General features: G+C 43.1%; 1 protein-coding gene across 1 annotated transcript; it reads left to right on the top strand.

Moving 5' to 3' along the window:
* The first annotated feature begins 28,094 nt into the window (after window positions 1-28,094).
* Window positions 28,095-67,250, top strand: TBX18 (T-box transcription factor 18). The gene is made up of 8 exons (XM_044422054.1): window positions 28,095-28,401; window positions 31,092-31,290; window positions 34,581-34,682; window positions 38,942-39,113; window positions 50,055-50,222; window positions 54,391-54,455; window positions 60,144-60,238; window positions 63,478-67,250. The coding sequence occupies exons 1-8, from the start codon at window positions 28,095-28,097 to the stop codon at window positions 64,200-64,202; spliced, it is 1,833 nt and encodes a 610-aa protein (XP_044277989.1). The 3' UTR covers window positions 64,203-67,250.
* The last annotated feature ends 4,839 nt before the right edge of the window (window positions 67,251-72,089 follow it).

The following is a 72,089-nucleotide window of genomic DNA, read 5'->3' as shown; positions in this document are numbered from 1 at the left end:
CACTCAGCCTCAGACAACCCTCTGAAATATGAAGACAGCAATAGTAGTGGCTGACCTTACAGATCAGTAACTGATATGTATAATCACTGTATGAACATTATATCTCATTACGTGGGCTCCGTGTATGGCCCTGGGCAAACACCTTCTCAAGTTCTCATCACCTCAAGTCTCCAGCGACAGCAAACACAGTTAAGCGTATAAAACAGTTTGCCTGCAAATTAGATGCAAATAGCAGGTAATAATAGCAGAAAAACAGATTTTACTCTTGATAAAAGGACTATAATTTGCAATTTGACCTGCATTTGAAGAAAACAAGCAGTGAATGCTTCCTTCCCACCCATGTTTTTCTCCCATTCTCTCAAGTTTCCCATTAAGGTACCACACATCCTGTCATCTCTTTGGCCAAGCTGTCAAGTAGGCCAACATTTTCTTTGGGATCCTAAAAAGGTCTGGATATCATATCAAAACTCATCTCCTTTTTGGGTTTGCGCATCTACCCTTCCAACAGCTGTAATGCCCCTTCTTCCACATTCACCCCAGTAGCTGATTTTTTAAAAACTGTTTTTCCTACTTGCTTTTCCCAACTCAATCCGCTACTCTTCATCTTTGCTCTCTGTGGCCCAGGCTCAGAAGAAATGCACAATTCCTCTTCTGAGAAATGACCCAAAATATTTTCTGCCCCAGGCAGAAAATCCAGATGCCACCAAATGGCAAACAATATAATGATAAATCAGTAATGGGCCATTTGTTGCCCTTGAACTTCAGGGCAAGGTCTGCTACTTAGCTAAGGGGAGAGCTGCCCACATTCCCGTTTCCCACTAAGGGGATTCCACTGCAATTCTAGGCACATCTACTCAGAAGTAAGTCCCCTAAGGCTGTGCTTACTTACCCTAAGTCCCCTCTGCATATCTGACTGGGGACCCACTGGATTGCACTGCAAGTACAGAAAGTGCTGTGTTGGGCCACACTACTGTGTATGGGGTTGTACTGAAGTTTCGCCAGTTTTGATTGACTGGGTGTCAAAAATACTGCTTGGGGTGGTGGATAGAAATAATTCTAAAAAAACACCTTTTTAAAAAAAATGCTCAGCTTACCAAACCAAAAGAAGAAGAAAACCTCTTCTAATTACAGCAGCTTCTGTGCCACAGGACTACTTTTTGTCCTAGACTAAGCACAGCCAATCAGGGATCATGTTGTGAAGCATCAGGGTTCCCTACTATGCCAGCAGCCAGATTTGGATCCATTCAGATGTCACTAAGGACAAATGTGGCCAATTATTCAGCGTGGAGGAGATGCCTCTTGAGCTCATCACAGGATGATCCTGCCCATTCAGAGGCTGCATATTGAAAGTGCTGATGCCCCTGAAGGCTAAGAAAGCCTTTTTAAGGAAAGGCTTCCTAAGCAATACTCTGATTATTCTTCACAACCATTTCTCCTCCCTGCAAAAAAGAAAATTGCCAGAAGGGCAGGATGTGTTTAGACACTAATTAAAATGTTGTGGAAGAGTATCCCTAAATCTACATTCGTATTAATGCCCAGGGAACTAGTTGAACTCTACTGCAAAACTTCTCTCTCAGTCCAAGCCAGAACCCCAGAAGACAGTCAGCGGAAACCCTACAGAGGGAGGTGCCCATCAAATGGAACAGGCACTCACATTTCACCTATCAGGGGTGCCGGGTTGACTGCACTCCCAATTCTCATTTGCTTGCTTGTTTTTAAACATCTTTGGAGCATCTTTCTCTCCTGTCTGGTTTTTGGCCCAGTAGCTTTTCCTCGGGACTGTGCTGGAAAGCTCTGCTAGCATGAAATCTAGTATTTTAGCAATGTATTGGCAGAGAAACTCCTCTCCCATCATCCATCTAAGAAGACATGTAGACCTACTGTTTGAAGCAGATGATGGATCTGTGTTTTCCCATGTGAGGCTAACAAAGGCTTTGGAAGGGGAGAAATTTATTTATTTATTTATTTATTTATTTATTTATATCCTGCCTTTTTCCTACAAAGGGCTCAAGGCAGCTTACATCTCCTCCTCCATCTTAGATCATGAAAATTAGATCATGAAAATTAGGCATAGGTAGAAAGGTGCTTTGCTTTTGTTTATGAAAAATCACCTTTCCTCGGAGTCAATGCTGGAGGGCAGGAAGAAAAACCTGGGGAAATCTGATCACAGATCTCCTGTGTTCTGTGTGTTGTCTGAGCATCTCTTCAAGGAAACACAGAAAATTAGGGAGACAGTTTTAAGAATTGGGCCAAGCAGATAGCTTTATTGAAGGAGTCATTCCCTCACTACTGTAAATTAGGGGAGAGATGTGGACCAACATTTTTAGTTCATATCCTGTGTTAATATTAGCCTTAGTGTCCTTCCTTTACTAAGGCAACCAATCACTGCCAGTTAGCTCTTCCAGTTAACTGAATTTTCCAAATGGCAATTTGTTATGAAATAAAGCACAGACATAAATATATTGTTTTTTAAAGGAATGATTTTCATACATGCACTGGCTTTGGAAAGAACAGTGTTAGATGCTGTTCTGATACAATTATTCTAGAAACTGGCCCCCATGGAAAAACACCCTGCAATTAACACTGGCCATGCAAATTTACCATTGCAACAGAAAGCAAATATATAGTTCATACCCTTCAGCCTTGTTTTATGGAGCTGCTCCAAGGATAGCACCATATAATTTGCACTCCTCAGATTTGGTTAAAAGACTTTCTGGTCAGAGATATATGTGTGGGCAACAGGAAGCGTTCTCTGCCAATGTAACATGAAGGCGGGTTTGCATGTGTGTATATATATGACCCTTGGGTGGAAATTTTCCATATGTGTGTATAACTTATGCAAAAGCCAGTCTAGCAATGCGGCTAGAATGCTGGGTTTTCTTGTGAAAACTAAGATTTAAACCCCAGCATACCTAGGAAGCTCTCTGGGTGGCCTCCCATCTCTCAGTTTATATTACAGGGTAGCTGAGGAAGTAAAATCACAGCTCCAAGATTCTTTGAGGAACGGTAAGATAAAAACGCTAATTTTCAAGTGCACTGAGTCTGTCATGACAGTTGCTCTAACATGTCAACATTTGCCTCTTTTTAGCATCACATGGCTGCAATTGCAGAAGGTACCTAGAATGACACAGCATCCGTTAGGGATCAGGGTGAACTCACTGCAGGGAAAAGAATCGAGAGTTATGCCAATGAGCTCCCTAAATTTTGATGTTTAACCAACACAAGAATGTTTCTCATGTTTGGGACCATATAATCTTTGGACCTGAAAGTCATGTTACCTGTGATTTCCTATGGGTCATTATTTCTTCAAAGAAGAGCCTTCAGTGATCAGCTGAGAACCCTCAAGCCACCACAGCAGTGGTCAAATGGGACCCACAAGCATAATGTGCTTTACCATCATACACACCAGCAATGGGACAACTTGTGGACCTCCAGATGCTTTGTCTTACAACTCCGCATCAGTCCTATTAAGCATCGCCAGTGATCATGGGAGTTGTCGGCCAAAACAGCTGAAGGCCACAAATTGTCCATCCTGCCATACACAACTGGGAATTATTGCTATTGAAAACAATAAGTTTTATTTCTACATTGGGAAGGATACCAGTTATGAACAGTTCTCTCCATATTTGGAAGAAGGACATGGACATTTCTGAGATGTGCGATCTGGTGAAAAAGATAAAACTGTCATCTCTGATTTCTAGAGGTTGTAGCTAATAATAATTTAAAATACAGTCAACACTGAGTCAGAAGATAAGGAGCTTAGTCATCTTCTGACCCAAAGGACTCAGAAAGTGGCAATTTTACACAAGCAGGAAAATCCATGATACATCCTTTGTCTTTTGTAGCAAAACACCCTCCTCCCAAAAAATGTTCACAATAAAGATCAAAGACTTTCCCTTGCCTTTATTAAGTAGAATTTCTACCACAAAAAGCTCAGATTACCGTCTTGTTGTGAACTGGGAATGGGGAAGCTCTCCCACATATTCTAATGCTTTAAACGGAAAAGACGTTAGCATTGCCTGATCCTAAAGAAACCCATTTTTAATACCAGCACAGCAGTCCTTGTATTTCATTGTCTGGAATGCCTTTCTTCAAAAAGTCTCTTGAGCTAAGCATCAAAAATCCACGGTACGCTTCTAGGGACAGAAAAATAAGCCACCATTTGCATCTTGGAATATGATTTGCTTGCATGGGTGCCCGCTAAATGCAGCCAAATATCCTTTCCTATTCCCATGTACTGTCTTACGGAACATAAACAAAGTGCCATCTGGCTCTTCTTTAATTCTATTAGTCTTCCTTTGATCTTATGTAAACTCTGATCAGGAAACGATCTAAGTCTCCTTTCTTCCCCTTAAACATGTGCATAACTTCCATCAATGTCAATGCGCCTGTGGAGAAAGAAATAGAAGCTGTGTAATGTATACCGCACTTTGGCATCTTTGTATTGGATCGGGTGGGGTGGGGGAGAAAATGTAAATAATTCCGTTAAGCTGGTGTAGATACAGAACAAAATGAACTGCCTGAGTTGCTTCAGCTTTCTTTAGAAGGCCTGCCAAGCATGGCAGGTCTGCAATTTGGTCCCTGATATTTGTGACATTCTCCAGGTTAAGAAACACCAGTGCATGTACACCAACGCATGCATGCCCTCAGAGGCTGCGGCTTCCCCACCATAGTCACACCAGTGGCGCAGCTCAGTAATGTCAGACTCTGGATTTATGGAGGTGAGAGCAGGAACGGTCCTCCTTAGATGGGAACGTGCACTAGTTCACCTACTTTGAGATGTGATAGGCTGCACTTCCTGCAGCTTCTGCTGAATTTACCCCGAAGTCCACCCCCTCCCCGATAGCACTGCTGCTGTGCAATTCTGGAAAGTACAACTATCAACTGACCCACAAGTAATATCTTCCCACTTGTGCCATTCATAATATTCAGACATCAGTTCCTTCTTTTATCTGTTCCCTCTCTACCTCCCATCTCCTCTGATGCCACACGAAGCAGGTCACGGCATTGCAAGGCTAACCCTGCTGGGATTGCTCTCTCAATCAGATCACCTGCCTAGCAAATGTAACACAACTGTTATTTTCAATACGCATCTGTACTGGTTTTGTACCAATTTACCTGTTATTCTTGCCCCCAGACAAACTTGGGAATTATAATTTGATGAGGTCTCCCCCACATATAGTTTCCCAGGCTCACTGGATAGGGTAGGGGTGGCAGACAATGACTATTAAACACATTTGTCCACGATGGAGACACCCACCTCTCACCACCATCTTGTCATCCACAGTTTGCTAGGCCCAGGTCTGAATGGTTTTATCTGGCTGGTCCTGAGCTCCAAATAGGTCCAAGCCCAAGCTTGAAGAGAGCTGACATGATGTTCCAAAAGAGTCAATGGTTTTCAAAAGGAAATCTACAGGAACAGACGCAATCCATCACATCTTAACTGTACCTTCCTGCCAGGATTCCAGTGGGATTTCTCATTGGATTCCACATGTTCCAGTTTTTCCTACCATATGAAAGCTTTGCTCTGAAATATTCCTAATGTCAAGTAGTCTGCTCAGTAATCATCATCTTTAAGACAGAAAGACCTGCAAGTTTGCAACTACCAGAGGACAAGGCTGTGGGTCTCTGTCAGGATGGGCAACATGTCAGGATGGGCAACTTTTCAGGTGTTTGGCCTGCAATGACCATCAGCCCTTCCCAACATACACAAGTGTGAGGGAGGGTAGGAGTGTAGAAGACAAATCTGGAGGACCACTACAGATATATAGTATCTGATGTACTGAATACAATTGAGTTAATTTCAGAATACACGTGCACAAGACATGGACTGTACAGGACATATGGACTTGAATGTCATCTAACTTCTGATGCCTCATCTTCAGTAAGCCTTCCCACTTTTTCTTCTCTTATGTACCCATTGTACATATAATACACAGTGGGGGAGTTATAAAGATTTAATAAGCATGAGTTTTTAGCATGGCTCTGTTACTTATAAGTGGCAAAGCCATGAGTGACTTATGTAGTTTATCCCACATGAGCCCCAATAAAATCTCTCTCTCTCTCTCTTTCTTTTTTGTACCATTCTGTGTGTTCTGTACTTTCCACATGTTTCAGAAATAGGAGGGGGCTTTTACTGAAGTTGTTCCCCCCTCAGTCTTTGCCAGGTGCTTTAACTTACGACAAGTCCAACTGTTCAGAATTCAGAGAGGGAGAGAAAAACTAACTAATAAATCCAAGACACCTTTTAAAATGGCTTTAAATTGCTATTTAGTGTATAAAAATGTCACATCTTGATAGGTGATGGTTTGGGGCTTTTCGGGGATGTGGGCATCGTTTCTTAAAGCAGGCACGTCATTATGCACTGTGGGGTATATATCTGTGGACAGGCTGTGGGTCCCCTGTTAAACTTGCAACTGCAGTATTGGCAACACATTCATGCAGCTGTAAAATCATTTGCCAGTCCAAATGGGCAGAGGCAGAAGTGTAAATGCTCTAAATGAATCAACAGAACCTCCCTCCCCTCCCCCCACCCAAAAAAAGGAGAAAAATTGTCTGTGATCCATTAAGATCAGGGGCAGACAATCTGGGACCCTCCAGATGTTTCAGACTACAAGTCCTGTCATCCACAACCAGCATAGTCAATAGTCCAGTGCACTCACTCATGTGTTTCACTCTCTGATGTTTGCAGGGCACCGATCCATATCTTCTTCCACATTCTTCTCCTTGGAGCGAGCAGCTTCCTACTGGTGAAAGAAGGACTGGAGTGTACAGAGCTTCCCTCCCAGTCCTGTGAATGGGGAAGTCGACTCCATCGGGACTAAGGTGAAGCACTTGCCTTTTCCAGGAATACTTTCATTGTTCCAGTTGTAACCTGTGCTGGTCTAGCAGGCAGTCTTATTTGCAAAGATATTGGCTAATAAACCATGGAAGTTATACTACAATTCATCTGGAGAGCACCAGGCCTGGGAAGGCTGCCATTATGTGCCTGGACCACCTCTCTTAAATGAGCACTCCATGGCTTGCTGGTTTGGACCAAAAGTCTCTTCGGTTCAGCATTCTGCTGCCACAGTGGCCAACCAGATGCTTCTAGAAAATTCCTAAACATGATGTAATGGAGAAACAGCCATCAGCTCTTGCTCGTGCCTCCTGGCATCCTGTTCAGTCAGAGCTATTAGGATTCCTTTGAACAGGAAGGCTTCACTCTTCCCTAATAGGACCAGTAGCCTTGGATTCACCTCATGCTCTCCATGAAATTGGCCTATCCACCCAGGGACATATTCTTTCTCTATAAGCTTACAGTTCCCAAGCTGAGGACAGATTGGAGAGCCACAGAGCCTGATTACTTGCTGGTATCTCAAAGTGGCCATTTTGGATCTCCTCTTTGTCCAACATTCCTCACTACCCAACAGGCCACAGTGGCCAACCAGTCAAACAGCATTGGAACTGTGTCAAAACTCTTGTGAGAAGCAAGGCCCATTAAAATATGTGCTTTATGTTGATTGTGCACATACTCTGAGTTGCATTACCTCACACTTTTCCTGAGCTCCTGTGGATTTGCAAGATTATCTAAAGAGTGTCATCGTGCATTCCTCTGTGTCTGATAGTTCTTTCCTCATGCCTGGGACCTAAAAGGGCTTTTTCAAAAGAGCAGATCAGAAATTATGTCTCCTTCTCACTTCGACTGTGTGTAAAGGAAGTACACAGACAACACAAATGGTGTAATTGCCTTTTCACACTTGCCAAGACAAGCAGCCAGTAGAGTTCAATGGACCCAGAATGTAATCCAGTTGATCAAGTTGGACTGACATTGTTAGACTGAAAAAAATTAAACAGGAAGCCCTTAGCACAAAATGTATTAATTGCATGGATCTGAGGTGTTCTTCAAGACAAAGTCTCCTTCGAGTCTTTCACTGAATACAGTCACATACTGAAACAGTAAGAAGTCCTACAGCTCCCAGCATTTAATATGAATAGAATGGTATAGACTTTCCTCTTACCATAAACCACAAACTTGAATAATGGGGCTTTTGTTGAAACTTGGATTGTGTTGTTATTGAATTATGGGTCACTGCTTAAATGTGGATTATTGCAGTGTCTGGATACAGTTGACAGAGCAAACCATGGTGAACAGTTCATACATTTTCTTTTCATACATTCTTCGTAGTTAATACTATAAACCAGACCTCAACAATAAATACACTCAACCCACATTCAACTCCTGGATGAAGGTTTGCATGTTATCTGAATAATGGGTATAATTCAGGGAAGTTTCCTTTTCTGTGACTTTCACAATCCATCCTCTGCACCTTCATCCATGCTTCATTTTCCACCCCATTACACATTTCTCTGAAATCCATGAGTCATGGAGCTGAGACCACAGCAAAAGACGATGACACTGCATGTTCTCACCATGATCCTCCTAAGCGTACTGGAATTCCTTGGCAGCCCATGGATAGGATTCATGCCACAACTTGTTTCTTCAGAAGAAAGTGCCACTGATGTCAGAGGGTCTCAACGCCATGTATGGGCTGCAACTGTACCATAAAATCCACATTTTAGTCTATCTACTTATTTGAGTGTTGGTCCCAAGCTAATGTGCATAGGATTGCTGCTATGCAGTGGAAACCTAAGTGCATTTACCTGGAATCAAGTCCCACAGGGCTCAGTGAGTCGTACACAATAATAAGAGTACAAATTGATACATGTCTCCTAAAACAAACAAACAAAAAATCTGTGCAGCAAGCTAAGTGTGCATAGGCCAGATACTGAAGATGAAACTCAAATACTTTGGCCACCTAATGAGAAGGAACAACTCCCTGGAGAAGAGTCTAACGCTGGGAACAATTGAGGGCAAAAGAAGGAGGGGACGGCAGGGGATGAGGTGGCTGGATGGAGTCACTGAAGCAGTCGGCGTGAGCTTAGGTGGACTCCGGGGGTGGTGGAGGACAGGAAGGCCTGGAGGAATGTTGTCCATGGGGTGGTGATGGATCGGGCATGACTTTGCGACTAAACAAAACCAAAAATGTGTACGTAGGAGTGTATACCTAGGGTAAATTCAGTGGCATTTATTCAGTGAGTAGACATCTACCAGAATACAATGTAGCAGTGCACTCTTATACATGTCTACTCAGAAATTAGTGCTCCTCTTGCTCCCTGGTAGGTACACACAGGATTGTAGCCTTAGCTCTTTTCTCCATGAGACATCTATTATGTATTCCTGATTCATAATTCATAGTTGTTTATGGGTTTGTTAAATCATGGAATTACTAGTTTTGCTTGTGTTTTTTAAGAGTACTTTCCCGTGGGGTGGTGGCCAGGTTAAAGCATGAAAAATGGGATATTCTTTCTGAAATCAAAAGAATGGTAGTTTTCTATTTACATACTTGAACTGTTCTGCTATAGGACAGTACACCTAGAAGTTACATAACAGAAAAACAGGAAAGGAAAAGTAGAGGAGAAATCTTCATTCTGCAGTGTAACTGAAAGTAACTCCATCAAATAACAGCCTTGCGTAGAAAAGTTCAAGTTATAGGTAGAATCTGAGTCCCCATGAAGCCAATGGAAAAGTATGATAAACTGCTTTAATAATTATGGACTTTCTCTTATTAGCTGTGAAAGGGTTAAATAAGGATGGCTGGTACCAAACACTTTCTCAACCCAGTTCTTACAAAACACAGACATAGAAATAAATGACCAACCTCAGACCAGGCAGAATAATACCCTAGCTGCCGCTAGAAGTAAACTGGATTCTGGCTGGAGCCAATGCTGATCCAGATTAGTTCAAGCAGATTATAAATATGGAGTAGCTCCCTATTTATGTCTGAAGAAATTGCAAGGCAGACTTTTGTACTTTTACCCTCAGAAAAGGCCCATTCAACTCAGCTAGATTTGCACCTAGTAAATTCCAATGGAGAGTGCAGCCAAGAAATTAGAAGAGCTGAGACTTGGGAGGACAGCAATGAAGGAACTAGAAAAGATCGTTAACGATATGGATGTTTCACTGGAGACCAAGGCCAACATCATCCTCACTATTGTATTCCCAATCACTCTGTGTGGATGTGAAAGCTGGAGAGTGGTGAAAGCTGGCAGGATGAACTGAGGTGTTCAAAAACTGGAGCTTCGTGAGCATCCTGGTCCAACAGGAAAATAAACAAGTGGGGCCTGGATCGAGGCAAGCCAAAACTGTACTTGGAAACAAGAATGATGTGGCTGAGGCTGCCTTACGTCAGGCGCATCATGAGATGGCAGGATCATCTGGGGAAGACAGTCATAGCAAGGAAACTTGAGAGGAGGAGGAGGAGGAGGAGATCAGCTAAGGGCTGGTTCCTCAATACCATGGAGGAAGCCACAGCCTTGAGTTTGCAAAAACTGAGTAGGATGTCAAGGGCAGGACTTTTTGGAAGACATTCATTCATAGAGTCATCATGAGCTGAACAGGATTGAACGCAACAACAGTTAGGAGGTCATTATCCATTTTTCTGGTCTAAGTGCTAGAAAGAGACAGTAGAATGAGTCCTGTGCATGCGTAAGCAGAAAAGGGCATGCCACTCTGAGCATGAGTGCTCTGCCTTTTTCTAATAGGCGCTGGATGCAACCCTACACATCCTCACCTGGGAGTAAGTTAGTCCCATTAAGCTTAACATGGATTCCTTTTGAAGAAACATGCTTAGGATTGCTGTGTTAATCTTGTTTGCAAATTAATATGGATTTACTTTGAAATGTCCAGTTCTCCAAGGAGACTCCCAGTCAAGTAAGCTTAGGGTCAGAGCATGGGGTTACAAACAAACAATGCATATTCAGTCATCTTCTCTGAAACATGATGGGTACAAAAGGATTTTGTTTCTCTTGGTACTCTGCATCAGATGAGCCAAGTGAGGTTTCCTAGGAATAAGCCCCACTGAACACAGCAAGGCTTATTTCTAAGCAAACATGCACCGCGCTGTTATGGCCTGACCCTAAACATGTTCCTTCAGAAGAAAGCCCCATTTATTTTCATAGTATTTACTTTTAAGTGAGTGTAAGTACAGCCTGACTTGTGCATGTTTGCTTGGAAGGAAGCTCCGTTTGGCCAAGCAGGACTTACTCCCAAGGAGCAACAGAGGATCACTGCCAAGCTGCAGTCCCAAATTGTATTTTGGAATGCAGAGAAAATAAGGCTTCTCTGTGTCAGATCACTTGGGACAGGCATCAACAGCACTGAAGGAAACAGGGGCAGCACCCTAAAATATAAATATATTTATATCCATATTTATACCCATGTACAATATATTTAGGATGGCAGTGATGGGCCCTTCCAGCCAACTAGATGAACCCTGCCTGGACCTTCTTAAAGATGCCACATTCCAAAAGCAGGAGCAGAGAAAAGGGGAAGAGATTAATCCATGGACAGAAACTGCACCCCAGGGCTGCTAAACAAGGAATAAGAACGTACCTGGATTCTTCAGACCGGTTTTTGCTCCTAGCACAGAAGTTTAAAATCGAGTTAAAAGGCAGATGCTGTGAGACGATTACACTCAGGCATTCTACAAACAGATTTGTATTCTGCAAACATAAACAAACAGCACCTGGCTTACGTACTCAGGGCTGCAGGAGGCTCACGGTTACATGGATTTATTTTCAAGCTGGGTAACCGTGCTATATGCATTTTAGTATTATCATTGCATTACATTTATAAGCTGCCTTTCTTCTCTTACAAGGAACTCCGGGTAGCTTACAAAATTCTCCTCCTCTCCATTTTATCTTCGCCACAACAATCTTGTGAGGTGGGTTGGGCAGCGATTCTGTGAGTGGCCCAGTGAGATCCACAGCTGAGTGGACTCAAGAACCTGTATCTCCTGAGTCCAGCCATTTATCATCTGGCTCTCATCTGTGTGTGTGTGTGTGTGTATTTATTGTATTTCTATAGTGCCCCACAGTTGAATCCCTCTGGGCAGTTAATAAAATACGACAACATACAATATAAATTATAAAGATCTCTAAAAAGCATTATGCAATTAGCATTAAAAAAAATCAGAGCTTTAGCAACTCCAGCTAATAAAACAGGTCCATACCACTAGTTCTGCTGAAAACAAGAGACGACGGCGTTTATCTTAAATGTGTACATCTTCTCTTGCGGTGTTATAGATCTCTCTTGTACCCACGTTATTCCCACTTAGAGTAGACCCACTGAAGTGAATAGGACTCAGGCTAGGGACTAAGACGATACGGCCCAGAGGGCGCTTTATTGAGGCACCCGAACTGCTGCGGAGGAGTGGGAGAGAGCCCCTGTTCTACAGGCAAAGGGGATGGAGGCGACCTCCCTCCCGCGTCCGAGGAAAGCTTTCGAGGAGAGGTTGCGGTGCCCCCGCCGTGCACGATCAGGCCGGCGGCGTCCCGGCGGCAGCGCGGGCCGGCGGCGTCGGGACGGGGCCGAGAGCCTCGCTCCGCAACCCTGCGCCCCCCGGCGAAGGGGCCGGGCGCGCGCCTCGCGAACTCAGCGGGGGACCGGGAAGGAGCCCGTGCACGGATGGGGCGGGCGTGAGGGTCTCGGGTCTGCCACGGTGCGGGACGAAGGGCCCCCCAGATGTCGCCTCTGGGATCCAGCTCTTGCGAAAGAGGCGCGCCGTGCCCGAAAGCGGCGATGCGAGCGAGCGAGCGAGCGGAGCGCGGCTGCCGCACCCGCCGGGCTCGCTTTGCTTTGCTTTGCTTTGCTTTGCTTTGCTTTGCTTTGCTTGGAGCGGCGCTCTTCGGAAGATCCGCAAGGCGCGCGCACAGGTCGGGATGGCGATTCCGGGGGGCTGCTCTCCGGCTGCCCCTTCTGACGCCCCCAAGCACAGCATCCCACGAGCACAAGGAACGCGCCCGCGCCCGAGTGGCTTCTCCTCGGCTCGCTCGCTCGCTCACTCGAGCCGCGCCGCGCCGGCAAGGATCGCCCGGTGAAGGCGCACGTGTGACTTCGGCAGAGCCGGCGCTCAAACGCCGCGAGTGCTTGAACGCATCGCTGCAGTGGTTCAGCAGCTTCTGGCGGAACTGCCCGCATTTAGAAGTTGGTTTAAGGCGCGATCCTATGAGAAGAGAAAAAAGCCCCGTGCAACTCCCCTGCCAGCTGTCTAAATATGCATAGGATCGCGCCCTAAATGACTCTCCTCCGAGGATGCGAACTCGCCAGTCCTTTCTGAGGGCTCATCCTGCTTGCCAGAGTGCAACGCAGAAGGGAAAGAAATAGGTTTGGGGCCATCCAGCCTGGGCTACGTGCCTGCTGGATGGTGACCTTCTGGGGAAAATCGGGACTCGGGAAAAGAGAGATGTTCACAATAAATCCGTCGCTGCCCTTTTAGTTCAATCACTTGGTAACTTGTGGAATTATTTATTAACCTGTAACAATAACGACCCAAGGAAAAGTTATCTTCCGTGCAGAGATTCCCAGAAAGGCTTTCGTGCGGAGAGCTGCCCGAAGGAAAGAATGCCTTGCTTACTGTTACATTTCACTCAGCCATGCACTGGAGCCTCAGCGAGCCCCACTGAACTCAGTCGAAGCTACTCCCGAGTGCTCGGCCGTCCTGGTGCAGGAGGCCCCTCTCGCACGCACGCACGCACGCGCCTTCCATGGGAAAGAGCAGTCGTGCCCTCGTTTACAAGGCTGCTCAGAAGCAAGTGCCTTTGGGTTCAGGGAACCCGACTGTCAGCAAAAGCAACTTCTCAGCTCTGCCGTTTAAATTAGGGAGATCTGCAATGCAACCCGGTGCATTTTTGTTCACCCCTAACTGTGCATAAAGCCCAATCCTATACCCCTCTAGCCTAGTTGAATTCAATGGGACTTTCTGCCAGGAACTACACGACATTTACGTAGCATAGATTGTACAGGGAGGAGCCGTAAAAGTCCTCTTAGGATTCCTGCAAAGTCGCAGAACTTGTTGGGATCTGCAAATGCTACGAGGGCACAATCCAGATGCTCCTCCTAACGTGGGGACGGGGGTGGGGACACCGAAGGAATTGTCTCTGGCCTTATATAACCAGCTCCCTCCGTGTCTTGAGGGATTCCCACACCCGCTCCTGCCACCGAACATGCTGATTTATGGTGACCTCAAGAATGCAATAATCGTTGGGCGAAACTGGGGCGGGGGCATGCCGAAAAAGGGTTCATAGTCCGATTCTTGCTGCTGCGCTGCGCCTTGGGACCGCTGAAAGAAAAGCTTGCGCTTTTCAAAAGAGAGGCACGGCACTGGCACGAAGAAGAAGAAGAAGAAGAAGAAGAAGAAGAAGAAGAAGAAGAAGAGCAGCAAAGCAGCCGGGCCTCAGGCCGACTTGGCAGTAAGGCTCAGTGAGCGCAGCGGGACCGACTTCCCAGCAGACACGCACGGACTGCCCCGCCTGGCTACTCATGCGGATCGTCCTGTGCACCGGGTTCCCAGGCACGCTTACTCGGAAGTAATGCACGCAGAATTCAACAGGGGTTTTGCTCGAGTCATGGGCAGGTAGCAGCCCAAGGCTGCAGTCCTGTACCCACTTACCTGCACTCAGCGGCACTTCCTTCCTTCCGAGTACACGTGCACAGGATTGCACTGTAAAAATACTTCGGTTTGGCCGGATGGTGGCCCAAGTTTGTTCCGATTTCCAATCCGCATTCCCAAGAAAGGAAGCTAAGATTCCACCCCTTCCCTGGCCCACCCGTGACTTTTTGCAAATGCCTTCTTAGCCAATAGATGGCACACAGGGACCATCTCCAGTTGGCAAAGCCAGGATTAAAAGCTTCTCCCACCTTAACTGCGCAGCCTGTCCACTGGGAAACTCTCGACTTCGTCTGCCTGCTCACCCCCCACCACCACCACCACCACAGGTATATTTCAAGAAAGGTACATTGCAAAAATTAACATTACAGATGTCTTACACACGTCGAAGCCTATAAAAACGCGTTTACAATGGTTACTTTAAAAACGAAATTTATAACTTTCATATGGACCTTTCTGGTGCAATATACAATCGCCATATGTTTCCTAGTTCCAGAATTCAGTTCTTCTTTCTTTTCGTCTTTTCTTTGCTTCCCCCCTCCAGTGCCCCCGGACAGCTGGAGCAGGTAGTAGTCCTTCTTAGAGCATATTTCATGTAACTTGAGAACCTGCCTCGCCCAGGGAGCGGGTTTTACACAGAGGGCCAGCGAGCGCTCAGCAAGCAGGCAGCCTCGCTGCGCATCTCCCGGAATCCCAACGCCTCATTTACTCGCGAAGGCGCGCCAAGGTGGTTGGGGGGGGGGCGAGGGGGGGCGAGGGGGGGACTAGCTCAGAGGTCAGCATGCCCATCTCGCGCTTTTCGGCTCAGCGAGGGCGATTTAATGCCGCGCAGATTTATACTGATTTCCACGCTTGAGGTTCACGTGTCTGTTCTGTCGCCCGCTCAGGCACTCGTTGCTCTCCGCCCGCCTCCTCTCTCTGGCTGCAGGTGCAGGGAAAGTGATCCAAACGCCGGGGCGAGCTGATTGCATTCAGAGAAACCCACCATGAAGATCTGACCAACAGATCTGCGTGTGAGCGTGGAGAGGGAATAGCTAGGCGCTGCCGCCATCACTTCAGGGACTCGCGGTGGAATGAAGGGATTTGCCCACGCAGTAACTGGGCGTGAGAGCACGGCGCCTTCTTTCTTGCCACCTCATGAGTCGGTGTCCGAGCTTGGGTTCTATCCAAAATTAATTCTCCGTAGAGGAGACCCATTGAAATGAATGGGCAAAGGTATGCTATCGCCCACTAGGTTGGAACGAGCAAGTGTCACTGCTGCAAAACACGCTTACTCGGGAGTAAGTCCCGCTGTACCCAACGGAGCTTACTCTCTCGACGTGAATATGCTTCCGATTACAGCTTTAGCCATTGCACGGTGCCAGCGATTCGGATTACTTTCTGGTGGGGGTGGGGGATATGTGGACCTTCAGTGATGGTTGGCCTTCAGCACTCATGTTCCTGGGCCACAGACTGGACTGGGTAACGCGGATCCAGGCCCTCTAATGACCTCTAGGAAGCCACGTCTAGCCACCGGTCTCACGTAGCACTCAGCCTGCATAACGCAGCATCCTACGCGGGATTACTTGGCATTAAGCTCCAGAAATGCTAAGGACGTAAAGGCGAAACCGAAGCCAGATCCAGTACAGATGGGGAAGGGGAACTTCGTTTTAAGGAGATGTGATCAAGTTCGGGGATGATAATACAATCAAAAGCTCCTCAAACCAACACCAAAAGGCAGAATTTCCAGATCAAACCGGATCAAGGTGGATGGGAAGGTGAGGGGCTTCTTTCTCCAGGGAACGTTGCAGCGGCGCTACTAGGATGCTTCTAGGAATTCCCTGTTGGAGACCCTACTCGAGACCCGAAATCCCGGGCACAATCCGCTAGGCGGTTCTCCTGGGCGAACTGCACTTAAATGAACGTTTGTAGTCGCCCTTTCTGCAGGCGTTTCCCCCGGCACCACCGCTGCAAGTTTGACGCCGGTGGGGGCTGGAATCCGGTACCTGCAAGGATGGCCCATTAAACTCAACTTCTGAGTACATCCGTATAGTATGTACAGTAAATGTGTAATTTTAAATCGACAAATCCACAAAGGCGGCAAAATTCAGGGGCGGGAGGGATACTCAGTGAGAAATCATTCTCAAAGCGCCCAACGCTTTTCGCAATGAAATTCCTTCTTCGGGGGACGGACTTCTCTTACCAACATTCTCCAACAAGGAACTCTTTTAACATCCTGCCCTGCTAAATCGACCTCTTAGGGACGTCGAGAAGTACTTCTCCCTAGTTTCTTTCCCCACTCAAACCAGAGTCAAACCAGATCCGCAACAGGAAAGGGACAGCTCTCTCTTCTCCAGTGGATTCATCCTGGTTACGTCAACTGCTTCCAACGCTAGCATTGATTAGGTAGCGCCGGTGAGGTGACTTTCTACTAGGTGTGACGCTGGGCTTTCCACCACCAGGGAAACAAAGCTCTGTTTAACTCAGTTCCTTGCTTGGGTGGAAGTTAGCCGCAAGAGAGGCAGAGCGGGGCTCAAGAAGGCTCTCATCTCGGACGCGTTGGCGTTCGCAAGGCTCAGACTGTTTACGGAAAGCCCGTTGAGATAAATGTACTCTGCTCATGCACGGAGGCAGTCTTTACCGTTCTCTGCTGCATTCCAGGATGGAGTACAGCCATTCAAAGCAGGTGCCCGCGCTCTGATTCCTTGCGCAGCGTCAGCAGCGCGTGCTTTTTGCCCGCCTCCAAGCGCACTTCCTGGGGTGGCCAAGCAGGTGCCCTGGTGGGAGTTCAGTCCAGAAAGCGCGTGGCAAAAGCGCAACATCTTGGGAGAGGCTGGTTGCAGAGTAAATGGACTTGACAGAAACCCCAGGAAATGTTATTTTCTTACGTTTGGTAGTATATTGCATGGCGATAGGGTGAGGCTGAAGCTCGGGCACAAATTACTCTAGGCTCCTTTCCCTGCAATTTAACGCACTTTTAACGCACACCAACTAGTTATGGTTGGCCCAGTCGGATTGTGGATGCAGAATTAAGTCGCACACTGAGTCCCGCAGCAGTTTATCTTCGTGGGGAGAGAGGGAGGGAGAGAGGAGGAGAAGAAGAGCCATCTTCCGCTGCGCGTGCATTATTTGGGATGATGAGACTGCTGCAAAGTCTCGGGGCTCTTCAGGACGGACAAGCGGCCCCAGAGCAAAGCCCAAGTCCGTGCCGTCGGTGGGCGGCCCTCAAGGCCGTGGGAAGGACGGAGGCGAGCGGGACGGCAAGTGGCGATGCGGCGAGAGCGGCCGGCCGGCGGGGGGCTTTGGCGGGTGGGGGGGGGCCGAGCCAGGCCCGGCTGCGGGTAGCCAGCCGCCCCGCCGCAAGCCAGTCCGCGGAGCCGGGGGCTCAGGCGCCTTGGATGAGTCTCTGGGGGCGCGGGCGGGCGGGCGGGCGCCACGCACGAGAAATCCTTCTCCAGATGCCCGCGTGGTTTGTTTAGCAGAACGAGTCAAAGGAGCTCGTTGTTGGTAAGCGAAGTAAATGACCCTGGAGAAGCGGTTTTGTTTGGAGAGGCGTTGGGCGCAGCGGGAGTAAACCTGGTACGACGCGGTCCTACGCGTGCCACCGAAATCAACAGGGCTTACTCCGGTGTCAATATGTGTGTTTGACGACCGGAGTCACAAAGACTTTAATTATGATTGCCTTGACTTTTGTCTCCTGCATTCTGTGTTTCTACACGTGGTTGGTTTAAACGTCGGAAAGAACCAGAACAGTGTCTCTGAGCATAAGCAAAATTCATTTGTCTCAACTGGCACAAAGCAAACAGCCTGAAGCCCAACTCTGGTACATCGGGGATTAGGGATGGGACATACCCCTCCCCTCTTTTCGCCTCCATTTCTTCCCTTTCATTCTTTTTTTCTCAGGTCCTGCAAATAACCAGGAGATGCATCCATGGTTGAACACGGGGTGCAGTCCCATGCAAGTTTAGACTTCTAGCAGGGGCATGGGAGTTGCAGGACTTTATTCTATCAAAAGGTGCCTAGTTTTGCGCCTCTGCGCCCTGTTCAATGGGAAACACAGAGATGACCCTGGATAGAATAATCGGATGCATGTCCACTTACAAGCTCTATTTTGAGTTCTCAGTAAGTCTTAACGGAGTTCACTGAGATTTACTTCCAGGCAAGTGCCTCCCACTTAACTCAACGAGAGTTTGAAATGTTTCCTTTCTTTCTACGGGACTGAGTCTGGTATATCTGAGGCATGCATCGGAAGCATCCGCTTAGTGGCCCCAGCTTTGGCTCCACGACAGCCCTGCGCGGCAACCTCCAGACCTCGCTGCAGCCAGACCCTCTTTGTCGAGGTCAGCTTTTCTGCCTTCTCCCTTTCCCACGGCAGCCATGTGACCTTGACTGCTCCATCCACAAAGAACTTGAGCTGGGGAACGATTCTGAAAGCAAGGAGCCACAGGCAAACCTGCCCCCGTGTCTGCCCGGATTGCTGCAATCCGATTCCCATTTAGGTGGGAGTAAATTCACAAGACGCAGTGGGACTTCTGCCTGAACAGACATGGAGAGAATGGCCCTGTTTTTCATCCAGTTCCTGTTGTTGCACCATAACCTCAGCTGGTAAGGCGATCCTATAGACTTTCATGTCCTTCTAGGATGCACAGCATCTTTTCCTCAGGATGCGGACTTGCTCTTCAAACACATTGAGTTTCATTGGACACAAACATGTAATACTTAAAAGGAGTGGGACAGCCCAGGAGCCAGGGAGAAAGTGGAAGGACAGCCTTTTTTTGTGTTTAGTCGCTAAGTCGTGTCCAACCCTTCATGACCCCATGGACACACTCCTCCAGGCTCTCCTGTCCTCCACCATCCCCCGGAGGCCACCCAAGCCCACACCCACCTCCCCAGTGACCCCATCCAGCCACCTCATCCTCTGCCCTCCCCTCCTTCTTTTGCCGGCAATCGTTCCCAGCATCAGGCTCTTCTCCAGGGAGTCCTTCCTTCTCATTGGTGGCCAAAGTATTTGAGTTCCATCTTCAGCAACTGGCCTTCTAAAGAGCAGTCAGGGTTGTTTTCCTTTAAGATTGTCTGATTTGATTTCTTGGCAGTCCAAGGGACTCTCAGGAGTCTTCTCCAGCACCACAATTCAAAGGCCTCAATCCTTTGGCCTCAGTTTTCCTTATGGTCCAACTATTTTCATTCAGATAGCTCTTCCCAGATCCTGTTGTCTGAGACAGGCTGCAGTGCAGAAAGCAAGGGGGGGACGGTTCATCGGTTTTGCCCCGTGTGCAGGGTGTGTGGTTGTCCGATATGGAAGTATGTCCAACAGAATGCAATGAGCAGTATCCAATATTAGTCCTAGGTAGAATAAACCCATTGACATGAACAGGGCCCATTCATTTCAATTGCTCTACTCTGCCTAGAACTAACCCAGTGACACCTATTCTGGATAAATATGCCGAGGATTACAGCAAAAAAACCTTATTACAGGGGCAGGGAATTTTTTTCTGATTACTTTCACTGAAGGAGAACTCCTATCACACATGTCCAGACACAAAAACTGGTGGCACATGCTGGGAGTTGTGGGCCTCTTTTCTCTATAGACGTGGCCAGGATTATAGCCTCAGCAAGCCTTAATCTGCCATCTAAAAAGTTTAAAGCATACACACTCAACATTACACGTGTATTTATGCACTAAGGGACAAGCAAAGCAACAAAGCGATTGTGACCATTGACCCAGTTGCTGGGTTGTGTCCGATGCCACTCGGAAGACACCATGCAGCAAGCAGAAGAATCGCTGCAGGATGTCTTTTTTCATGGTACGGTGATGGAAGTGAAATAAGACATACATGATCGTGGTGATGATCTCCATGAAGATCCCCTGTGACCATTGTGTTCAGCAAATGAAAAGAGTAAGACGTGTGTGCACCGTGCCAAAGCGTTATTCAGACAGACACCCTATGCAACTGTTGGTAGAGGCCACACGCATGGATCTTGACAGAGCTTACTTCCAAGATATGCACGCCTGTGAATATCTATTCAGAAGCTCTATCCCCTTCAACAGACATACTTCCCGGCACAGCATTGCAGCCTAAACAATCAGCTAGGGAGGCTGTGAGCTCACTAGAGGCATCAAGATGCAACTGGACAGTCATCTGAGAGGGCTGGTTTGACCTGGAGTCCTGCACTGAGCAGGGGCTCGGGCCTGATGGTCCTCTAGCCCCTTCCAATTCTACTGGTCTGTGATTCTCACGGCGCATTCCGATGCATGCCTACGCAAAGTAAGACCCATTCCGCTCATTCCATACAGTTACGCCCAGGTGAATGTATATAGGATTGTCGCCTGAATCTATTACAGTTATTAAGAGGAAGGGAAGAATTCTGAATGCATTTTACAATGGAAATTCCCCCGACCACCCATCCACTGTAACTGCGTCTCCTTTCTGTACGCTTTAAAGACGTCAGATCGATGGGAACAGGACTCAGGTTACTCGGCAGAGTAGAAACTGATCCGGGAACCTTTTTCTCCCCTAAACTTCACTCTGGAAGGATGCTCAGGTTTGGATCTAAATTACCTTTCCGCTGCTTCGTCTGCGGATGGTCCCTGTTAATGCCGACCGATTCAGACATCAGCGAACGCCTTCCCTTGTGTGAGCGCTGCACGCACACACGAACGCACGCTGCGTGTATGACTCGTTCCGCAGCAAGGTGCTTGTGACGATTCGGTTCAAGAGGATCCATACTGAAAAGGTCTAAGAGGAGTTTCGAGGGAGAAAGAACGTTCACCCTTTCATCACCCCCAATTTTTAAAAACGTGTTTAGTCATAAGTAAATTACACTGCTTTACTTCGGTTAAAAGCACCGTTCGGTCAAAAAGCGCTTGCGATCGGATGTCACTGCACTCTGGTTGTAAGCGAGTTTTGCGGACTGAGGCCTAACTAAGGAAAGCTTGCAGAGCACTGTGGTGTGAATGCTTCGTGCAGCCAAGGCGGTGGCAATCAATCCCGGGTCAACGTGTTGCGTGTACGCTTCGGTCGCCCGCCGAGGGGAAAATGCTCCCAAGCGCTTGTTCGATTCCGCCTCCGCCGCGATCCTGAAAAGTGTGTGCCTGTGTGTGTGTCGGTCCGCCCGAGATTGTGTCACCGGGAGAGCAGCCCCGCGCTAAAGGACTTCGCCTTTGCCCGCCTCGCCTCTCTCATTTCGATCTCCTATAGAATTCGTTCAGCGCCACGACCATGGACGCACCTCCCCGGACTTTTTCACAACAGCTTTGTTCGCTGATAGTGAACACACAAGCGGGGGGGGGGGCAGAGAAGGAGGCCAGCGAAAAAACCGTACACGTGCACAGAGCCCTATAGGACTTCAGAGTCATTCGTCAGAAAAGAGAAAAGGAGAGCCTCTCCTGGCTCCCTTCAGGACGAGGCACGCGTAACGAAGCGCCTTGCCCGGCGTTTTGCGCGATATTCCGCAGGGCGCGCCTGCTGTGACCCGTGAGCCCCGCCGAGTCCAGTTGGACGGGCGCCCTGGCACGCGTGCGTGCAAGACTGCAGTCGCAAGCGCCCGAGATTTATGTTCGGATGATAACTGTACTAGTTCTGGGACCTCAAGCGCAGTCTATAGAATAATCATTCTGGCTCGTTCCCCTCTGTTTCCTTTGGCTAAAAACAAAATAGATGGGGCTAATATAGAACAAATTTTTCATAAGCCCCTAAACGTTTGGATTGATTTGCAATATCGAGCAGATGTTTACCTGTGAGCCGCGTCAATCAAAGAAGGGAATCGCCTTTTGAACTTTCTTCTTCCCTGCCCCCTCCTTACATTTCTTATTTTTTTGTGAACGGTGCTATAAAACACACACCGAGAATGCAACAAGCTGCACGAGCAAACCCATTGGCTGGAAGTCCTCGCTGACGATGTATTCCACTTCCGAGCTGGTATGCTGAAGATCACCAAGAAAACGTTTGTTTGAAAAATGTGAAAGGAGCCTCGGTGTTTTAATCACCTTTTCACATGCAGGTTAACGGGGGCTGCAGTCCTGCTCACGGTTGGTTTGAAGTCAGCAGAAAAGAATACGGGGGGGGGAGGGGGGCTCGTGGCTGAGTACATCCGTACAGGAACGGAACTGCGCATTGTATTTATTTATTAAATTTATATCCCTCCTTTTTTCTAACAAAGAACTCGGAGAATAATGCTACTCCCCCTGCTCTCGCACGGCTAGTTTAACATGCTAATCCTAAATACAATGATTTGGAAAGCGACTGTCCTTTATTTCAGTTGAGCTCCAGTTATTGTGAGCTCAGTTAGCATGCAGGGGTTGGATTCAGACTTTAAGAGTAGACCCGTTGAAATAACTGGGACTTGGTCTTAACTAAATCGAAGGGACAATCCTAGCCATGTGTAGCAGAAAAAAAACTCCTGCGGTTCCCAGCACGTCCCCCAGAGCTGGAGTTGCAGAACGTTTTGTCTAGCTGAACTTGCGTGGGATGCGACCCCAAGTCTCCCTGGTTGCAGTGCTGCTCTAAGTATGACTGAGGCTGGATCTTATTCAGTGTAGAGACTGGGTCTTGTTCCACCTCCATCCCAAAAGGGCAGACCATTCCCCTCCTCTTAGCCCTGCTTCATTCGAAGCACTTGATGCCTTCAGCTTTGGCTTCCAGTAGCGCAGGCTCAATTGTTAGACTTGATGAGAACTGTAGTGGGATTTGCCAAGCCCCTGCTATGCTATATTCACATAGAAATCGACGCACATCTTAGCACAGACTACCAGAGACCGAGGAAATCTTTAAAATGCAGCTTGGTCTTGTTCCTGCCTTTTTATGGCAAACCCTTCTAATGCCAGTTTAAGAGCAGACACACACACCGCAACGGGTCTGCGTGAAATCGCTAATAAGATTACAATCGAAACTCTGCATGCATCGGTCGGGAAGCAAAAAGGGAGAGACGAACTTGCTGATGTTTTCCAAACCCCTAACAAATCCAATCAAAACGCCCGTGCTTCCCTCCCTAACCTTTCCCGAGGGGAGGGGTTAGAAGTCACCTTCCATCGCATACATAGAAACCGATCTGACTCGTGTCTCCCCCCGCAAAGAAAAAGTTAGCAAGCGAAAGTCAAGCGCCCAACACGGCTGAAAAGTGGGTGCCAAGCCCGGGATGAAATCAGGAGCGCGCCGTGGAGAGCGGACCGCGGCCAGGAGGCAGAGGGCGCGGCGGGGCGGCGTGTCGCGCTGGCCTGGCCTGGCCTGGCCTGGCCTGGGCAGCGCCCTGCGCCCGCAGCCGCCCTCTTCTTCCCGTGGCCCTGGCGGTGGGCGAGATGCCCGCAGGCCTCTGGCTCCCACCCGCGGCGTGTCCCCCGAAGACACTCGCCGGGCTGCCTGCTTGCGCGCCCCGCTCTCGCTGCTGACCTGCCTGGAATCGGGCTGCGGAGCGGAAAGGGGACTTGCCGAAGTCCTGCACTCGCCAGCTGTCTGCTCAGGAACTCATCTCCTTCGCCGAGGCAGGGAAAGGTGATTAGCTCCCCAATTCAGTCATGGTGTCATCGCAAACTATTGGACCATCAGCGACGTGGATACCACAATAATAAAAAAATGAGGGCAATTGCCGGAAAGCTATCCCCACCCCGACGTTTCCCCCTTTCCCCTCTTTGCTTTGTGGCAGAAAGGAGAATGGTTAAGGTCCAGCAATTAACGCTATAATTTTCTACTTTTTAAAGTCTCTGTCTGATGGCGTTGCTTTTTGTAAAGGAGCAAAAAAGCGATCGTTTCGCTTTGGGACTCTCGATCAATGGATAGGTCGGACTGTAGCCAATATTAGTTCAATCCAAGCTCCCTTCATTTCAATGGGTCCACTTTAAGTAGGACTAACACTGGCTACCAGCCACCGTTTCCTCGAGGCCCGTGTGAGCACCAGCAGGTCAGATGCGCTGAGCATTACAGCAGGAAGAGAGGAAGAGAGCAGCGAGGCCGGGAAAAACGTAACCGGCAGCCTGTTAGTCTGCGTATCCACCTCTCTAGTCGAGATCCTGCGCGATGGGAAGCGAGGCAGGCGCTAAATGCTCCTCTGGCATATCTGCTGCTTATTCTCCCCGGAAACAAGGGAGGAAAAGGGCCCTTTATTGGCCGCTTCCCTTCTTGGGTAGAGTTTCTGCGCGGCGGAACACGCCGCAGCGGCGGCGGGGGGGAAACGCTCTGGGCTCCCACATCCTCTGAGCCGCGGCCAGGGACGCGGGGGGAGCGCGACGCGCGGGGACCGGGCACCAGGCGGCCGGTGGGGACGCCCTCCTGGCCAGAAGCCCCGTTATGCTCTCGGCTGTCCTCAGAATTGGCAGCCTCGTTGTGAGCGACACCCCCCCCCCCCAAAATCCCCCATCCCACAACAGCCCCTTGTCTCGGAAGCTCTCCTGACGGAGCTTTTAAACTTAGCACTTTCCCGTGGGGCCCGTAGCGCCAAAGGGGTTTAAATCTATGGGGTTTATGGACTGAACCCGGACTAATCGGTGAGCTAAGCGGGAGGTCGGGGCGTCACAAGTAGCTTCCAGCGACCCGATTCTGAAGAAGTCAGGTTAGCTGGAATCAACTGAATAGAAAATCAATAGCGCTGATTTCCAATTAAGTGTGCTTGGACTGTGGCGTTCCTTTTTTCTTTGCCTTTTTAATGAAAAACATTGGTTAAAAAGAAAGGAAAAGGCAATCTACCTCTGAAGCTTTTGATCTCCCAGATTCTCTTTCTCTCGTAAATTCTGGCCTCTCTCACTCGCCTCAGCCGCGACTGAAACTACAGATGGATTTACATTTTGGTGACATGTTAAATTCCACCCTCCCAACGTCCCTAATCATTACGGTGCCTGCGCTCAGAGAGGCATCATTTTTTCCAGAATCCAAAGGCAAAACTGAAGAGCAGAAAACGCAGGCAGGTACAGGCGCACACACAACTTCAGCCCCTTTCGTACTCCCTGGTTCAAAAAGTGGTTTCTGGGAAAGGGTTACTCACCTGAAGACAATAATTAAAAAAAAAACAATACAGGGCAGAAGCAAAACTGTCCTCCTCCTATCGCTTAAAAGTGAGCTCAGACTAACAGACCAACCCCTCCTGGATCAAAGCATGCAATCTACAATCCATTATTAGAATAAACTGCATATATTTTATTTTATTTTTCAAACTGCTATGCTTGTTTGCACAATTGCAGGATCTGAGCTATTGCAGTGGATCCAAGGTGCCACCAATCCAGTATTTTCCGGTAGGCTTGCTTAGCACTGGAGTTCTTACAGCCTATCTACTTCAGTGGAACGCTTTAAGAACGGCCACTTCTACGAATTTCAAGGCGCTGTATCTGGAATAACGTGTGCAAGTAGTTCTGGATCTAGATTAGAACACAATGTCTTCTGGAATTCTTATCCAAGGGTAACTTTGGGTTTGCATTAAAAAAAGAAAGGAGTGGTGATCCAGATGTACTATATAATGTCAAAGTCAGGGGGAAGCAACACCACTAATACAGTTTGCTTCTGTGAAAAAGGATTAATAAAATAGCAGAGCATCTTCATTCTAAAGTACATCCCACTCAATCTCCTCGAGATCACTTCCATATAAGCGTGTACAGCCTTGCAGCCTTACATCATGAAGTGATGCTACCATTCCTGCTGTCCCTCTCACTCCTACGGAGTATTATGCAATTACAAAAGCGTTACTTGGATTTGCTTCCAACTAACCTTATAGAGCTAGATTTAGAGATAGCGGTTTACAAAGATAAAGGAAAATGCTTAAAGCCAGTTTCCAATACTGGGATAAAACTCAGGTGATTCCTTTCAATCATTCCCATAGAAAGTATTTATTTGGGGGGGGTGAACCCCTTTTTCTTGATGAAAGAAAACAAGTGTATCTAGGGCTGACTTTTGACTAGAATGTGAATATGACTTATTTTCTTTCTTTTTTTAATTAAACAATTGAATAAACTTGACAGCAACCCAATAAAGGTATTTATCTTTACCTTGAAGAATATTTGTAAAGATCAGGAACATGATTTTGAAGAAATCTAGCCAGGTCCACAATTCAACTTAGACAGGTTGTTTTACAAAATCATTAGCCTGAACCTTGGACCGCATACTAATCATTTGTGAAATTATAATTGAATACCTCCTATGGATTGGTATTTAGCACACACTATCAGGAAAGATTCACATGGAGCTGTTCTGATTAAAACTTCTATTTTAAACAAGAAGCTAGTACATTAATCAAAGAATGTCATCTATTATTCAGTTAAAGCTTTCAGCCCTAGGTCATTAACTAGGCTCTCAAGAGAAATATTTGGGGACAGAGGGAGAGGAAGTGCATGGCATTGTACCCAAATTGGTTTTTTGGCATACGGTTTGCAAACACAAGCACCTGGTAACAATATCTATGGAAATAACAGGAGCCTGATTTCACCAAGACTAAATCAAGGCTCTTGCATAATCGCTAGGCAGGACAATGTCCTAGCGGACTGTGCCCTGAGTCTTCAACAACCAGGTATAGCTTTTCAACACAGAAGCCTTTCCCTAGTAGGTAGCTACTATATATCTTTATTATACATATGGGATTTTAGAAAAAAAACTGTTATGCAAACTAGAAGTTCTCTATTCTGTTTATTTTTAAAAGAAAGAAATAATGCCCTTCAATAAAAACAGCATATTTTAATCCCTCGTCCTATTGTAGAGTTAAAACTCAGAAAAACATTATAGAACTAAAATTAATCTTTAGGTCTCTGCTTATTTGACCTTTATACCTGGAGTGAGCAGGGTCAACGTGAGAAGCTACTGCAGTCTGACTTTTAAAGAATATTTTGCATTTTTAAAAAAGTAAACTTTATTCTGCTTGCATTCAGTCTGCATTGCGAGGATGATGAACGTTAGACCCATTTTACAGATGAGGAACTGAGCCTGAAAGATAACAGCTGGCCCACAACCACTCAAAGAGGTGGGACTTGAGCCCCCACGCTACTTTCACTCTCTAGATTCCGATCCGTTGATTAAAAGGTGTATCAGTCTAGTACCCGTTTTGTCTAAAGAAAAGGAGACTTTCAGCCGGAAAGAGACGGGCTCGTCCAGGGGTGCTAGGAAAGGGAAAGGGGGCAACACCGACTACTCGGTTCCCCCCTCCGCATCTCATTCCCATTTATACCCTTCTAAGGAAGAAGCGCCCGCTATGGAGGGGATCTGTAATTTCTGATTGGCCGAGGGTACCCCTTGATTGACACCCGCTCTCCCTCTCTCCGTGGGCTCCGCCCCGTCCCACTCACTTTATTGACACTAATGAGCAAGTTCTTCCCACCGTTCTCCTGCCTGGAAGTGCTGACAGATCAAGGCAACAAATTTCAATTACAAGCCCTAATTTGTGTCCGCACAGCGTTTGTTACCCATGTCAGAGCTGTTTGGGCCCTCAGACGAGGCAGAGCTTGCAGGAGAAGGAGGAGGAGGGGGCGAAGAGAAGAACCGCTGCAAAAAGGAATAGTTCGGGAAGGGAGGGGGCGGCGGCGCACCGAAACCACTTTGGGCTGCTAGAAGTTGGATGTAGAAGAAAAGGCGAGGAGGGGGCAAGCGGTGCGGCCTGGAAGGAGGAAAGCAGGGAGGGGGAGGGAGAGGCAAGCAGGGCGCTCAGCCCGCCGGCCTGGGCATGGCAGAGAAAAGGAGAGCCTCGCCTTGCACCATGCTGAGCCTCAAGGCTCACGCTTTCTCGGTGGAGGCGTTGATCGGAGCCGAGAAGCAGCAGCAGCAGCAGCAGCAGCAGCAGCAGCAGCAGCAGCAACAGCAGCCGCAGAAGAGACGAAAGTTGGCCGGAGAGGAGGCGCCGGCCGAAGCGGGCAGCAGCTGCGACCAGGGCTCCGGCGAAGGCGCCGAGAGCGGCGGCGCTTTGCCCAGCGCCGAGACCGGGGCGGCCGCCGACTCCTTGAGGAACTGTGCCGCCCGGACCCTGCCTCCCGGTGAGTGATCGACCCTTTGCAGCTCCCTCCGTCCGTCCGGTAGGAGAAGGCTCATAACCGGCAGCCCCGCTCGGCCCTTCACCAGGCGGGATCGCTGCGTTCCTTCCCGCAGGGGAATGCGGCTCGCGTCGCCAGTACCAAAGGCGAGGTCTCTCGCTTTCCGACGGCAGTCTCAGTGTTCGCATATTGCGACCGAATTGCCTCTTTGGGGCAGCTGTCAGTGCCCAGAGCCTGCCCGCCAGCGCGGTGTTTTCTGTTTCCGTGCAGCCCGCTGAAACTACGCAGGCAGACTGGCTTGTTCGGTAGTTCTCAAGCTTTTGAGAAACCTCTCTCGGGTGCTGCGGCGGTTGGGGAAGAATGCAAATGAACTCAGTACCCATTTAAAGATTTGGGATGGAATAGGGCACCCTTTCCCCAGTAATCTGTTTCATCATTCAGTATTATAATATTCATGCTGAGTTTGCAATCCTGTTCCATTTTCCCTTTCCTGAAAGCAATCGGATTCCACAGGATTACGTTCTAGTAACCTTTTGGACAAGCGCTTCTCAATTCAGCGCTATGTTGCCTAATCCTAATAGGTAAAGGAGAGCAGAAGTAAAACCGGCTGAGTTCAGTAGGTTTTACTCACAAATAGATAGGTTTGCAGCCACACAACATCCTAGTTATGATGCTTCACTAGCAGTTACTCAGAAAGCCTATTGATTTCAATGAGACATACTTCCAGGTAAGTGTATGTAGGAATGCAGAGTGCACTGGTTTACTTAGTTCCAGATAGTGGGCACAATCCGAATAAAGTGAGCCATGCATAAATCATGGACAAATATGTATGTTTGTCACCAGTTACCGTAATAGTATATTTCCCTATTCTTAACTTTCCGTGATTAAATGCACATGCTTTAAAACTTATTTAGACTCTCATATATAACTTCTTTAAACCCAACATTATTCTAGAGCTTGTATAATTATTGGCATTCAGAAATAATCATTCAGCCAGTGCTAAATAATTCATTGCCAATTTTATTGTTGTTACAAGCTCTTTAATAGGGGAGATGTATTTCATCATCATCATTAATATGAATGTTCCAGTGCGGCCACTTCTCTCAATTGCCTGATTAGGTTGAAAGTTTAACTAAGTGCACGGAAAAAATAGCTTTAATCATATTTATTTTAAATCGTTTTGGAAGATTTTAATTACCTATTCAAAACATGCAACACTTAAAGAGTTGAGTGTATTTTATTAAATATCTATTAACACATGAATAGAGACTATAAAATATCCTGTACACCTCTAAATTGTATTTATTTTTTCTGGGTTTATTTCTGTGCCCTCCCAGAGAAAAGACCAAAATCCACTGTGATAATATTTGGTTTGGAAAGAAATAGATGAATGCTCATTTTCTTAAACGCATTTGATACTTAATCCAGTTAACTCCTCAGGATTTATTTCAAATGTGCTTTGGATTGGAGTGCCTGACCCTCTAACTTACTTAACTCTCATTAGGTGCGATTTGCGCAGAGATCAAGAGCGCCTATATTCCATAAAAGAAATTTAGGTTAAATACCAGTTGTAAGAGATCTGATCGCTTTGGTTTTAATAGGATTTGGGCCTTTGTAGTTCCCACCAGTTTTGCACTTCATCTCCCAGAACCGCTGCAAAATTAACTCAAAAGACTCCCTACAATATATGTAAAGCATGCAACGTTGCAAACCTTGCAAGTTCATTTATCTAAAAGCCAAACTTGAAAAATAGGGGCCCTTGCCATACAATCCTATCCGTGTCTATCAGCCTTAACTTCCTTTACTTCAATAGGACTTCCTGCTAGGTAAGTTTATATAGGATTGCAGCCTGCGTCCCTTTTCCGTGAGTTAGAGAATGTGTGGACTAACACTGGTATTTTTTAAATGGCCCTGGAAGTGCGAAGCTGGCGGCTCGATCCTGAGCCCATCCGCTTGGTTGCTATTATTTAAATTATTGGTGTCTCTTAGCAAGGGAGCTGGCCTTGGCTTCCACTGAACCTAAAGGGACTTCCCTAAAGGGAAGGCAGTTTATTTCCAAGTCGGCTCGCTCGGGGTTGCCGGCTTTCTTCAGGCCGCCCTGACCTTCGCCTGCGGTCTTTCGCAAGAGCGCGCTTGACTCTTCAAACACACCCCACCGGCATCTTGTCGTGACTGGCGCCTTTCGCTGGCTTGTTGGAGGGAGGGGGCTGCGCCTGCTTCCCGCCTTTGCTCGGCCAAACGGCCTTTCTCCAAGCGAATTCCTCTCACCTCCTTCCCCACTCGCCCCTCCTCGCCCTTTGCTGCGCGTGTCCCAGCGCAGCTGCCCCGGCCTTTCTCTCGTGGCGCTCAGGCCCTGAAGAGAGACCGACGCGAGGCGCTGTTGCGACCGCGCCAAAAGCAGCAGGGGAAGGCGCAAAACGCACGTGCCCCTTTCCAAAAGCCGCACGTGCGCGTGAGGGGGATAAAAAGGGTCAGCTGCAGCAGGGAGTAGCTCCTTGGGCGCCTTCCCGTTGCTTGGCAGCGGAGCCTTTGCCTCCCTTTAGCGTGCCACTAGCGACTTTCTGTCCTTCCTTTTAAAAAGCCAAAGACGCGAGGCAGCTGCGCGGCCTGGCTCTGGACTTGGCGCCTCTGTTCATTCCCTGACGCGCGTGCTTTTTTTCTCTGCACCTTCCCACTGCCCATTTTTCCTTCAGGTAACTGCGAAGAGAATTTCCTGAGTGTCGCTACGTCGCCCCCGCTGTCCCCCGGAGGTCCTGCCAAGGCCGGGAGTTCTAGTAGGCCCGCTTCTCCACTGCTTGCTCCACAAGTGCCCCGGGTGGACCTGCAGGGCGCAGAGCTCTGGAAGCGCTTCCACGAGATCGGCACCGAGATGATCATCACCAAGGCGGGAAGGTAACAAATTTAAGTGCAATCCTGTGCATGGCTAGCCGTTTAAAAGTCCTTCAACTTCCAGCGAAAAGGAAAACTGTAGGACTTCCTGTCTTTGCAAACCGCAATAGAATTGCGCCCCGAATAGCCACCACTAGCGCGCAAGCAGAGCAGCCAGTTGGCGCAGCCAGTCGCGGGCACGTACTCGGGAGCACTTCCGGAGAAACCGCAGGCAGGCAGCGCCCGGTGAACCGCCGCCTGGCGCCGTGTCTGAGCAGCTCGGAAGGCTTTTCGCGTGACCTCTCGGCCCGTGGGGCAAGATGGTGCTGAATTTTTGCTCTTGACAATGCCGTGCGTAAGCTTTGTGCCCCGAAATTGGGGGAAATAATGGAGCGCAATGCCTTCCGGTCGTCTTTCATAGAAGGCCATGGCTCCACGGTTTGTTTTAGCCTTGTGCATATTTAGGCAAAACAAACCTTACAACTCGTGGTGCGTTTTGTTCGCCTATCTAAATGTGCAGAGCATTGCGCCTTTAATTGGCAGCCCCGACCTTCTCCTTCCTTTCTTTTCTGAACGACAAATTTCGTAGACATTTGTTTGTAAACAGCACCATGTAAATCCAAACTGATTACACCCAAATCTATCAGTATAATTAGAATGTAACAGAATGTGTTTCAAGATTTCATAATTGGTCATGTGACTTGAGTGATTCTATTGTAAAGTACATCTCTTTTCCACCTAATATACTTACATGAAATGGCTTGCAAGAAAATACAGTTTATTTTAATATTGAATTGTTTTCAAGTAAAAGATTTGTGATAGGACTTACTAGTTTCCAGGAAGTCCATATTTACTGCTTGGGATTTAAACCTCTGTAATATCCTGAATGAGCAAATCAATGTGTATGTACACATTCTTCTGTGTGCAGCACAATTTCTGGGATTTTTATAGATGACTACAATTCTAAATATTTTTGAGAATTATTGAAACAGCAAATCTAGGAAAACTTGTTCTTTTTTGGGCTTGTGGTTCAGTGCCTTAAGACTTGTATATTGCATTGTTCCATGATATAGATTTCTTCACCATTTTAAGTAAATACAAAATGCTATGTCGTTGAATTTAGATGTTTAAATGACTTCTAATTTCTAAAAATATTTAAAGGTGGTGGATACAATCCTGAATCCCAAAGTGAGTCAAAATGAATTAAACAAATTGATTTATAAAGTTGGATAGGTCATAATAATTTTAGATCTTATAGAAATAAGTGGAATTTTAGGTTTCCTGTTCATTACATTAGAGGGTATGAATGCTACATTCTTCTAAAAAGAAAAACAAAACAAAAAACCACCATCCCTTTTCTTCCCTTCCAAAGGATACACATGGTAAAAACCTGCACAGTATAAAAGTATCTGAACTTATTAGAAATTACAGAAACATATTTTATTGAATCCATATGCTACCTTCTACATTTTCAGAGGGGTTTTATTAATGATTGAAGTGCAGTCTTAAACAGCACAAGGCAACATTTGTCTTAAAAGTTGTCCTGTCAAAGATTTTCTTTTTTATCTTACAGGTGCACTGAAATAACAACAAGAGCCAGTTAACCACATCTAGTTTTGCTCTCCTGTTTAGTTAACTGTTATGTCAATAACTCCTGTTCTTTGTAAAAATCAAACTTTAATTCTATGCATTTGGAACAATATCAACAATTCGAGAAAAGAAAATTGCAATGTTCACCTACATTAAAAGAAAAAGATAGCATACTTTTGCTATAAAATTCTTTGAAAACAATTTCATAGACTGGTGTCAGGCATATGTTCACTTGAAAAATAAATTACCTCCTACTTCCCAACCTATAACTAGACCCTAGTGAAAATTGCCATGTGCACCTTTGTATTAACATTGCTTTGATTTCCCCCTGCCTATAATAAAATGATAAAATTTATAACATCTGTTAATGAATTTCTTTTACATAACTTCTGAGTATAAAGTTGACCAGCCCCCTTTCTTTTTTCTGTGTGAGCCCAAGTGAAATAAATGGGAACTGAGCTCATTCACTACATTTAATCTTTGGTCAACATGGGGCATCCTATGACATTTTTGATAGGATTTTCAGTTGTTTGATATAGTTAACCAATTAAGGCTGTAATTCTCTACACTCTTAGCTCATAGTGTGTCACTAAAGTCAACAGGACACCATTTCTAGAATTGCAGTATAAATAATCATTTATAATATACGTTATATAGCTTCCATTGCTTTAAATTATTATTTACAGCTGAACACTATGTTTATGCAGAAGTACATTTTATTTGTTTTTGTGATGCTTGCTTCTAAATATGCATGCTTAGGATTGCCATGTTCTTGATTAATTCTGTAACCTGTTGAAGCAATGTAAGCCTGTACTAGGAAAAGAAACAAGCATCACATGGGGGTGATGGTCACTGTTTTAATAGTGTCATTAAATGATTGAAGCAGTGGTTGATGCTGTCAACATTCAGTATACCAATCGATGTGGTGCAAGCTACTCTAAGTGCCCCATATTTCTCCCTCCCTCATGACAGCACCAATAGCAGCGATCATTTCTCACATGGAGGATCCTCATATTTTTATGTGCATATACAAGCCCAGTGCTGGATGCAAGATTGTCTTGATCAAGGCTTGGGCTTGTGATGTGGAAGCAAGCTCCACTGACTTTGGTGGAACTTCCTTTGAGCAAACAGGCTTGGGATCAAAATGTGGACCTGTTTCTTTGTGAATAATAGCTGTTCCAGGAATGACTGATTCCTGAACATCACTAGATTTCTGAGAACTACAGCTTGTGCAACAGAAGCTTGCTTTCCCAATTTTTTTGCCATGCAGACCTCTATGTGTTCCCCTATGTCTGTTTCAGAGAAACCCAGCCCTCTGGAGCAGACTTGTAGGGCATGCAGGGGTTTAGAATGAGAAGAAAATCTGTGGTATCTTCTCCTCTTTATAGAAAGTCACCATTAGAAACCACTTAATGTGTTTAAAATGGCTAATACTCAAAAAGGGTTTGCTGATTGATGACTACTCTTGAGTTATGTGGAAAAGTTTGTATCTTAAAGCTGTTTCAGAAAACATACAAAGCATGATTCAGCAAATGATACCTAGGTAAATTCTGTTGGGACTTGCATAAGAGTGTTGTGCAGATAATGACTATATTTAACAAAGAAACTTCCCAAAAATAGTTTTCAAAAATTGAAAAAGGATTTGGGGATGATTTTTCAAGCATGTTTCTGCTTCTGTATTTCAAGTCTGTTCCTTATTACTTACTCCTTTTTTCTGTGTTCAGACGGATGTTTCCTGCAATGAGAGTGAAAATTTCAGGCCTAGACCCCCATCAACAATATTATATTGCTATGGACATTGTCCCTGTGGATAACAAAAGATACAGGTATGATATCGGATCTGTTCGTTCATAGTACTGGGGAAAGCATGACTACTTTGGAAATCAACAGAAGGTTGTGCTTAACTTCTCTCCAATTTCCTGTCTTATCTCTCTGCATGAAATATAAGTCCTTTGTGCTGAGCATGTGAGAACGATCCAGAGTAGTTGTTTTCTTCTTTGTACATTTGGGTCGTATATTGAACACAAGCCGCATTATTCAGATAATCAGTTTTTCCCCTCTTGTCACATAAGCAGCAGTCCTTCAACCCCTTACTTGAGAACTGACTCATTGAGGATTTGGATGGACTGCCTATAACTTGTTATAAGGCACTTTTTTGTTGTTTCTGTTAATGTATAGATTTGGCTGTTGGAGAGAGACAGTTTTTGAAGAGATGGGTTAATAGCAACACTGACATTTTACAGATTGAGAGCAGTGCCTGGTGGTGATTCTGTTATGGGGAAAGTATTTCAACTGGATTTTGGTTGTCCCACTTCCCCTATAATTTTACTTTCCTTGGTGGCAATGGACTGAAGCTGTTTCAGAAGAATAGAGCCATGACAGACTAACACAGCTTCATCCTGTTGTTCCATGGTTTTGCCTGCTGCTCCAAAAGGACAAAGCTGAAAAAGGTCTTTGTAATACAAACCAGGCCAGTCTTTTCCCCCCAGGATTGCGTCCCAGATGGTTGACATTCAATAACACAAACTGAGTCCATCATTCAACAGTTGTCCAGTTCTGAATGTGTGATCTTGAAGTGGGTGCCTGGGATGGGGTTCTTTCGGTCCACCATTCATTGTTCTTCTTTGAACTAGCTGTGATGGTTTTGGCTATGGAGTTTTCCAGGCTAGTAGTATTGGGATTTCCCCACTGTTGAGAGCAGCTCAACATTTTAATGGTAGTTATGCATCTGTCCCAAGTGAGTTCTGTCTCAGCTCATTTAGTTGGATGTACTCTTGATTTTGTGGTTTCATTTTGTTTGTATTTGTGCTGGTTGGAATGATTCTGATAGGCCTTCCAAAGGGTCTTCCAAGAGACTGATGGATTCTAGTGGCTTTCTGATGTCACAAGAGGTTTTTCCTGTCACTTTTCTAAGCCCATGTCTGCCACCAGAATGAAGAATGGCCTGAGCAGTTGGCACAATTGCTCTTGAACAACTTCCCACTTTGGAGAACCAAAACACTCAATGTTTACTACTACATCCTCACAGAACTGATCAACAGGGTGTTTTTAAGCTGTCTGGAACCCATTATATGTGGTCTCACAAGATAGAAATGAGGATTACTCAATAACCAGGATAGTTTGCAGATAAAATCATATGTATTTGGATGGATGCCATAGTTAGTGAGATTCTAGTTTCTGTAGTTCTGCTGCATTCCTGTTCAGTTCTGATGGGCACTTTTCATTTTTTTTCAAATTAGGAAATGTGTTTAGGAGAGTTGGAGAAGTAGGAACTACCATATATGTATTTCATCTTTGTCCTTCCTTACTTACAAGAGTGGGACCAGCTGAGTAAGGGTAAGGTGAAGCTGTAGGCCTAAAAAGGAGATGCTAAGGATCTCTGGGATGCCTTGGTGATGTAGACTTGGTGGCACTGTAGTCCAAGAGTTCCATTAGATGGTGCTTGGGGTTTCCTGTTTGACAACTTGGCTGTTGACCTACGACGTCCTGTGAAGTTCTGTTCTGTCCACCATACTATTCAACTTCTACTTGAAACAGCTGTGAGAGGTTTTCCGCTGTTTTGATGTTGAAGCTACCAGTAAATTCCATTTTATCTTTCTTTTCCATCATAGTCCACAGACATAATTCATGTTTTGTTAGTAATGGACTAGACCAGCCCAAACACTTCGAAATTTAATCCTAATAAGGCAGAGGTGTTTCCTTTGTCAGTAGACAGATCATGGATTTTGGAGTTTAGCTTGTTTTAATATGTTTGCACACCCCTTGAAAAATGAAGTACATAATTTGGGGGTAATCCTTAGATTCACTTGCTGTTAGACCTTGGTAACTGGGTTTCTGCAGTTATCAGCAGTGTTCTTGTTTGATGCCCATTCCGTGGTGCGATTGATTTGGCTGTGGTGATACACACATTAGTTCTGTTTCATTTGGGTTTGTGCAACTTGCTTTCTCCAAAGCTCGCTTTGGAGACTGGTTTTTAAACTTCAGCTAGTTTCCAGTGCTGCAAACATGCGGTTGTCCAGGGACAGTTACAGGCAGCATGTGGCCATCTGCCTGTTTCCTTGTGCAGTGCAAAGAGAAGGTTGTGACTCATAAAGCCCTAAACACCTCAGAATCAGGTTACTCAGAAGACCACTTTGTCTTGTACAAACCTTCCCCGAATTTCAAAAAGGCCTTTCTCTCTGTCCTTCCAGCATGTATGTTTTAATGTGAACTTGCAAAAAGAGTTTCAGTCAGTGACTGCGCCTAGACTTGAGAATTCCCTATGAAGGATATTCTGACACCTGCATTGATGGCCTTCCACCATTATGTCGGCTTGGTTATTTTTAACTTTAAGCTTATGTTTAACTTTAATCATGGTTTAACCAGCTGGTGTGTGTACATGCATGTGTGTGCTCTTAATAGATTTCAATTTTTTAATGTTGATTTTATTGTTAGCCACCTTGGGCATATTTTATAGAAAAGTAGAGTATAATGCTCTCAAACAGCTATTCATTTCCTTGTACTGAATAATTTTGAGCTGTGACCCAAAGCTATTTGTGTTGGACTAGATGAACTTTTGGTCTGATCCAGCATGACTTTCCTATGTTTCTAAGTACTTGGTATAATATGTGAAGTGCCTTTATAAGGAATAATTTTCATGGGATCAGTGCTTTGCTTTTTGCACTGAATGACTAAGTTTCTCATGAGTGGAATTCCATTCTTCTTCCCACGATAGCCCATGTTCCCTGAAAATCTGCTCTGTGGAATTGAAGGATGCTCCAGAACTGTTGTGTGGGGCTACAGAGAAAGGGTAGAATTAGAAGGAAAAAGCAGCCTTCTCTCGTCCCTGCTCCGCACGCACACTTTTCACATTAGAAGCCTCCACTGGCTCAAAACCCTTTCCACGGACGAAAAGCCATTTCTTTTGCAGAAGGGATATTTTGACTGCAATCCCAAGCATGTGAGAGCACATCCCGCTGAACGTAATGCGTCTTCTGAGTAACATAAGTAGAATTAGTTTTAGAATCCAAGTCAATGATCCCAGTTCTGTTTTTGTTGATAGCAAGGCAAGATTTCATTGAGCTAAATCATAAAATTTGAGCTTTTTAATGTTATTAATGTTGATGTTTAATGTTAGAAAGATTTTTGGACTAAATATTTATACTGTAGTATAGCAATGAAATACAATTTGTAAATAGAGGAACTATCAGATTCGTCCAGTAGTATCCTGTAGAAGATCTCCCTACTCTGTAACTGTGATGCACACATGGAGCTCCTCTGCCTTCAAAGATACCTAAACAAAGCCAATATTTTCATAGATTCATTGCAGGAGAGCAGACAATCCCACCATTCATCCTCTTGCAGGAGTTCCATGTTTGTAGCAGGGCCCATAGGTAGCCATGCTGTGTGGTATATACATAACACCTGTATATAGATCTTGTGCTATGTTGAAATTTAAAAATAGTTGCTGTGAAAATGTTTATAGCACTGGTGACATTTCAATGCTTTATAGTGCGAAGCTGTCTAAAATAAATTAAAAGTACGCAAACGCTGTTTGGGGGTGACTTAAATGAGATTTATGCAGAATTTTTTAATGATGGGTGAACAGACTTCATAAGTATATTCTTTGGCTCAGTTTTCAGTAGATTATTTAACATGGAAGGTGGATCGACAGTCAAAATTTGGTGTGATTAAGGGATAAATCTCAGGAAAAACTGGAATTAAATTCCAGGACTTTCAAAGAAATATTTGTAGAGTTTGGCTTTCTGATGAAAATAAACCTTTTAACATTACAATTTCCTCTGAATTTCTTTTAATATTTAGTTAATTTTTACAGCCCCAGTTTTGTTTTTAACATATGGTTCAGTCTGATTTAAGAAAACTGTAGGCTAAATGAAAGAAAAAAGTTTGTGACAAGCAATTAGTTTGAGGCTATGCACCTCCCTTGGCCAAATAAACAGCACGATCCATGTGTTTTTCTTTGTCTTTCTGTGTTAAACACGTGTCTTCATACAAAATCATTCTGTTTACTTTAGTTTTGCCACAGTGATTGAAGAATACCAGTAAATTATTGTGACTCTCATTGGCTTTGGGTGTCTTCCTACAGATACGTTTATCATAGCTCCAAATGGATGGTAGCAGGTAACGCTGACTCGCCTGTGCCGCCTCGTGTGTACATTCACCCGGATTCACCTGCCTCAGGAGAGACTTGGATGAGGCAAGTCATTAGCTTTGACAAACTGAAACTTACAAACAATGAACTGGATGACCAGGGTCATGTGAGTATCTTGTTTTCTAAAGTCACGATAACAAAAGAACTCTTTCAAAGCATACCCCAAGTTAGCTCTGTGCATGCTTGGCTATTATGCCGGATCAATTAATGAGTAATACGAAGCCATTTTGCGCAACTAGCATGGATTTGTGGGGAGAAGAAGAGCTTAGTGTACAAAAATTAAATAAACGGAAAGTACACACTACCCATATATTTTACCTTTGTGTAGCTGTCCGTTCTGTCCCAAAATGTATGCTGAAACGGTGTGCCTAACCTTAAAATCTTCTGCATGTTAGGAACTTTACTTGAGTAAAAGAAAATATAATTAATGTTTTATAAAATAATTTGTGCAAAAACCCCATGAGGTGCTAATAACGGTACTCAAAAGGAACAACATAAGAGTTGCATTCGCTCTGATAATGATTTATTACCTGCCTTATGGAGCAAGACCTTTTCACAGCTGAAGCTCATTACTTCAGCAAAACTGGCTGGGAATTGTGCAGTTTGAATGTTCTGTTTGCAAACTTCAAGTGATTTAGTCATGACACCACCTCACATGACAAAATACGCTCTGGTAATATTTCCTGTTCTCTTCAAAACATTTTTTTTTTTGTGGGGGGGGGACAGAATGACTTGCAAATCAATGCTTTTTGAATTCTGAATGTTCACATTTTATGCCTTGGTAAAGATATAAATGGTTCTGATACTGGACTCCTTCAGTGTGCATTTTAAGTGTTCAATCTTACTTTGGCATATTAATATTTTCAAAAGAGAATACCAAGCTGCGTTTCTGAGGCATGTTATAGGACCATTTTAACATTGTTGTGGGCACAGATACTCTCTTCTGAAAAAACTTTCTGTTTAGGTTTGAGTAGCTTAGATTTTTGTGTTGCCCTGTAACTATTCCAGAGCCACTGGTGGCTGTTGTTAGGCTTGGCCCACATTGAATGCTTTTGCCACAGGAGCACACGAGATCATGTAATTTTGATCAATGAGTCTAATCTTTACTGTCCTAATGGACAGATAACTGCTGCTTGTTCTCAGTGTAAGCTCAAGGTTAGTCGTCATGGAATTACTTCTGTTAGTGAGATCAAAGACCAAACTATATGTTCAAATCACACAAAGCTATGATTGACCTCTATACCTCAGTGTAAGTACTTATAGTTCTGATTAGGTTTGGGACATGGTTCTCTGGGAGTAAGGGAAATAGAAGCTTCCCCCTTCCCTTTTTATCCTGAAATTCCTTCCCTTGCCTTGCATAGGGGAGAATTAAAAGAAGAAAAGCCATCTCCAATGGTTGTCAATGAAGTGTTTCCTTTTTAAAACCCCATGTAGGGTAGAGATGAATTTTGGGATGAAAATAGGATTGGGGAAGGCTTAAATCATCTTCTTTTTCCTGAAAAGCCATGGTCCTGATATGAATTTGGGGCACACGTGATTGCACGGAGGTAAATATATCAATTTTGCATAGTTCCTACTATGTGTGACTTGAAAAACTTGTACTTTTCCCAAAGTGCTCCTGGTTTCTCAGGATGGATGATGTGACAAGGTGACTTTTCAGCTGTTGTGCGATTATTAGGAATATAAAAGTGTTCAGTAAAATTTATATGGAACTTTTTATCATCTGCCCAATTTTAGGCAATATTAATAGTAGGCAAAAATTGGCATTGTTAGGCAATTCTTAAAGATTTTTGAAAATCTCAAATTGCACTTTACATCTCTGCAGGTTTGCTAAAACCTAACAAATACTTAACTTTAGAGATGACTCAAGGGGATGAAGAATGTAATCTTATGCATGTGTTTTCAGAAATACAGTCCATTGAATGCATGGGGTTTACTTCCAGGTAAATGGTATAGAATTGTAGTCTAAATGAAGGAGGAATAAATAGAAATTAATCCAGCTAATTTCAATGGGATTGTTGCATAATGCAGTCATTATGAAAACTGAGCCTTGAATATTGTTAAGAAAAAAAGTGAGAATGCAGTTTTACCTAGGGATGAACAAGTTTATTAATTTGTTCTGCCTTCAAATGTTTTAAAATCTCAAGTTTTTGCCATCCCGTATATGAAGTAACATGAAACATAGAAACAGAGCGAGTCAGAAGGGGCCTCTAGAAAAGATTCTAGAACTTTTTAAAATAAAAAATGAAAGAAGTTCATTGGCCAAGTTCAGTACCTAGCATGGAGAAAACCATTTTACCTGTCAGCTGTGTAGCTAAAAACCCAAGTTCAGCATTTCAAACATTATTATATACCAGAATAGGGGCTAGGCATTTCTTTTGCGAGACTTTTGTGATTATGGGTAAATGCTTATTTCACTTTCTCCCATAAACTGATATTTTTAATTTCAATTTTCACATCCCATTCAGAAAAATATTGTGATTTCTGTAATTTCTTAACATAAAAACAAAACAGACTCGTATGTATTATGCTTTAGTGTTTAGTCCTTCTGAGTGAATTTATCTAAGAAAGTGTGCTGAAATTCACTTTTATTCAGCAAAGGTAATTGAATCTGCAATTGACCATGCTTGAATTGATTGCTTATAACCATTATTTTAATTCGTCATAGCAGGTAATCAAACTCTGTGTTAGATAATGGCAGGCTACAAAGAAATGCTCAGGATGGGTTTCTGAGTTTCCAGTTTCTGTGATCATAAGGCTTATTTCCCTTCTGAATTGAAACTTACATTATTCACTGTAAAGCTATTACTCATTGTGTGGAATTCTTTGGAATTACTAGGGCAATCCACTTTAATAAGTACTTTGTTTGGAGGAGGGTAAAGTAGCTTTCTTCAAGAACAATTGAAAAATGCACATCAAACTGATTCAGACCTAAAATGTGCCTTGACAATTAAAATATAGGTTTATTTTTATAAACCTAAAATTGGCAAGATTGAAAGGAATATCATTTACATTACCCGAAAATGAAGAAAATATAAACCAGAGAAATTCCTGTTCCAAAGTGCATATTTTTACTATGGCAACATTTTAAAAAAATGACTGTACATTGATTGTATTGTACATAAGGCAACATTCAGAACTGCTGTGCATTTGCAGAGTGCAGTATTAATTTTCTTATTAGGTTATAATCATTTGAAGCACACTGTGTGCATATTCTCAGGTGCACCAGTGGGAGTTAAGCTTAACTTCTATTGGTTAACTTAACTCCCAAGGAATGCCTGTTCTTATCTCTTTCTACCTATCAGGAGAAACCATAGTCTGCATGTAGATTTCTTGAAATACAAGCTTGTTACATTATTTTTACTTATTTTCTTATTATTGTTGCCCTTTCATACTTATGTTTAAACTCTTTTCAGCTGCTATGTAAGCTTCCTTGTCACAGTTTGTATACTTGATCCAGTTTAACATAGTTAACATAACTATTTAACATAGTCTTTAACCTAGACTTTATTTAGTATGAAAACTATGTCTTTATGTATGTTGAATTACAATACCGGATCAGGCTTACTATCATGGTGGCATGAATACCCTATGTGGCTTGTAGCATGTGCCAAGCATCCATGGGTAACCATTCCACAACCCTGCCCTAGCTCATGCATCTGAACCCAGCAAGAGTAGTTTGTTAGCGTAGTTAGTAGATTGCCGGAACATTGGATTGTAACACCAGAGTCATGCTTACTAGCAAAAAGATACCATGTTGCCCTTGACACATTTGTTAGGAAGACAGAATTGAAGGGATCATAAATTAGAGAACAGCAAGACTGACATCACTATCCTTAAATCATAGATCATACAATATCTAAGGCCGCAATCAAATAAAAAGGGCATGCAAAACCCACGGACCTGTTGCTTCAGCTTGAAGTGACTAAAAATCTATGACAGCATTTGAAAACATCACCAGTTCGTCATCACTAACTCCAGCTAGGTGGAAGTACAGGTTTATATTATGTGCATGCTGCTGTAGTTCTAAATGTGAACAACTGCTTATGTTGCTTCATATTTTGAATATTCAGAAGCAACATTGTGGGGGGTTAAACTGTATCCAGGTTCAGAAGATGAAGAGTCCTGCTGGATCAAAATCAAAGGTCTGTCTGGTACAGCATCCTTTTTCCCATAGTAGTTAGTCAGATACATTAGGGAAGCCCCAAGTATGCATGGAGACTTTTCTTACCTGGTGCCTGAAAGATGGCAAATTTGGCTCCAGGTGGGCTGCAGCAGGAAGGTTGTAACAAAGATGGAGTGGGGGAAACCACAGAAAAGGCCCTCCCCCTAGTGGGGTTGGCACCCAGAGGAAGGCCCCAGAGGCTGAGCATAGTGCTTTGGATAGATGGGATGGGCAGAGGCACTTTGACAGGTATTGTGGTCCCAAGCCATGTAGGGCTTTATAGGTTAAGACCAGCACCTTGAATTGGGATTGGAAGCATACAGGCAGCCAGTGCAGGCAGGCCAGAACTGGTCTTAAATATTGAGACCTCCAGGTTCTAGTTGTTAATCTGGCTGCTTTATCCTGCACCAGCTGCAACTTCTGAACCATCTTTAAGGCAGTCTCATGTAGAGTATGTTGCAGTGATCTAGAGATTACCAGTCCATAGACTGCTGAAGCCAGGATATCCCTGGCCTGGTAAGGGCACAGCCAAAACTGGTAGAAGGCACATTGAGTCACCTGAGCCTCAAGTGACAAAGATGGATCAAGGAGCACCCCCGTCCTGTGAATCTGCTCCTTCAGGGCGAGTGTGACCCCATCTAAAATACCCCCACCCAGTTAAAGAAATCACCCACCAACAGCATCTCAATTTGGTCTGGTTGATAATCCCATCCATTTTTGTAGCCAGACACTGATTTAGCACATCCACAGCCTCACCTGCTAATGATGAAAAGGAGAGCTGTTGCTGTGTTCATCAGCATACTGAAGGCAATGCACTCCAAAACTTAGGATGACCTCACCCAGCGGTTTTACGTATGTAGATGTTAAATAGCATGAGAGATAGAACATACCCCTGAGGAAGTCCCTGCTGGAGTCTCTGGTGCTGAACAAGCACCACCTTCTGGAGATGGCCCTCCAAGTAGGAGCAGAACCACTGCAATGCAGTGCCCCCCACTACCACCTCAGCCAGCATCTCCAGAAGGATACCACGGCTGATGGTATTGAAAGCTGCCAAGAGGTCCAGCAGTATCAACAGGATCGCAGTCCCCCATCTTGCTCCTGGCGTAGGTTGTCATACAGGGTGTCCAAGGCTTTTTCCATGCCAGGCCTGTACTCCTATTGAAATGGATCCAGATAATCAGTTTCATCCAAGAGTGTCAAATTGATTGGTGACTACCCTCTTTAGATTCTTGCCCAGGAGCATTGCAGGGTAGGTGGTACATCAGGGGAATCACCAGTCTGCCCTACTGGTGCAGACACTCTGGATTAGTCATCGAAAGGGCAGCGCCAGCAGAGAGAGATTGAATCTTGATAGACTAAGCCAGGACTGCTTCCCAACCCTCAGGTCTGCCCTGATGCTGAAGCGAGTACCCCAGTGGGCACAACTGGAGGAGACTTTAGCCCCTTCCTGGTCACCCAGCCAGATCTCAGTTATACAAGCCAGATCAACTGCCTCATCCATGATTAGGCATGGATGAGGGAGCTTTTATTCTGCACTGATCTGGCATTCAGAAGCAGCATCCAGAGACCCGAGGGCTGGCTGACATGGGTTGGGGGACAACCAGAACACAGCGCAGGCATTAGCTGTCTGGGCTGCATTTCCCTTACCTGGCCAGTCCTCCCAGTGCTATATCTCCTTCTACCCTTCACCTACATTAATTAGGACTGCCACCATCTCCCCACTTGGCCCCATAAATTCCCTCTCAGCCATGGTCCCAGGCATAGGCCCACAAAGCAGGGGGGCAGTAAAGGACAAGCAGAAAGGCAGCCTGACCCTCATGGCATCCCAAAGGGGCACCCATGCCTGGACCGCCTGCCACCCAGCAGCAGGCCTGCTGCAGGCACTCAGCCCTGATGGACTGGACTGGGGCCTGGACGAAAGTGGGGGAGATTGTAGCAGGTCTTAAAACACAGTGCAGCAGTTCTTTTCTCCAAATGTTCTCACCAGAATGCAGAGTGCCCTGGCCAGAGTCTTCTCCTATATATTAGTCTCTGTATGGGACAGCAGGCAACTGCATGTAAACTGATCATCTAAGCAAGGACAGGGAATGTGCAACTTCATTCAGGGATCCTGTTTTGTATTGCAAGTTGTAATTCTTTACACAAAATAGATGCAAAAGTCAGTCCAATTGAATCACTGTGGAAACTATTTTGTTTTTCTCTGAATAGTTCTCTGGATCATCACTATAAAGTACGATTTTGACTGCTTAGGCATACAGGGTAAATGTGAGTGGATGGTTGATATTTTACAGAACATCTGCCCAGTGACTGGATTAGTTAGGTTTTATCTGATTGAAAGTGCATGCTCGGTGCCAACTCAGAAGTAAATTGCGTGGTTTTAAGTCATACTTATTCACAGGTGGCTATGTGGGATTCAAGGGTTAGGTTATAATGTAATACTGACCGCTGTGTTTGAGTCGACATGTACAGGATTGCACTGTTGCTCTCACTAAATGTTTGCTTTGCAGTAATGGTCAACCTCTTGCATATAGATGCACAAGACAAGAACATTAGTTAGCATAAATATTAGTAGAGGCATGCAAGTAAAATATTTCTATTTCTGATCCAAAATTATCACTGCGTTGATATATAACAAATAAGAAGTCTACCAGTTTGTTAAAGACTTGCTATGTGGGTAATGACTCTAAAGTACAGGAGTGTAGGACAGGAGAAATGTAATTTAGTGCTTGGCACATGGAAGAGCTAATGAAGTAGGATTTCTTTTTTAGTGGATGCTTTATAAACAACGTTGCTTGCTTTAAAGGAAGCTCTGAAAATTTGGATCTGGGATCATCATCAAACTATGTGTATTTTTTTTCTAGTTGACTTTTCATGTTTTATATAATACATAGCATGAATCATCATCAGAAAAAAAAAATCTTCAGAGCATTATAGTTAGATTTTGTTTCCTTGGATGTTTGTATTGTGAATTGGCTTGGATTATAAATTGCTTTTTTGTTTGCATAAGAGAAGTACTTCCATCTATTCCTATCACACACCCTTTCCAAGAGTTAGTGAGGCCTCAGGAACAGATTTGTAGAATGAGTTGGGAATGATCTGTTCTGTTCATGGAAGGAGAGTTAGGATTCAATCCATTATACTGTACGTTAACGGATATTTGCCATGCTTTTCATGACAAATTTTTAAAATATGGTAATTTCAGATGCTTCTTAAGCTCTCCAGCTGCTTAGTGCTTAAGTCCAGTCCTAAGTACATGTATGGGAATACATATCCAGCCAAAAACAAAGGTACTTCTTTCTAATACTGAATAATAACATACCTGAATTAGATAATTTGCCACCCCTAAGCAGGTTATGGGATATCTCTGTAGGCTTTTTAGCATTTCTTCTTGTTGGCCAGTGGGAGCAAAATGGCTGGATAAATTTCTTTATCACTGATCCATAAAACCTTTTTACATGGTAGTAAATCACATTGATTTCATTGGCACTAATTCCCAAAAAATTACTTCCAGAGAAGTAGAAGGGGTAGAGACCAGATATCCAGCTGTGCTTTTCAAGTGTACTTTTCACTGCACTGGTCCTCAAGCAGGTTATTGCCCTGTGGCTGGGTTCCTATAACCATTTTTATCTTATGGTGGCTTGAATAATCATTGCTGCTTGCAGCATGTAGTGAGTATTCATGGATCTCTGCTCCATGAACTAGCCCTAGCTCTCAGCATAATCAAACCAGTGAAGGTATATTACCAAACCACTAGAATCCTTGGAGTTTTTAGTTTTTAAATAGTTTGTGTTTTAAAACTACCCCATGCCAACACCTATACTCTCTGGCTTCAGTCAACACAACGACTTGTAGGCACAGTGGGACTAGTTATGCAGTGGGTGCCCAGAATGGGTGCAGTGGGTGCCACTGTGACTCAAAATGATTGTGCTAATCAGGTCACTATCTCACTCAAACTGCAGCCTGTCCCCTCTGTAGTACAGCATCCTTTATTACGGACAGGTATTCCCCCTACCCCTTCTCTAATGTTTCTTCCAATTCAAAACATTAGAGGTGTGTGCAGAGTGCTCCCAAATCAAGAAATTGACCCAGCTTGCATGATCACTACAGCCAACTGGCTTACGTATACCATAGCTGAAGTGTGTATGAGGTGACTTTTGAATTTTTAAGCTGTGATTGTAGCTTGCCATGTTATATGATTCCTGCTGGTTAACCATGGCAATAACCTACCTTGCTAGCTTTGCAAAACACACCTGCACGTGCTGCTAAGTGACATACAAACTAGCCTGTTGTGTAGTTTCCATGAAGCCACCTTAACTGAGCTGCCTGCACCATAAATACTTCTTGGCCTTACCCAAGTGTCTGGCCAGGTATTACCATAGGCAACCCGCAGTGATAGTAATTCACAGAAATCTGGTAGTAAGGCCATAACAGCAATGATTTCCAATTGTTAAAAGCATTTTATAGCATTGTGGAAATGATTCTCTTGTTGGAAAAATAAACAGGAACATTTTTAATGCATAGTTCCAAAGATGTACACACAGGTGTATTAGATTAGAAGCAGGCATGTTCAGGATTATGGCATAATTATTTCTTTTTAGTTTCATTTTGACAAGGAAAAAAACCCTTTGCTAGAAATGATGTTTGAATGTTCAAACAAAAGAACATTCCCTGACATTTCGCTCTGTATTAGGGTGCAGAAGTTGGGTATGGGAAAACTATGTTCTGGAGACGCGTATCGACGCATATGTTTGGTATGTTTCTGAGGTAACTGTCAAAGTCTGACTTCAGTCTAGTGAAAGTTTTAAGTATCCGGAAAGTTGCTTATCCAAAACAATGTCATTTCCCCCAGTGCAGAATGAATTCATATAAAAGCAATTCACCTAACCAAGGTACTCTCCTTACCCCAATGGAAAGTCCTTTTATTTGAACAATTTGGTTTCATAGTACTTGGCATTCAGTATGATGCCAAGAAGGGGAGGGCAAGAGGAAGGATGACATGCAATGCTGAATGTAATATTCTGCAGCCAAAACTGAAACAGGAAATTAAAAAATTTCCTCCTTTTAATTAGATTTTCTATCAGCTAGTGGCCATAAACCTTTTCTTTTTATATCTTTGTAGACTTCCAAAAGCAACAGTTGCATTTTTTGAACTGTTAAAAGCAAATTCATAAGTGACTTAAAATGAATGTGATTTGTAAAAATAAGAATGCTTGAAAATCATACTTTATGCAGCTTTATAATAATATTTTCCTCTTGCTCCATAGTTTCCATATGACAAATTTTGACCTAGGAAGGAGAATAAAGGCACCAATTTGGAAACAAAAGGAGAGTAAACTTAATTTGGAATGTTTTATTTATTCCTGTATGGTGAGGATATTATGAAGGTTCAACAGGTAGTAAAGTAAACTTGCCAGCTTCCAAAAGCCAGATAGTTTTTTGAAGTCCTGTCAGGGCCTTAGAGGCGTCAGCTTTTCAGGAAGGGCACCCAAGATAGCTGCTTCGCTATCTTGCTGGTTTCCCAATATTCTGTAGGTGAGAAGTGGTTTTGCTGTGAGAACAAGGACTGTTTGACTTAATGAAGCAGCCCTCCCTGCCTCTCTCCAGAAATGAGGGTTAGAGCTTGTGTATTCTGATAGACTCTGCAATAGTGGAAAGAAGGAACTTAAGAGTTGTTGTCTTCTTTTCTCAGTCTGGTGAGGAGAATGGGTGTGTTGTCCCAGGCAACTTTGGAGGCCCAGGGAACATCATCTGGCTTGTTGAATAACTAATACAGCTGCAGATAAAGGAGTGCGAAAACTTTCTTTCACTTGTATTCTGCATCCATATTTCATTGTTGCATTCAATAGATTGTATATCTTTTTGACACAAGTAGTTCTGTCCCTTCTAAGTATCCTCAAATTTAAAGTGGTTGGACCAGGTCCCTGGGGTTAAAACAAGTCCAAGCATCTTTCACTTCTCACAATTTCTCTTTAGGGCCATTGGTTAACCAGAAGCTGGCCTCTCTACTGTCTCAATGTAAATATTTCTGGTTCCCTGTGAGGTCCTCCCTTTTGTGCTTTCAGTTTTCAATTGGTTCATCAAGGCCTATTCACCAAGTATTCACCCTCAGTATTCATTACTAATGTGCTTATGCATGTAGACAAATCCATATTCTTAATTCTCTGCTATAAGGTAATACTAAGGTTTAATCATACACTGAAGTTATGAGAGTTAAACCCCACTGCACATGTGTAAAACTTGGGACAAAGTGGAACTTCAAGCAGGGGTTGGAGCATAGGAGGAAAAAGCCTACCAGATTACTGCCCAGCAAGACTGGATCTTGTTGACTAGATATTATGAGAGATGCATTTCAGCACATCTGGAGGGCAGCAGGTTGCGGAAAGTTGGGATATGATCATTGTTCTGCAGGTATATCTTCAACCCAGCACAATGGAAATAGCTGTCTCCATTGCCCGTGGTCAGTGTTATTCTATCCTAATACACATTTTTTTAGGACTGGGCAGGTCCAATGTATCCTTATGTTAGCAGGAGTAAGGACTTGCTTAAAAAAATATTTTTAGATAATGAAAAAGGAAATATTACTAATTCTACAAATGGAAAATTCCAGAATTTTCAAACAGATCTGGAGAGAATCCAGCTGCAGTTCAGTTACCATTTATTCTATGTTTACTGCCTTCATCATACAGTTAGAAAACCATCCCTAAGGGGCGTTTGAACTGAACTGAAGCCAGACCAACTTTGAAATGCATCACAGTACCTATCCAAAAATAAAATAAAGCAAGATAAGCAATATAGCCCAGTGTTTAAAAAAAATAGAAGGAGCAGGGAGAAAACTACATGTAACTATCCTTTCCTTTCTCTTCCCACATTTCTTTTATGTAGATTATCCTCCATTCTATGCACAAATACCAGCCACGTGTCCATGTAATTCGGAAAGACTGTGGAGATGATCTCTCCCCAGTCAAACCCATTCCCTCGGGAGAAGGAGTGACTGCATTCTCCTTTCCTGAAACTGTTTTCACAACTGTGACAGCATACCAGAACCAACAGGTAAACTTTTGTGTATTACTGTTTTAATGCTCATGGTTTGATGGATTTTTGTTGACTTCCAAGCAAATGGGAAAGAACAACTTCTGTTGTGAAACTATGTAAAAAGGAAGTTCTCTCATTTATTTTCTGGAGGTTTGTTGGTGGGAGAAAGGACAGGTGGGAAAAGGTGTTCCCCATAGTTATTTAATACAACATTAAAATGGTTGAGGTCTCAGAAATGTACTTTTGCTTAGGAAGCAGATAACATAGGATGATGTCTATTCCTAAGAAACCTAAATTGTAATCATAAAGACTTCTGATTCTTGGACAAGACTAATGGAAAAGACTAAGATGTAGAACCATCTTCTACAATGGTTATTCACTTGCACAGAGTTCTTGAATGTCTGACACCATGTTTACCTGTCTAGGTTACACAGGCTGCATTTAGATTATCACCTGTAGGTAGAAACCTTGATTGATGAAGCCACAAACATGTGTCATGGCTGTGCAGTCATCCCTTGCTCCTCCTCTCTTCCCAGTTTTAGCAGAAGAATCCTGACTTGCATTAATCCAGAGCTCCATGGCTTAACGCTGACTTAATATAAATCAGGCCTTCCATGTCAAAGTTAATGCATGAGGCAAGAAGTCATGGGCAATTGTTTGAGCCTGCCATGGTCTGTCCTATTATGTTGTTCTTCCTAAATGTCCAGGTTGCATATGCATATACACAACCAAATAGCATATGTGTTTGAATACTGTCAGTTACATCTTTGTGTAAAGTCACCAATGATACTGTCTGCTAGCAGTAGTAACTTCCGTGAGAAAGGAAGTTTCCTCATAGAAGCATTAGAGGGTAGTTTCATGTTTTTGTAGCAGGAAAAGTTGGAGGTACTCACAGCAATCAATGTTTCTAAATTGTTCCTGGAAAGAGAAGTAGGTGGGATATTAATATAATTTTTAAAATGACCATCCACATCAAATAGCTTGTTCAGTGAGGCCTGGATAAGTTTGATAAAGCTGAGAATTGATATACATCTTCAGTGGTCATCCAGGTTACCCCAGTTCTATTTTCTTTCTCTATCCAACTCCTTCACCTCAATTGGAAATTTAATTTCTCTCTTGTTAAAAAAATATTTTGATAGTCAATACTTTCTGTCTCAGGTGGTCAAAAGGTTTTAAAGACTTCAGTTCAGTTAATTGATGTTATCTATCATTTATCATGGTGAATAAAAATTAACAAAGAATTGAGATGTCCTTCCTAAATTTGTTATATTCACCTATAAAAAAGTTAGATCTTAAGCAGCCACTATTTGGTTTTAGTCTGGGACAATGTGTAATTTACATGCAAGTTTGTTTCTTGTTACTTTCATTTCTGAAGAATTTAAGTAATACCCATTCCTATATAAGGCTTCTCAGAAATCCCATTTAACTCGAGTTCCATTGAGTTAAATGAGATTTGCTCCCAGGTAAGTGTGCATATAGTATTACATTGCATATGGCCATGGAAAAATATGTATCACAAATATCACATCGTTACCAGGCTCCAGAGAACAGCTTGAGTTACTTTGCATGCCAGAGGAGCTTTGGTATTGCATTTCTTGAACAGAAACCCTGGATACCACATGGCAAAGTAGAAGGGACATTCAGAACAAGTGTGTAACAGCAGAAAGTTTCCAGTTTTTCACTGGGCTAACTGAGGTTTTGGCATTGGCAGATCTGTTGGGCAGATTCTACCTATTTTGTAGAATTCCTTTCTTATTTCCAGTCTGCTCTGTGCAGATGGGCTCGGTTTTGTATGCAAAAATTCATGTGATTTTTTGGCAAATTTTAAAGCCAGTGCACACTTTTGTGCCCAATTTTCAGATTGTACACCTTTGTTCTGTGCACCAACCCATTAACTAAAGTCTGTTGGGACACATTTTTTAAAAAGTTTGTTTCCTTGTACACTTTGCAAGGAATCTGCACAGTTTATTGACTGATTTTTCCTGTTTCATTGAATGTATCACAAATCTGAATGCAAAGTGTATCCAGGTCTGGGTTTGTTTCTGGGTGATTCACATTCCTCATTCACTCATAATCTTTCATGTACCTAAAGTAACTGCTTGGATCCTGGCCTGTGTTGGTCAGTTGTGTTGGGTGAAAATTGTGCCATGCATATCTTAAACAGAAAATGCAGGTGATGAAACTGAGAATTGCCTAAGAATTAGGAAAGCTAATAGTAATTCAGTTTATATATGTTGGTGCTGTTATACCATGGTACTTCCCTCCGTAACATGGAGTCCCATCCTTCCACCTTTACAAAATCAAGGTTGAAAGCTGCTTTCTTCTGGCTTCTTGTTCGATATTCCCTTAGAATTAGGGATTTTCTCTCCAGCAATGTCACCACCTATGGGGACACAGTTCCTTCACTGGGCAGTCTTGAGCATTACAGTCTCCTAAGACAGAGTCATCCAATTCCAAGGAGGGGCAGAAGGTAACAGATGACCTGGCAGTTACCTAATTAAGATTCTCAGGCAGTGTGGAAGTCCGGCCCACCTTGGAAAAGGAGGAAAACATTTCAGAGCTGCAAGGGGAGGTGGTGGAAAAGGAGTTTCTTGACCCAGTCAGAAGACAACAGGTTACATGAATGAGCCAACTACAAAGTGACCACAGTTTAGCCCTCAAGCAGCATCCTGCATTGGGAAGCTTTTCTGAAAGGGAGAGCTGGCAAGGGAAGAGTTTCAGTTTGGATTTAGTGTATTACATGGGTAGAGGCTTCTCCTGCATTCACCACTACTCTTGTCCACTTGGCTAGAATTCCCAACCAATTAGAATTGAATTTACCTGATCCATGCCCCATCTCACAATCTTCAAATCAATGGTATATCTCCCTTCAGAACATGGTCAACCAACTGCTGCTGAGCAGACCTTCAGCTCCACAGTAATGCTTGGCTTCAGTGCTGCTCTGCACACAAAAGGCTGCATTTTAGCCTGTAATAGATCATACAGTGTATTTACATAACATATGCATGATTGTTTTTCACAATATGGAAAAATACATTTCAGATGCCCTAAAATAAGTCTTTCTGTTGTGAACATCTCTGTCTATAAAAGAGCAAATTCTATTAACATAAAAATGGGATTCACAGTGGATTCGATTCCTCAGATTCTGGGTGAGTTTAGCTTTGCCATTCAGGGGACCTCTCTTCATATCAGCAAATCAAATGCCTGCTCAGCTGCCAGTTTTGTTACTCCTTGCTGTGCTTCCAGCAGCATCCCTGCTCAGGATGTGCCCAGTCAGCTGCAGCTCCTGCTCGTCACCCTGCCTCTCCCAGCTCAGGAAAACTAACAAGTGCCTCGCAGCTGCAGACTCCTATTTTGCTGCTCGGAGGAGGCAGTAGTAGAAGACAGGTGCCTACTTAACATGAGGGCACTCAAGTGATCTTTGATTTACTGGTATCTGCTTCTGGTAGTTCAGTTGTGAAGCTAGGAATATCCTTCTTGCATTACCCAAAGTTTTATTCTGTCACTAACTAGGCTGTCAAGTCTGTAGTCTTGTAGAGGAACAGTAAACATCCACTAGATGATGAGCATGCTCCTGTTGACAAAAACCATTCACTTCAAATGTTTAGGATATACTCTGGGTACAGTCGACTGGAGAGTTCAACCCAGTTAAAAATTAATAGAACTAAAGCACATTTTATTTGATTGATCCAAGTTAGCAGCATTAGCATCAGCGTCGTCGTTACTATTCAGAGCATCCTTGACATTTCTTTGCAGAAGACAGCTGAATGATTATATAGTGGTAGCCGTTCCACTTTTTGTATCTTTGACATTATGCATGCTCTCAAAAGTTGTTAAGGGGTGTAAGCTTATGTGCTTTAACCTCAGATGAATGAAGCAAGTTAAAATAAATAGACTTAATGGATGTTTACTTGTGAAGAGTTGGGATGTGAGCCCTGCATAGCAAAAACCACTTTAGTTTTATTACTCATTCCGAATTTCTGTTTTTAATTGATCTAGTCTGGTGAACAGCTCAGTTACATCCATGCTTTCAGTGGAGCTTGGAATATGCATTTCTAAACTACAGAGTGGTGTGTGACATTGCTACATTGGTTGGAAGATAACAAGTGTACTTGCAAGTGGTTTTTAGGCTTATGTGTTCACAGGTCTTCATATGTTACCTGAACTTGCTATGTTACCTTTATAGATCACCCGTCTCAAGATTGATAGGAATCCATTTGCAAAGGGATTTAGAGATTCCGGACGTAACAGGTGAGCTTTTGCAGAATTTTTGCCTCTAATAATGTAGTCACATGGCTTAACAATTGTTAAAGAAGTTTTAACAAATATTATGCATTCTTTTTTGCACAAATGTATGCATTTGGCATGTGCTTTTGTTCCGCTTTAATGACATTTTATGCTTACATGAGATAACTGCACTATAAGATTTCCAACAGTTTTATATCAGTTTAACTGTCTTGAGGAATCCTGGGCCTTGTAATTGGCACATTGATACTTTTCTGCTAGAGTTCCTTGTTCACTAATACAGGTGTGAAATTTGATGGGGAAAGGAACAGCTGCTAAACTAGTTTAAAGTTGTAATTCTGTGCACATGTGCACGAAAACATAAGAGGACTTGCTTCTGAGGAAAAGTGTGTAAAAGAACAGTAGATAGAGTGCTATACCATGCCACGAGACTAAGATTCAGATGTCCACTTAGCTATGAAGCCTTGGGCCAACCACTAACCTACCTTACAGGGTTCTTTTGAGGATAAAATAGAGGGAAGCATTTAGACTACTTTTTTCCTGAATCAATTTCGAACTGTATTCTGCTGTCCATTTCTACTCCCATTTGTCAACACGCACATTATCCTGAAGTAACATGAAAAGAATGTCATATACCACTAACAGCAATATTACATTGGTGGATTTCTCAGACAAAGATCACTTAATTATACCTAAAAATGGGTCGGCATCCTAAATCAAATTTCTCCTTGGCTATGTTGAGTAGATTGTGATAGAGCTTATAACCCACTTCAAAATGTGTTTTATGTGAGAAAGTAGTGAGTATGGCCTTTTTTCATAGCATTAAATAAATGCCTCTGATCTGTAGTTGTGAATTCAATTTAGGCAATTAATTTATATATTCTGCACCCTAAACTAGTCAGAAAGTAAGCCAGAAAAAATGATAGGTATTAAACAAGCAAACTAAGGGTACAGTCCTATTGGAATGTCCATAACCCCTTTGGTCTACTTGGTGGCATATAGATATAATAAATAAATCTAATAATAATAAATAATGCAGAAGCTTTTAGGTATCCAGTGCAGAGTAAGAGGAGCAGCATGTCATGTGTGCGGCCAGGGAAAAGGTACCAGAACACGCCCAGCCAGTTTATAGCTTCAATGGGAATTTTGTTCAGACAGTGAAGATGAAGGGATTCTGGAATACAGTACAGTAACTACAGTATCAGAACAAGGCCAAGGAATAGTTGAGGAATGAGAAGGATTAGTCCCGGTGGGTGGAGGTGGCTGGCCAGCCTGTGGGAATGGGGAGATGCACAGCAAGAGGTGCAAATGCACATTATGCACAGTTAATTATAAGCAATGGAAATAAATTTTGCAAATATTATTTGACTATTTGCTCTAATGTTTCAGTCCTTTTTGCTACATAAGATGATAGCTATCTGTGTCAATGGATGTGATAGCTTCTTCCTTAAGAAACTGCCGTGTATTCTTAATTAGACCCTGTATTTTTCAGTATTGTTCAACAGTGCAGTAATCAGGAGAAACAAGGGTAGAACATAAGATACTGTCACATGTGAACCTAAGTGTATGGGAGGAGCAGAGAATGACTGTGAATGATAAGATGAAGTCTAGAAGTACTAGTTGGATATCTACTTAATGGACACAATCTTCCTCACTTTATTATGACATTAGATTTATACCTTGTCTTTTTTCCTCTTGTGAAGAATCCAGAGTGGCTTACATAGCTCCATTTTATCCTCTCAACTACAACCCTGTGAAGTAGCTTAGACTGAGAGTAACTGGCCCAAAGGTATCCAGTGAGTTTCATGACCAAGTGGAGCTAGAACCTGGATCTCCCAGATCCCCACTCCAACACTCTAACCACCTTGCCACTCTAGGAACTTAGATTTTTTTACAAAATAAATAATGGATTTCAGAAGTCTGGTGTATGCAACACTGCTGCAGTGCAGTAAACTAGTTTCAGTGGATATTTATTTGGAAGAAATCCCCCCCAATATATACATATATTGTGTGTGTGCACACTTTTGGAGGTTCAAACTGTACTGCGAAATTCTGAAAAATGTGGATTTTGGCACAAGAGCATGTTCCACTTCATATATACATCCAGGAAGTGCAAACTGGAAATGTTTTGTATAAAAAATCGGGCCAAATAAATTTCTTCTCCACTCTAATTTAGAGTTATTTTCCTTGGAGTGTTCTAAGAGGAGGCCATATATTTAGGAAAAATGATTCCTGTGTAGCACGTCTTCTGCCCAAGAAAGTTTTGCTTCTAAGCCTTCACTTCAAAATGCAGGGATAAGAAATCAGTGAAAAACATGTCGTGTAAGTGGTTGTACGTATTTAGCTATCTGTTACATTAAATCGGTTCAATATTATAGTGCAAGATTCAAAGTAATTGCTCTAGCTTCAAAATAAGCAACAGATGATATTAATTTACTTGAGCCAAGCATGCAGCCCTAGGCAGCCACAATTGTAAACAATGTTATTGATCCTGCCTAATCTTGGAAGCTAAGCAGGGTCTGGCCTGGTTGAAATTTGGATAGGTGACTTAAATATTGTGAGCCGCCCAGAGAGCTTTGGCTATGGGCAGTATAGAACTGTAATGGAAGAAGAAGAAATAACCTTGGGGCAGGCGATCAAAAGACTTAATACGGCTCTCCTGGAATTCCTCCAGATGCCCATGCTCTCTTTCTCCAGATGGCCACCCCCTTAGAGCATTGCAGCACAATCCAATGCAAAGTCTGGAATTCAGAATTTAAAATTCAGTAGGAAGGCTGCAGTAGATAGTTAAAAGTTAGGATGGATGAGTATGTCTTCTGAGCATTTTCTAGCTGCTTGTCTCATGCTTAATTTCAGTCATGTCTGCAGTGGTTGTTCACTGTACATGAATATGGAATTTTAATCAATTGTGGTCAATTGGGAGATTTGGGCAAGTTTCCCCAACTTCCTCCCACAGAGAAAATTCGGGCTGATACAGTCTATGGAAAAAAATTGCACAAATCAGTCGGGGAATAACAAGTAGATGTGTTCAACAATTTGTAAATATTTTAAGTGGTGATATGCTTATGCTCACACTTATGCTTAGGATTTTAATTAGGGGGTTACAAGCAAAGAAGAGATTCTCCTACACCCTTGTTAAAAAATACAGAATAAATCCATGTGCATGTGGAAATGCATGCACAAGGATCTTTCTTTCTGAGTATAACTGTGAAAGGCTGTCATGCAGCACTAGGGAACCTCCAGCCTCTGGACTGCAAGTGGCCCAGTAAGATTCACCAGAGCTTAGTCAGCATCCCCTTCTGTTCCTAAAGCCCCATCTTTTGGAAAAGGGCAGCCTGCATCTTGAGGCACATGGCTCACCATGAACAAGTGGTTTGCAAAGCCTTCCCTTCCCTTTTCCAACATGTCTTCTCAGAAGTCAGTCCCATTTAGTTAGTTGGGACAGTTTTTTAGGCAAGTGGCTATAGAGCTACAATTCAGTGGGAACAATTTCCATAAGAACCTAGGATTGCACTACACATTGATCAATGTGAATCCTCTATTTTTCTGTTAGAAATTAATATCAGTGATAGAAGGAAATACTATACTCCACTTTCTCTTAAAGCAAAAGTAGGTGACCTGTGGCCTTCAGCCTTATTTCAGTGCTCTTCTGGCAGATATCTGACAAGAATGATCTATTCCTAACCCACCAGGTTACTGAGTATGAAGGAGGAGTGAGAGTAAATGGAGGGGCAGGAAGGAAATATAGGAAGAGACAAAAGGGGTATCCTTGTCCACTGTTGGCTTCTTTTTAGGATGCTGTAGGCATAATGAAACTACTTTTTCCTTTCCTTCCTCTGTATACACATAGTTTGTAGAAATTAGTGGCTTTGTGTGTTAAAAGTATGCTTTTCCTGCTGGGCATCTGCAAAGGAAATAGAATTTATATACTGAGAATAGTTAAGGTTCTTCACAAAGGCCTTAGAAAATGATCCTATAAAATCTTTACTTGGAAAGGTATGAATTTCTTTCTCTCTTTTCTTCAGTACCTCAGGAAAAAGACTATATGATAGCTTAGTTAAATAAAATTGGCCATTTGGAAATATAAATTAGGATGGTGATAAAATGTGGAAATTGTTTGAAAGCATCTTGTATAAATTATCACCTTGGCTACACTTCTCCAGGAGGTGTACTTTTATCTCTACTTTAACTAGAAATGAAAAGTCTCCATTACCACAAGGAAAGAAATATTGAAGGCTATTTTTAAAATCCACATTTAGCTAAGACTGCATAACTCCTTCCTGCAATATTTCTGGGATCTTTCTGGCACCATTATCTTGGAGAAACAGTACCATGGGAAAATATTGGTTGCTTCAAATTGCTATGCTAAATGCAATGTAATAATAATAATAAAATGCAGTTCTAGTTTGATTGTGTCTCCAAAGAATGTGAATTCCATAAGTTAAGTTTGTGTTATATAAAGAAGTACTTAGTCTTGTCTTTTCTAAGTTAACTGTCAGTCAGTTTAATTGAATGACCCTGAGTTCAGGTGATATAAGAAGAACTAAGAAATGTCTCTTTCTCTGCAGTTCAGTCAGAATTTTATAAACCTCTGTTCTATCCCCTCCATTTTTTTTCTAAAGTTAAAAGTCCCAAAGTATTGTTTTGTCTCATATTTTCTACAACTTTTCCATTTCTGTGGTATACATGTAGAAGCAGATTTGCAATTGCATGTGGACTTAAGTGCTCTGTCTGTAGGAGGCCGTTAAAGAAAAAATGTTTGCATCTCATTTCTCAAAAATGTGTCTAAAAATTCTCACCCATGCCTTTCGATCTCAGATATCCACGTTCCACTCATTTCTATAACAATGCCAACCTACTGAGTTGTTTAAACTTTTTTGCCTCTAAGCATAAGATGGTAAATTGACATGCTGGCAATTTCAACAAGTGCTTGCATGGAAAAGCAATATTAGGGTGGTATTTAATGTATTTTTAGCTTTTAAAATATTTGATGTAGAAGCAAGAAGGAAAGAAAGCCAACACCCTGTGTCTCTGGCATATTTTTGTGGGTCATATGCAAGTTCATTGCAGAGCACTATGAGGTTCTTTACAGCTAAAGCTTAGGTATTATTTTATCTAAAATAACGAATTGGAACATGATTGTTAAAATGCCTATATTTGTGTGGCCTGTTCACAGATAATGGTAAAAGCACAATTTAAACTTACGTGAATGATCCTTTATGAGCCAAGCGAAGTTTCAAGCTCAAGCATTCCTTCGGTACTGTAAGGACAATGAATACACTAGTATTTGTTTTTACGGATTCCTGGTTTATCATGTGTGAACCAGGAATCATGATCTACAATACATTCTTTTAAAACAAGCCAGAAAGATTAATCCATGAAGTTGGCTTGTTTAGCAATTGGCTAGAATTTATTTAAACCATGATTCATACAGTGAGCTGGGAATTGAGAAAAGAGAAACTTAATAATTGTTTATCTGAAACCTGGTTTATTCTTCTCTGCCACACATGTGGAGAGGGAAGGAAGTGCAAAGGCCTTGAGCCCCAGTCTTTGCTTAGAATTGCAGAAGCTTGCCCTGTTTACATTACATGTGAAACAGGCCAGAGAGAGAGAGAGAGATGTTGTAAAGTACTGTGAAACATAACCATATGATAGATTACTCTAATCACAAAATGTTCTTGTTCTGTTTCCTAGGATGGGATTGGAGGCTTTAGTAGAGTCTTATGCATTCTGGAGACCTTCACTTAGAACACTTACATTTGAAGATATTCCTGGAATTGCAAAACAAGGTATCAGTCTTACTTGAGGACTTGAAAAGCATCCAGGATTATTCACCATGCATGTAAATTAACAGCAAAACCTTGATTGTTTTAAATAGATGGGGATTAAACCCTATAGTTGTTTATGAAATTCAACTGCCAATTTTTGCCTTTAATCATAAATCAGAAAAATAAAACTTGGCTATTTCAGCAAGCGCTCACATAGAGAGGCCAGTAATTATTGTACATAATAGCAGTGCTGCTTTCCTCATGTAACCTATATGAGTCTGCAAGAGTTATGCACTTGTGAGTTCCTTGATTTCAGTAGCTGTGTTAAACATGTATTAAAATTTCTCTCGTTGAAATTAATGTGACACAAAATGGTTTAACATCAGCTGGATCGTGCACTAGGCATTTTTGCCAGTGGCTGTCATTCCAAGATAATGTCAAGGTTAAGATATTTGTGGGAATTTTTTTAAAATGAATGTTCTCTACCCCTGTTTAAAGAAAAAGCTACTTTTTCAACCAGAAATCTATATTGTAATTTTCCATATTGAGCTGTTCCAAACATCTATACTACTACAACAAAATTTCATAAAGTTTAGTCCTCAGATTATTTTGTTTGAAAATTATCAAAACTTCCAAGCATCAAGTTCTGTTTAGTACAGAATTTACAGAGTATTTTTATTTTATTTTATTTTTGTATTGCCATAGGAGTTCAGGCAACCTGTATTCTAGGTTGGTTCAGTGTGTCAGAAATACTTTCAATGGAAATCTATTTCAGGATCTGAAGTCACATTGTAGAAATGCTGAAGAGTATACAGTTTTCCTAGGTCTGGGGGTACTGTTTTCATTCCATATTAATTGCCAGGGATTATGGTGGTGTAAAATATCCCTTCTAAATGCACCTAAGGAGCAGAGTTAGTTTAGAAAAGAGATCAAATTCATGAATTTTCTCCTAACCATGTATAACTTCCTTAAAAAAGTCTGCTCTGTCTTCCCACCCCCACTGCATAGGGCCACACAAGCTGTGGAAGTTATTGTTGGTGCTAGCAGGTGTTTAGCATTAGACAGAGATCTCAAGCAAACTCTTCCATATGATATACTTCCCCATCTCCTTGGCTTGAGATTCCCTTTTGAGAATGTACCGGTGTCTTTTGGTCTTTTAAAATTCTTCCAATTGCCCAGGGATTTGGGGGTTCGGAAAGGAACTTTGACTCCATATTATAAGATGCACTGATCCAGATTCCAAAATTAATGAGAAAAACATGTTCACATAAATGATTTAAAATGCTTTATGTCAGTTACTTTAGCTGGTATAAAGAGTAGTAAAAGAGAGAAGTGGGCAGATTTCAATGGAAATAAAGCAAACTCTTTTTTTAGGTGTGGGGGGAAATGAAAAAAATGACTGCTGTACTCAATGCCACCATATACCCAATTTTCACCCACTCTCCAAATCACTGAAATTCTTCTCCCAGCCCCCTCCACATTTGTGCAGTTTTTTTAGTAGAACATTGGGGTCCACCAGCTGGAGCCAGGTGGAGTAGCTTGAGGTGGAACAGGACACCCAGTGGTGGCTTGAAATGAAGCCATTTACCTGTACTCTGTGGCCTCATGCACTGGCCTGATCTGTATATTTAAGTATGCATAGATGTCTTCAAAAGCTGACCAGTTTGTCCTGTTCAAATTCATATTTTCAGGTGAGGAAAATGGAAACTGAGAGAAAAATAATTAGTGTTAAGTACAATGAAGAAAATAGATTTCTGTTTGGTTTCCATTTCATTGGTTATGTTTGAGCCATCCAGAGAAATAATACAGGTAGTTGTAGGAAATACCTGGAGTCAGAAGTGCTAATAGGTATCCAAAGAGACAGTGGCCATTATAGAAATGTTTGCAGTTAATTCCAGAAAGCCTGCCAGCAGATTCCAGTCCACTTTTTTGCCATTCTTACCTAAGGGCTAGAATAGGGAGAAATACTTGCTCAGAAGGAGAAAGCTACATAAAGTTAGGAGCACCCTGCATATTTACCTGACCAAAAGTTTGCCATATGTGCCCACTGGACTGCTGTAAGGTGCTTTGAGGGGAGACAGCTACACGCTTGACCACTAAGGAGCTTACCAGGCACTCAGCACTGGACTTGCCACAACTGTGTGTGCTGGAACAAGCACAGCAACTTGCAGAAGCTGCTCTGGCCAGTTTGTCGAGGGAGAACCACATAGGGCAACTTTGAATTCAGTGACAGCGTATCTGTAATTAATAAAAATACTTGGAGAGCTCATGCAGTGTATTGGTTACGTGTGCTGGACTGGGTCTCAGGAGATTGATGAAACTGGCTGGGTGACATTGAGTCAGTCACAGGCTTTAAGCCGAACTCTCAGCCAAGGGTGGTGGTTGTGAGGATTGAATGGAGCAGTTAAACCTCCTATGGTACTTTGGGTTTTTTGCAAGAGGAAGCAAGTTAGCATATAAAGGCAATGTGACAACAACAGCAACTTTCTAGATCTAGCATATGTTGGACAATTCAGTATTCCTTTTAAGCAAATTGTCCAATCTCAGCATTGCATTCACTGGATTCACTATTCTGCTTCCATAAAAGCTTGTGCAATTACTTTACTTCCCATGTGATGATGATAAGGAGAGCATAAGCCATATCACTAGTACTTGCACAAGTACTCCCCTATGAGGGTCCTGTAGAAATAGATGCAAGCCTGTAAAAAAAAAGTGTGGGGGGGTTGCTTTCAGCAAAAATGATGTGCCTAGTTAAGTGTAGCTAGGGGCACTGGGGTGTATTGGATGGTGTTGTAATTAGAATGTTGGGAAGAGGGGTCCACGTTCAGATTTACCTTTAGCAAGAAGATGCACTGGGTTCACTTGGAGAGATCTTTATCAAATTTAAAGTACCTCAGAGGAATAGTAGCGAGATAAAAGGGTGCAAGGCAGAACTTACCATTAGGCAGAGTGAGACAGTTAGGTTGCAGATGCTGGGTGTATGGACAACCCAGCTCACTTGGCTGTTCCTCTTGAACCCCTTGCCTTTTCTCGCTTCTGAAGGACAGAGTTGTCTGTTCTCTCTGACCCACTCTTCGTCCTCTGAGCTATCCTAGTGGAAAGACTCTGTTCTGCTGCCGCTGTTGAAGTAGGACTTAGTTGCCAGTGTGGTCAGCCTCTGACCTAGTTAGCATCACTCAGCTATCCTGAGAGTAGAGTACATAGGTGATTAATAAACACCTTACTTTCCTAGAGCTTTATTCTTTGATATTCTCTTCCAGGAAACACTGGCTCCTCCGCTCTGCTCCAGGGATCTGGCAATGGAGTACCAACCACGCATCCCCATCTCCTTCCTGGGTCCCCTTGCTCTTCTCCGGCCTTTCACCTGGCCCCCAACACTAGCCAGCTCTGCAGCCTCACTCCAGCTGACTACACGGCATGCGCCCGCTCAGGTTTAGCCCTTAACAGATACAGCACTTCCTTGGCTGAAACATACAACAGGCTTACCAGCCAGACCAGTGAGACCTTTGCAACTCCAAGGACTCCCTCTTATGTTGGCGTGTCAAGTGGTTCAACTGTGAACATGCCTGTGACAGGCAGTGACGGTGATGCATTCAGCTGTCCCCAGGCAGGCTTATCAATGCAGATTTCAGGGATGTCTCCACAGCTCCAGTATATCATGCCCTCCCCATCTAGCAATGCCTTTGCCACAAATCAGACCCACCAGAGCTCCTACAACACGTTCAGACTGCACAGCCCTTGTGCTCTCTATGGATACAACTTCTCCACATCCCCCAAACTTGCCGCCAGTCCTGAGAAAATTGTTTCTTCCCAGGGAAATTTTTTGGGGTCGTCACCGAGTGGAACCATGACCGATCGGCAGATGTTGCCCCCTGTAGAAGGCGTGCACTTACTTAGCAGTGGGGGGCAGCAGAATTTCTTTGACTCTAGGACCCTAGGAAGCTTAACGCTGTCATCATCTCAAGTATCTGCACATATGGTTTGATAAAGTCTTTTAAAAATAAAAGTGCACGTCATTGATTTCTACAATATATTCCTTTTTGGGATTATGTTAAGGTGATTAATGTACCTTATAAGGTGTTGTATTTTATTTTTTTTTAATTGAATCACCAGAGAAAGTTTGAACCTTTCAGTTTGCCTATGGGCAGATATTTGGATATGGCCTAATGTTCAGCGTTAAGCTGAGTTTGTTTGCAGAGCAGCCCTGGTAGCATACACTTCATTTTATAACACGTTTGTCCATATGCAACAAATTAAGCAAGACTTCCTCCAGCACTCTTAGTCCCCACATCTTTCCCTCTTTAAAGAACAAAACCACACTCAGGTCTAATTTAGTTGAAACAAAAAACACAATCTGCACAAACATCCCATTTTATAACAGCTGTCATTAAAGTGCTGTTCTTGCCACAATGAGCTGATGCCACAATGCATACATTATTTCTCTGTTGTAAGAGAGATAATAAACAGATTTCATTAGGCATGCATAAATCAGACATTTAGCTGTAACATACTTTCAAAATAAAGGGACAAGATAATTTTTCTTTTTCAAGCTTTATGGCATATTTGACTTTTAAGTGCCAAGTTTTTACTGTTACGATGTATTGTACTTAGCGTAGGAATACCTGCTGGCATTCCATGAAAGTGCAGATACAGTGGTGAGAATCTAAATTAAGCAGTGGAAACAGCAGTATGTCTAACTTTAATGTACAGAATGAATTTAAAGGAGACTTGCTCCATGTGAAGAGTGAAAAAATTCTATAGAGATTTATTTTTTAAGTATTAAATATATGTTTGCAAAAGTAAAGTATAAGGCAGGACTTTGAAATCGTTCCAGAAATTTTGAGAATAATCTTTCTAGAAGGTTTGGTAGCAGAGGTATCACTTATTCTCAGTAATGGAAGAGCTAGCTTACTTGAATTTGACCCAATGCATATAATTAGACCTTATTGCCAGCCTCTTTTGTTACTAAGAGGTGAAGATGAAACTGCAGAATTTTGGACCATTTGACATACCTTTTTAAAGGCAAAATCTTGCATTGTCTTGACAAGCTGCTTCCAAATTTGAGAAACCATAGCAGCTGGTATAATGCTAGGAGCGACATTCAGTATGGAAAAATTGGAACACCTCTGTAAATGTGCAAAAGCAGCAGTTTACAGTTCTTAACAACCTCTGTAATTCTACACGTACAAGGCTTAAAAGAATTGTGGGGCAACACATCTACAGTTCCATTCCCACGGTCAGCAATTCTCTCTTCCCACTCTCCAGTGCAAATCCTTTTTCTATATAATGTCTTTCATTAGAATGGCCGAGGCTATATTATGCAAATCCACCTGATCTCATGTTTTCTTGTCTCATCCTTCAAATAGTTAAAACCAAGTAGGTCCAAAAGCAGATATACTGCACAGAATACTCCTTGTATAGAATATAAGAATCTAATGAGGGCGGATGAGCAGGGGAAATCACACAAGTTTTCAAGTTGTCTGTTTGGCTATCATAGCCAGTTCAAAGGTCTGCTGCTACAAAAAGAATGCTCCAGTGACACCTAGAAGACTAATGCATGTATTCTTGCGTAAGTTTTTGTGGGAATTCATTTGATGAAGTGAACTGTCTCTGAAAGCTTATGCCAAAATAAACATGTTAAGCTGTCAGCAATTGATGGAACGATGAAACAAGATATCTAAAATATCCAATATTAATTCAGATGCACAAATACCCATATATTTCTTTGAGCTCTCCAAAATTGCAGGTAGCTTCTGTGCAGACATGTAGAGTAACGCTCCTGTTGTTAGAGACTAAGTTCTGATAGTATTTCCTGTGTCTACTATCCTAGTTTTTGAAATTTTGGTTCACCGATTCTGAGACAGTTTATATCCCTGGCCACATTTAAGAGACTTTGATCCCGAAAGTCTTGTACATGACTGGGGAGTGGCTGTACATGTGTGTAGGGTTGCTACCAATTTTTCTTCCCAGCAACATTGCTTTACTGTGCTTCAAATTCCATTCAGGAGAATGTGGGGAAGCGTATGTAATGTTCACATGTGGCCCACCAGATCTCTGCCTTTAGGGGTGTTCTCAACCCAGTTTAAAGCAATAGATTTAAACACATTGAATACTATTTGCTTGGTAAAGGTACTGTTTCATGTGTTCCAAATTTTGAAACACCATGGATGCACGATGTTAGCAGAACATCATGAGCGTGTTTGCTGTAGTGTTCTGGATCTTACTGTTGTATCAAGCCCCTTACTGTTTCAGTAGGATTTACCTGAAGATTAAGGATTGAAATAATAAATGTTGCCATGGCAAACATTTGGAAATAATTGAAAGAAAATAGGGCAACCCAAATGTTACCAAACACCTGTTCCTCCTCCTTTGGTGAAAGGCTTCTATGAACTGCAAAATTCAGATCTGGGTAAGGTTCTTTGGATGTCTCGTTTCATCACATTACCCATTTCTAAGTGAAAATTGCTGACAATATTTGCACAAAGTTAACAAATATAAGGGATCCAACAAAACTGATTCGTTACACAGAACTCAAAATTAAGAGTGCAGAGTTTAAATTTTGACACAAAGTGCTTTTAAATAGTATGTTGTCATCTTAAGGAGCAATTCTTACGGGAAAGGTCACAGATTAAGCAAAGAGGATCATAGAGAGGGTGCATTGATTTATAGCACAACATACATCATGACAGAACCCACTGGGTATGTATGCAGAAGTTATAACTGTATCTGCCTTGTAACTCCTATTAGATTTCCATTATCATGCCTTTTGCAATATTTTTCCATATATTATAAAGCCACAGTATTATAACTGAAACAGCTTTTTCTTAAAATGCAATTCCTGTTGTACATAGTGAATGGCGTGTGATTATGAAATCCAGCTTTTTGTGGAATATAATGAATGCCAAATATGCAGTATATCTATAATTATACATAGCTGTATTTTGTTTTTTAAAGTCACAGAAATGGAATTCAAGTGTGTATCTAAAACACTTTTTATTAAATTTGAAAATAAAAAATATTTTAAAAAATGAAATCCACAGCACCCTCTTCAAGAAGAGTGTCATAACTCTTGTTTACATGCTCTTATTTCTTCATGGGAAGTTGCTACCATATGATCTATTTACCTATGGTTGTCTTCTTCCTGCTGGTATTAACATTAACAAATTACAACAGTAAAGCCCAAAGTTACATTTTAGTATTAACCTACAAAATAAGGTTTCCTTGAAATTGCCATTCTTTAACTGTCTGTCTTCAACATAGCTTGAAATTGGAAACCCTTAAGTACCTAGCATGGCTTGGCATATGGCAGACAACTCATAACAAAAATCTCATACAAGGAAACTGGGTGGATTTTATAGCCCTCGAGGCATAAACAGTGGAAAACACATACATAAAGACCCCCAACAAACCATGGGTGGAAATGCTAAGATCTATCTGGTTTCAATATGCTACTAAAATTAGTGTATAAATGCAACCAGCTGCAAGCTTTTGAGGGTTGGGGAGAGAAGGGGAATGGTGCAGCCCCAACAGCAAGGAAAACCCCTTTGGGCTGGGGGTGCTGTGCAAGTGAGGATTTTAAAGATTTCACAATCTCAGTCCCATCTTTTTTAAATGCTTGTCACTGGTGTAAATGAAGAAGTAATGGAGCACTGCTTGAATGTCATGTAGGTACAGTATCAGGAGTCTTGAAAGACTGTAAGAAATGTATGAGAAATATGTGGATTTATTTACATGTTTAAATTTAAACCTGTTGCTATCTGTCCTCTCTGTCATTTGAAGGTGAAGGTCATGATGGATGTTGAGCACATGAAGGACCTAATCCTGACAGCCAACCAACAAGGTTTTTATTTTGGAACACAGGAATGAATGGCTTGCGGAGCTGAACTAGCCTCTGACAGACCTCTGCTTTTTGCCACATGTCTGAATTCATTCCAAGAGATGTGATGATGGAATGAGAGCTGTTTATCAGCCAACTCTAGAAAATTAACACTTATGTATGCACATTCTCACTTGGCCTTGACCTGTCCCCTCACTTCCCCACTCCTAAATGCCCCCCCCCCCCACACACACACACTCCTACCAATAACCTTAGTGCTGTAGGGAATATCGATTCATTAAAAAGTCATGTCACACTGAGAAAATGACATGGTGAGTACTAACTACATGGGAGTTCACAATAGCCCTTGGTACCTGCAGAGTACTTGAGAATTGCACTGGCCCAGGTTGCTAGTCATGAGGCTTTTAGGCAGCAGATTCCAGTTCATCTGTACGTCCCTGCTTCCTCTTTTCCTATTCTTATAGGAATGCAATCTTTCCAAGGAAGAGTCTCCACTTTCCACAGTGGAATAAAGAACTATACTTACTTTTTTCTGCTGCACTTTGGGCTCTGGGACTTAAAAATCTGAATGTTTTAGCTACATAATTGTTACTAATTCTGCTTCTCTGCAGTCAGGTACAAGAGGCTTTGCTGCCATAGTAAAATCTCATTTGCAATTGCTCATCAGAAAAGCATTCACACATCAGATCTTTGTGTGACTGGTAAATAATGCCATTAAGTGATACACAGGCTTCTGAAGGTTTAGATACAAGATGAACATAAAGGAGGCTACTGCAGGTGTCAAACTACTTTTTAAAGTGTGATAATGGGGCTATGTTTGTTTGGCAGGGAGGAAACTGCTGCTGGGTGCAGTTTCTTATATAAAGATGTTCAAAGTGCTTGACTTTGTGCCTCAATATATTGGCACTTCTGGCCCATCCTCCCACCCAGGATGTGATTTGAGATGGGATTATTGGAGTTTTCTGTGCCATGACTCTATTTCCATTTGGTGGAGCACAGCTGAACCAGTGTTTTCTGTTTCCTACTGAATTTCTTTTGAGCAGAACTCCTTCCTTTCTTTTAATTTCATTTCTCTGCTAGGATTTTGCATGGATTCCATCCATTGTATTGCCTCATCCAGTCTTGTTTTTCATAAAACTTCAATTGGCTTAGCACATAGTTTCAGTGGGTGCTTCCAGACCAGACTTTTATAGCACTATGACTCTTCCTCCGTCATAGAATTTCACAAGAGCTCAGCCATAGTCTTTGGAATCTTCCCACCATTTCTTCTGCCTTTTTGCTTACTGTGGAAAATCTGCTTCGCTTCGCTTTGCTTGAGGGAATAACTGCACAGTGAATCTGAGCAGGGATGCTTCCATCTAGATATGCCAATTATCTAATTTCTGATTTCATTCTTATTACCTGGCATTGTTTCTTCAGTCAATTGAAAAGCAGCAAAAAGGGAAGAAAGTGGAATAAATAGGCACACCAATATTAGGGGATAAAAGTTTCCCCTTGGCTACCTATTCCTCTAGCTTATAAGTGATGGACTGACACTTATCGGTGCCCTATCTTTTCAACACATTCCAAGTCTTCACCTAATCCAGAAAAGGGAGATACTAATTACCAGCCCTAGTGTTTTGTGGCTTCATTGCAGAGCAATTAATGCTGCAGCTACTGTGGCTTTCTGACACTCATTAAAAAAAAAAAAAAAACCCTACAGTATCATATACAAATTAATGGCTGGGAAATAAATGTAGCAGAATTTTGCATTAATTTAAGGCCTGGGAAATAAATGGAAGAAAAAGGTGCAGATCTGCATTAACTGCTTGGTTACTGCAGGTATACATATTTATCTTTCATTTACTTACCAGCTATTAAATTTATATATTGCTCAGTCCAAAAAACCGCACAAATATTCCCAGTAGGGTTTTTTCTTTTAAATTTCTAGAGATGATAAGATGGGAATGGAACAAATTAAGTGCTAGCAGCAGTGGCAGTTCCACTGCCTGCCTGTGTCTCCCCTTTCCAACTCATAGCATTCAAGCAACTACTCGGGGTTTTTGTCTTGTTTCATCTTGTTGGATTTGGTTTTGTTGGTGTTGTCAGAAACCCGCAGTAATCATCAGTAAAATGTTATGGGAAAGAGCTAAGAAAAGTGGGGTAGTCAACATGTTCACTTCCTGGAGATGCTGCAGACTCAAAAGCAGAAGGCACTAAGAAGTATCAGTTGAGCACTGCATAAAAAAGGATACAGAAAACTCTGGTTGCTCATTGCAAATAGTAATGAGCTGGATCACTAGCCTAAGGCAGCTTCCTTGTCCCATGAAGCTATTTCACAACCCTGCTGCAACGGACTCTGTCCCTCACAGGCTCGCTTGGGGAAACAGAAATCTGCCTTTCTGGTTTCTCAATAATCGGGAAACGAAATTGGTGGGGAAGTCAGTGCAAGTTATTCAGCCAAGTGAGGGTTGCAGGCGATTGTCAAGGAGCATTTGAAGCCCCTTTTCTGTTCTTTTGGCTTTTCCTTCCTGTATTTGGGAGAGTGCAGCAGGAAGGGCACAAACAGTGAAGGCTGGACAACTTTCTTGACCTGTTAATGGTTGGCAGAGTATTTGATGACAGTTGCAAGAATCTGATGCACGGCAGTATCCTTTACAGCAGTTTAATCTTTGTCATCAAATCCCCCAGCAGCCGTGATTAATAGCAGCACTTGAGCCTGTTTCGAACGTTGTATATTTGGCAGCTATGAACTTTGATCTGTGGTTTCACTTTAAAGAATCATTAGGACACAAGCGTCTCCTGTGATCCTTCCATCTAATTAAACCACACACAAATACAGCATGGAGAAATCTGATGCTATTGATATAAGCTCTGTGTTTATTACGATATTTTAGGCACTTTATTAAAGTGGATTGTCATTTCCAGAAAGATAACAGATAAGCTCCCTAAGAACAATAATATCTACCAGAAGCACCACGAAGGAAAATTTCCCAAGACCAGAGTTAGTTAAAAATTTATTGTGTTGATTTACACAACACCCTAATTTCAGTTCAGGGCTCAGACATTTTAAACCAAGCTAAAATTAGTTTAATTTAATGAATCCAGCCCTGGCTTTTCCACAAACCATTTGCTTTTCTTCCACATGTACCAGCTGCCCACATAAAGCAGAACTCTGTACAGTAGCTGCCTGTACAAATGCAGAAACTTGCACAGCTGCGGATCATATATATGCATAAAGCATCTGCTCGGTGACTTGCCCAACTGTGACTTCAGCCGCTTGCGCAGTCATGCATAGCAAAGGCCTGCAAAATTGTACACATTTGTAAATTAGCAAGTTACTCGAGTGTGCATTGCAGCTGCTCACAAAGCACAGCAGCTTCTTGTGCAAACATTCACAGCAGCAGTTTGCACTGGGTATACAGAAATACTCTGCATGAATATGCGCATGAATTCTTCGCACTCTGGCTACTCAAAGGAGCATAAACACTTGCTAGCTGCATAGACGCACATGCTGGCTGCCTATGCAAAGGTGCATGGCAGCTCTCACCACCAGCATACAAGCAGCTACCCACATGTGACTACGGCAGCCACAAATGCGCACAATGTGCATGTTGGAATGCACACAGCAGCAGGGCACGCGGGCACGCACAACAGCTGCTTGTTCAGCCACGCAGAGCAAGTGCCAGCTCAGCCTTCCACAGCGGCAGTTCATACAAAAGTACACAGCAGCTGCTGCCAGGTTGAAGACCCACACACAGCATCTGGCTGCTGACAGGCTCATCCGCAGCATCTCTCCGCACAAGCACATGCAGCAGGATCCCGATGAAATGCACATGGCACATTTATCCCAGATCATGGTCTGACCAGATCTGAGATTATTTGTTTCCAAACTTTACCCCCTTTTCATTTGTTCAGTAAAGCATCCCTGACTAGCCACCTTCTTTATGAGAATAATACAAGGACATGCTATGGAGGTATATAACCATTAAGATTTTTGCTGTTTTATTTTCAGCTGTGTTCTTTAATTGTTGCTAACACTGAATCTGCCTCCTG

The sequence above is a fragment of the Varanus komodoensis genome, unplaced genomic scaffold, assembly GCF_004798865.1.
Source record: "Varanus komodoensis strain SLA01 unplaced genomic scaffold, ASM479886v1 scaffold12, whole genome shotgun sequence".
NCBI lineage: Eukaryota > Metazoa > Chordata > Lepidosauria > Squamata > Varanidae > Varanus > Varanus komodoensis.
This window is presented reverse-complemented; position numbering and strand designations above follow the sequence as displayed.

What these genes read in the sequence shown, in the direction of transcription:
- TBX18 (XM_044422054.1), top strand. Translation starts at nt 28,095, where the DNA reads ATGGCAGAGAAAAGGAGAGCCTCGCCTTGCACCATGCTGAGCCTCAAG. An exon ending in ATCATCACCAAGGCGGGAAG is followed by an intron (nt 31,291 to 34,580) that starts GTAACAAATTTA and finishes TTCTGTGTTCAG; the next exon opens with ACGGATGTTTCCTGCAATGA. An exon ending in TCCTGGAATTGCAAAACAAG is followed by an intron (nt 60,239 to 63,477) that starts GTATCAGTCTTA and finishes ATTCTCTTCCAG; the next exon opens with GAAACACTGGCTCCTCCGCT.